Source organism: Schistocerca serialis, chromosome 6, assembly GCF_023864345.2.
Source record: "Schistocerca serialis cubense isolate TAMUIC-IGC-003099 chromosome 6, iqSchSeri2.2, whole genome shotgun sequence".
NCBI classification, from domain to species: Eukaryota; Metazoa; Arthropoda; class Insecta; order Orthoptera; family Acrididae; genus Schistocerca; species Schistocerca serialis.
Genome location: NC_064643.1, coordinates 649,534,377 through 649,606,465, shown reverse-complemented (window position 1 = coordinate 649,606,465; position 72,089 = coordinate 649,534,377). Strand labels below are relative to the sequence as shown.

At 43.0% G+C, this 72,089-nt stretch overlaps 1 protein-coding gene across 2 annotated transcripts; it reads left to right on the top strand.

The window, feature by feature from the left end:
- Positions 1-28,609: 28,609 nt before the first annotated feature.
- LOC126484248 (gamma-glutamylcyclotransferase-like) lies at positions 28,610-60,090 on the top strand. Of its 2 annotated transcripts, none has more exons than XM_050107665.1 (4): positions 28,610-28,679; positions 28,907-29,028; positions 29,100-29,233; positions 59,244-60,090. In XM_050107665.1, exons 1-4 carry the CDS (start codon positions 28,676-28,678, stop codon positions 59,539-59,541), a joined length of 558 nt encoding a protein of 185 aa, XP_049963622.1. In that variant the 5' UTR covers positions 28,610-28,675; the 3' UTR covers positions 59,542-60,090. The 2 variants fall into 2 exon arrangements, with proteins under 2 accessions (XP_049963622.1, XP_049963621.1); XM_050107664.1 differs by having other exon boundaries at positions 28,676-28,811.
- The last annotated feature ends 11,999 nt before the right edge of the window (positions 60,091-72,089 follow it).

Here is a 72,089-nt window from a genome sequence, read left to right as displayed (position 1 = left end):
CCCTGTAGTCACCTGACCAGAAGTCTTGTTCCTCCTCCCACCGAACTTCACTAATTCCCACTATATCTAACTTCAACCTATCCATTTCCCTTTTTAAATTTTCTAACCTACCTGCCCGATTAAGGGATCTGACATTCCACGCTCCGATCCGTAGAATACCAGTTTTCTTTCTCCTGATAACGACATCCTCTTGAGTAGTCCCCGCCCGGAGATCCAAATGGGTGACTATTTTACCTCCGGAATATTTTACCCAAGAGGACGCCATCATCATGTAATCATACAGTAAAGCTGCATGCCCTCGGGAAAAATTACAGCTGTAGTTTCCCCTTGCTTTCAGCCATTCGCAGTACCAGCACACCAAGGCCGTTTTGGTTATTGTTACAAGGCCAGATCAGTCAATCATCCAGACTGTTGCCCTTGCAACTACTGAAAAGGCTGCTGCCCCTCTTCAGGAACCACACGTTTGTCTGGCCTCTCAACAGATACCCCTCCGTTGTGGTTGCACCTACGGTACGGCTATCTGTATCGCTGAGGCACGCAAGCCTTCCCACCAACGGCAAGGTCCATGGTTCATGGGGGGGTAAAAAAAAACATATTATTAATGCAAATTATATTTGAGGATAACAGTATTCCTCATCATAGTGAATGTAGCTTAGTATTAGAAGAGAAAAAATTGTGTGAAACAGTACACAGAGACAGGAAGAAAACAAATACACAAGGGTACACAAACACATAGTGGGATAACACAATGGAAAGGACAGGGTTCGTTTTCAGTGTAACATTTGGTACTGCAGTCCAACCCAAAACTTCACTCCATATATCATCCCTCTTATTTCAGCATTTGCTCGAGCCAAAAAAAAAAAAAAATCCTATCCAAGCATGCTTTCTGTGTTCTGTTCACACCCTCTTTCAAAAATAGTTTTTCTCCACTGTGCACTACTTTTTTGGCCAAACCATTTTCTTATAGCTTCTGAATGCATTTCTTCCAATTCATCATAGTTAGTTTCTTATATAGTCTACCCCCTCTTAAGCTAACTTTAATCTACTGAGCTCAGATATATATACCAAGGGATGAGGCAATGCAGCAGCACATAAGAAATTAACACAAACAGCAAGGACAAAAAAAATACAAATTGGCAAAGTAAGCAACAATATTACAACTAATATAAGGCAATGAGCAGCAAACAAGAAAAATAAATCAGTAGTAAACTGGCTTAGCAGAGTAACACAAAGTCAAATTCAGTAACACTATGCCTGGCAAACAGCAGCAGCAAATGAAATAATTTATATCTAAACATGACATAGCTCAAGCAGAAAAAATATTACACTAAAGACAACAATGCAGACAAGGGAAATGTATATTCACATCGTAATGTCTATGTAATTAAAGTGGTGCACCACAAAAACTAATTCTACAAAAAATTACCAAGTACTTGAAAAGAAAATTATATATGCAGTTACTGTTATTAGTTTCTTCTTATTGTTCTTTCCATTCCAAGAGCTCCTTTTTCGAAGAATGTGGATCATAAAATTATTATTTAATAGATCTGTTGACAGATAGTGTTCACATTAGCAAATGCATTTAATTTTATTTTATGAAACCAATGCTGCAAGACAGCTGGAAACCAGATATCAAATGAAATAAGCAACTATGTACAAAGTAAAGCATAAGACCATCATTCAGTAGTCATGAGGCATTTAATAAGTTAGTAAAAAAATCTATCAACTAGAAAGACAGTAGTCATAATCAGGTGAATAGACATAAAAATATTTCTCGTCATTTCATTAGGCATTTCAGTAAATATCATAAATTAAGAGCTCCACAGTGTTATCATATGTTTTCAAGTTTGAGCGTGTCGTATTTGCGATGCTTTCTACAAAGGAATGTCAATAGCGAGGATAATGGTCCCTTTTTTTTCACCTGTGCCTCTGAAAGGCACACACTAATGGCTTTTTTCTAGGCGACTGTCGCGCAGCGGGGTGCCCACGACTCATTACGTGAAGGTGGTCACTTAACTTTCTTACTGAAATATTTACGACACCAGTTTGCATTGCAGTGACAGTCTCATATAAAAAATTTCACCAGTCGAGAATTTGCGTTGCAAATCTGTAGAAACAAAATCCTATGAATATAACACTGTCCAAAAAATTTTCGCCGGCATTGTGGTACATTCACGCATTTACACACATTTCATAACTCTTAAAGTACGATTCTCGGTTTCCAGCATCCTTTTTCACAAGTCAGAGTCCCTAACCACTAATCATTATTCCTTACCTTATTACACATGTACATATTTTCTTCAATATTTCACCATAATGAATACATAGCATAATCAAATTTCTCATATAGCATCAGCTTATTGTTCATAAACATACCTCAACAGCATAATACACATAGACATCGTAATAATAACATCATAACAGATCAATCACATCTCAGAATTGTCGCAGCTTCTTTCAATAATTTCAAGACCTTCAATAAAGTCATCTACCTCAAACGTACTTTAAAAATCATGGTCCCATACCAAATACATCATTCTAAGCTCTCATATTATCACAATGGTTCCGAAAAAATATGAACAGTTCACAAAGTACAGACGAAATACAATTTCATAAGTGTGAAGTTATCCAACTGTGTAATTGCGTAAACATCTGTCACTGACGTAGTAAAAAAATGTTTATCTCTCAGTTAAATGATCAGATAGCTGTGTACTTTATGTGTTAGAGAAATATGGTACCGATGTGTAAAGTTGTATAAGCAAATACCATATTAGCTAGGGCTCCTTGTGCTTGCCAGACACGTGGTACACAAAGTAAGCGTGTACCCCCATGAGGATTAATGTAATTATACCCTCAGGTGTTACAGATTACAGCAATGGAATGAAATGTATCACGGCAAGCCTTTGTATCATTGTACTTCAAATATTTTTAAAAATAAATGTTTTAAGTACAAAATTAATCACTCAAATACGTGTACTGTAGCGCTAAACTATGCATCTTGTTGTAAGATAATCTCTATGGAAGTGTCGTAGTTATCGTCCTCCGAAAGCTAAGTTCTGCGGAAGTCAATGTACTTACCTCATGATAAACAAAAGTGAAATGCTTTGCATATAGATATCCTAGTTATTACGCTTATTGCCGTGACGAAGAAAGTACTGTGCTGTAACGTATTGTTGTGCTACGGAAAAGGCTGTCTCCTTGTAGCTATACCACAAAAGTTGCTACTAAAACATGTTTTACTTTCCATAATAATACAGAAAAACTGTGCAGATATAAAACAGATACACCGCAAAAGCAACAATGTAAATTGTGTCACATATTAATAGCGTCGTGATATAATCGTGTAGCTATCAAAGAAACCAAATGCTAAGTCATCTTTAATCTCACCAAATGTACTTCAAATAGAGAGTATCTTTTCAAGTAAACCAAAATGTTCCATTAAAATCTCATTAGCAGTATAAGTTCTAAGTATGTAAGCCTGATAGTCGTTACGTAACCGTGCAACTTGTTGCACGAATGTACAATACTGTGTCGTCTGTTCACTATAACAATGCACTCGTAATTACTGTCTAAATAAGTTGCCCAGGTTCTTGACTGGATATTTAACTTCAAACATTGTTGCATGGTAACAGTTTCTTAAGTCTGACAAAGCATACAAGTAATGTAAAGTGAAAAGTTTTATGGCAAAGACAAAGTTAAAAACCAGATTATCTTTCAATAAACTGTTTTACATGTGAAATGTGGTGTAAACCTTTACGCTTCCTAGTACGCAGAGTTTCAGCTTCAGTGGAATTATCATGTGGTATATGGTACATCGGTAACGAATGCTAAAATTTTTCTCAAGGTTAGCGTCTATGTAATTTTTCCCTGAGCCAGCTGGCGCACGTGGCTGCCTGCGGTGCGAGTCATTGTCTGTCTCTTTGTTGGCGTGCGCCGTTATTGGGGTTTGGAGACCTAACTACTACAAATTCACTTCTTCCACATGTCAACTCACATAAAACGAAGTGCCAAGCCAATGCTGAAACATATGCACATACATGGATTGCTGTGGGGGTAGAGAGTTGAATTTATTCTGTTACAAACACACACATAAATCAGTTACACTATTTTGTGTGGTGCTTTAGGGTGGGGATTCCCACTATCCGGGATGGGTTTAAAGTAGCATCCGAAACAGATCTGCCTGCATTTGGTATGAGATATTGTTCATGGTGATCCAGAATGCGCTATGTTCAGGAATAGTATTCGGTGTGAATATACCATATGCTGTGTTTGGGGATATTGTTCAGGGTGTATCCATCAGTGTGAATTATGGGATAATGGTTGGGTGGATTGATCTGCACAAATTCCAGGATAATATTCGGGATGAATCTATCTGTGCAAAAATTCTAGGTCGCGTCCAGAAATTGATCCACCTGTGGTAGGTCTGGGAGGTAGAGTGGGGTCCCTTGCAGGAAGGCATCACACGAAATAGCGTAACTGAGCTCCGTGTGTGTTTGCAACACAATAATATCAACAATATACTCCCGTAGAAGTGTAGGTGTGTGATTTTAGCTGGATTGGGACTCTGATCACAGCTGGGTGGTAGAAATAGCAACCCACACCTAATAACGTAAGCAATAATAACATATATACACGGAAAAATATGGAAAATGGAAAAAATAGAAAAAAATATGTAAAAACGATAAAAATGCCGAAAAAAAACTGTAAAATCCGGATAGGGCATGGTCATACAGGATATCTGCATTTATACATAGGAAATAGTCAAAAATTTTTGTGATGCAAGCGCTAGATCAAAGTGTGTAGATATCTTGGATAATTTCCTAGAAAGTTAGAAGTTTGTACCAAGGAAGAGAGAGCTATTAAAATGAAAGCACCAACTGCGCCAAAAGAGAAATGACTGCAAGATTTGTGGTTAAGACTGAGAGAGCACGCATTCTCTTTGAAAAAAATATTTATTTACAAAGAGGGAAGGAGGGAAGACGTGGTGTCACACACATACTCACAGAAATGAAAAAAGAATTATACAAATGGAGAAATCAGTAGAGAGGGAAAGAAAGACATCATTAGTGCTGTAATAGTGGTTTAAAAAATGGCTCTGAGCACTATGGGACTGAACATCTATGGTCATCAGTCCACTAGAACTTAGAACTACTTAAACCTAACTAACCTAAGGACCTTCGCCGGCCGAAGTGGCCGCGCGGTTCTGGCGCTGCAGTCTGGAACCGCGAGACCGCTACGGTCACAGGTTCGAATCCTGCCTCGGGCATGGATGTATGTGATGTCCTTAGGTTAGTTAGGTTTAACTAGTTCTAAGTTTTAGGGGACTAATGATCTCAGGAGTTGAGTCCCATAGTGCTCAGAGCCATTTGAACCATTTTGAATCTAAGGACCTTCACTTAAAACTTCCGGGATGATAGGCCGTGGTCGAAGTATAAAACTCTCTCCTGACGTTTCGTCTCCGACTGCGGGAGACATCCTCGGAGGTAAAGCGGCTTTACCTCCGAGGATGTCTCCCGCAGTCGGAGACGAAACGTCAGGAGAGAGTTTTATACTTCGACCACGGCCTATCAGCCCGGAAGTTTTAAGTGAAGACAATACCGGCCGTGAAAGCTTACATTGTATAACCTAAGGACATCACACAACACCCAGTCATCACGAGGCAGAGAAAATCCCTGACCCCGCCGGGAATCGAATCCGGGACCCGGGCGTGGGAAGCGAGAACGCTACCGCACGACCACGAGCTGCGGACGCTTTCTAGACAAGACTTGGTGACAAAACGGAACTGTCATGTGTGCACTAGTTCTGTGTGCATGAGTAAATGGTAATCTCATTCGCTCTGAATGCTATGGTATTCTGTCCCAGTACATGCCAGTTGCAAAAAAAAGGCTGTGAGCACTATGGGACTTAACATCTGAGGTCATCAGTCACCTAGAACTTAGAACTACTTAAACCTAACTAACCTAAGGACATCACACACATCCATGCCCTAGGCAGGATTTGAACCTGCGACCGTGGCGGTCGCGCGGTTCCAGACTGAAGCGCCTAGAACCGCTCGGCCACTTCGGCTGGCCATGCCAGTTGCATGTCATACGTATAAGATATCATAAAAACGTTTTGATGCAATTTAATATGGTATGATTCCTGAATCAACACACATGCTCCACATATTGACATAACTGTAACTGAAATCAGAAGACGTTTGCTGGCCACAAGTAGCACATATTTTATCTATATGACTTAGATTAGTACCTAATACTGTGCTTGGTATATGTCTAACTCTTTAATACCGTTTATCCTATATTTAAGCATTTTTCAGTTGTTTTCTCCAGCAATATCAGTTGTGGGAAATTTATGGCTTTCGACACATCTACAACTGAGTGTTTTGGAGAGAGACGGCTGAAGATGCAGTCAGTGCAGATACTGCCCACATCTCTTCATCAATGTGTGGAAGGCTATGCTCAGTACTGCTGATTCATCACTTGATAGCTCCACCTGCCAGTCTGCAATCCTGCTACCATCTATGGTTTTAATGTTAACATTTTACCTTGATGCATTATTATTTAAATAAACAATTAAACTATTGAAAGAAAGTCGGATGGTGTGGCGTTAAAATGATTTTCATCTCTTGGTATGCATTTTGGTGGGTTGAGTAACAATTTGCATACAGAAACTAGTGGCTCCATAATGGTGTGAGCTGTGTTTACATGAAATAGACTGAGTCCTCTGGTCTAACTGAGCCATCATTGACTAGAATGGTTAAGTTCGACTACTTCATTTGCAGCAGTTTATGGACTTCATGTTCCCAAAAAAGAATTGAATTTTTGTGGGTGACAATGTGTCGTGTCAGAACATTCTGGCCACCTTGATAGTCAGACATGAATTTCGTCGAACATTTATAGGACGTAATCGAGAGGTCAGTTCGTGCATAAAATCATGCACCAGCAACACTTTCGCAGTTATTGACTTCTATAGAAGAAGAAAGGAAGGAAGATTGGGTTTAACGTCCCCTCGACATCGATGTCATTGGAGACAGAGCACAATCTCGGACAGTGTCAAGGATTTAGGAATGAAACCACCTGTGCCCTTTCAGAGGTACCATCCCAGCATTTGACAGGAGCGATTTAGGGAAATCACGGAATACCTAAATCTGGATGACCGGAAGCGGGTTTGAACCATCGTCCTCCCGAATGCGAGTCCAGTGCGCCACCTCACTCGGTACGTCTATAGAGGCAGAATGGCTCAATTTCTACAGTGGACTTCCAGCGACTTATTGAGTCCATACTACTTCATGTTGCTGCACTCTGCTGAGCAAAAGGAGGTCTGGCACGATATTGGGAGGTAGCCCATGAGTTTTGTCACGTCAGGTTATTGTAAGACAAGTTAGGTTCGCTCGCTAACTTGCCAGAACAGCACTAACGCATGGTGCGGCAAGGCAGTACCTCCATCAGTAGGGTTTAAAATTGTATTGCCAAAAGTATTGCGAGGAGGAGAGATGCGCTGTCACAAGTGCGCTGCCATCTGATGTAAATGTCGTTTATTTTGAAGCAGATTCATCGGGAGCTGCGACAGATAAGGAACTACAGGGCGACACTGGCCGCAGCCACGGTTTCCAGTCAGTACCTGCTTCCTACATTAAGTCCGCCCACTAGACTTGCTGCCACGACGCAGCATGCCTGTTGGCCCACTCCAGCAGCAGTCAGACTCATGCTAGGGGGCGGTAGGTCACACCCTGAGCACAGAAGCCACCTTGGCATGTATCTCACCGCTCGTCCCATCTGCCTGGGTTGGTCGTCCATCGACGGTGGATTACCTCTGCCAGATATCAGTACGCGCCACTGGCGTCGAAGCTGCGCCTCACTCAACACAGCCACGGACCGGGCGCCCGGTGCAGGCGTTGGGGAAGCTGGGCGCCAGCCTGCGTTGCGGCCATCTGGACGGACGCTGGCCGTCGGCCGACCGACTACCGGACCACTCCTGACGGCCAGGGGCGTGATGACCTCCACAACACGTCGCAGGACTAATAAAGAAGGTGGATATAAAGTGTTACTTTTGACAACCGCTTCTTCTTGGCTCTCATCAGCGTGCCATCCAGTCTCACAGCTCGGCCCCCCTGACAACATAGCCGCCGCACGCAACCTGCGGATTCGGCTGCAAAAATGTCGATATATTTGTTTCACTACCCATACGTGGTACAAGTTAACAGCAGCAGGTGATGTGACAATGACAGTAAACGGATGGACAATCTATTTATTTCCAAAATGTACGAATATATATTCTTTAGCAATATTGTTCCATTTTTCCTAGATGCACGAGCATTTTTTAACTGTTGTCAACATTAAAAGAATGAATTCTTGTGTCATAAATGGACGTTAACTACAAACATGTAAAAAAATGAAGTAAAACCTTAAAAATGACATTACGTTTAAAAAATTAATAAAGTGTGGTACATGTATGACGAAAAATGCAGAGTTAAATATTTGTATATCCAAAATAATAGGAATTTTAGTGCTTGTGAACAATGTATATCTCGTAAGGAAAGGTAGATTATACGTCAACAAACTCTGGACGCTACTTATATGGTATAATAAAATGAAATAAAGCCGCTGATCAGCTGAGTGATGAACCTGCTACATGTGTACGTAATCCCATTGCGAAGGATATCCGTGGTGAAAGCTCCATCTCGGATATGTTGCCCTTCTAGGGAATGATAGTCACCCTTTGAGTTTCTAAGTCACCAGGTGCACACATCTTCGCAAGCCTCAAATTGCTATTATTTTAAGAAAATGAAAAAAAATATATAAAAAGACAGTTCCAAGACAAGATGCACTCGACATGAGCCTACTCCTTCAAAATGCAAAAAAATGCCTAACAGTTGTCAGGCACATTGTGTTATATTTCTTTTCATTTACTGAGGGGGCTAAGGCTGATCGGTACTTGTAGATGAACTAAGGTAGTTCAAATGGTTCAAATGGCTCTGAGCACTATGGGACTTAACATCTTAGGTCATCACTCCCCTAGAACATAGAACTACTTAAACCTAGCTAACCTAAGGACATCACACACATCCATGCCCGAGGCAGGATTCGAACCTGCGACTGTAGCAGTCCCGCGGCTCCGGACTGCAGCGCCTAGAACCGCACGGCCACCGCGGCCGGCGGTGAACTAAGAAGTCGTCGTCATTGGAACTGCTGCCAACACAGGAGTATGCGATTTAACAATGGGTGGCGTTCATTGAATAGCTGCTGTGCAACAAGCTTCATTCAATTAATTTCATGATCACTACTGCAAATACAATCTAAGGCAAAAAATCGAATTAAATAGGAAACACTGACCAGGAAGGAAATATCCGAATGGGACGAAAATCGGTAGATGTGATGTACATGTACAGACAAACAGATGATTAGAATTTCAGAAGAATTGGGTGATTTATTCAAGAGAAAGAGCTTCACAAACTGAGCAAGTCAATAACGCGTTGGTCCACCCCTAACCGTTATGCAAGTAGTTACTTGGCTTGGCACTTATTGATTGATCCAGTTGTTGGAAGTTCTCCTGAGGGATATCTCGCCAATACTGTCTAACTGGTGCGTTAGAAGGTCAAAATCCAGACTGGTTGGAGGGCCCTGCCCATAATGCTCCAGATGTTCTCAGTTGGGGAAAGATACGGCGGGCGAGCTTGCTGGTCAGAGGAGGGTTTGGCAAGCATGAAGAGACGCAGTATGCGGCCAGCCAGTATCTTGCTGAAATGTTGGCCAGGAAGGCTTTCCATGAATGGCAACAAAACAGTGCGTAGAATGTCGACGTGCCGCTGTCCTGTTCGAGAGCCGGCCAGAGTGGACGAGCGGTTCTAGGCGTTACAGGCTGGAACCGCGCGACCGCTACGGTCACAGGTTCGCATCCTGCCACGGGCATGGATGTGTGTGATGTCCTTAGGTTAGTTAGGTTTAGGTAGTTCTAAGTTCTAGGGGACTGATGACCTCAGAAGTTAAGTCCCATAGTGCTCAGAGCCATTTGCACCATTTGAACCTGTTTGAGAGCCGCGAATGACAACCAAAGGATTACTGCAGAGATTTGAAATGGCACCCTAGACCATCACTCCTGGCTGTCGGGCTGTATGACGGGCAGCAGTCAGGTCGCTATCCCACCGCTGTCCTGGTCGTCTCCACAAAAGTCTTCGCTGGTCATCGGGGTTAAATTCGAAGTGGAACTCAGCACTGGAGACATTCCTATTGAAAGCCAACGAGTTTACAGTCCGAGGACGTGGCTGGAGATGCGCTGGACAGCGGTTGCGTACCAACCTGAATGTCGCCCGAGGTATGACCCGACAACAAGGAGCGATCGTCTGGGATGCTTTGCTTTACGTAACAGGACCCCTTTGATTGGCGTCCTCGACACCCTTACAGCACAGCGATACGTTGATGATCGTTATCCTTCATGGTAAGCCGTCCTAGCCCTACGTTATATAATGGGCTTAGAGAGAATATTTTAACTATTTACTGAACTGCCCTGAGCCGGATTACAAACTGGAGAAAAGTTGCCCTCCAACAGCTGACCTTTTGTAAATGACCCCACATACAAAGAGGTAACTAACCAACATTTAAAACAAGTATCTGGAACTGACGGGATAACATTCTAATAGCTGAAATGTTGCGGTCATAAACTACATGAGAAGTTGTTTCATCATATTCTTAAAATTTGGCGAGATGGAAAAATAACAGGTGAATGGAAAGAATCGATCATTATCGCTGTACACAGCGAAGGAGATGAACGAATTATAGAGGAATTCCAGAGGAATTTGCCTGTCAGTCGCATCATAAAAAATACTGTCATGTATAATATTGCAACAACTCACCGACCACACCGAGAACGTAACAGACACTACAGAACGCTTTTCGGAAAAACAGGTCAACCCGAGCCGGCATGTTTTGTATCAAGACCATCAATGAAAAAGTGTGGGGACTTACCCACGCAGGGTGCTATACTGTGGCTCATTATCGGACTGTTTTGAGAAAAAAACCGGGCTGAAGCTATGTGATGCTCTACCCCTACGTGTCTTCAACCACGTCGTGGATAAAGCATTAAGAGAAACAAACAAACAAAAAATCGATACATTTCAGATAAACAACCAAATATACTTGCCTATGTAGATGACGTCGTTTTACTAGGAAATAACAGTGGAGAAACTGAAACGCCGTTGAAGAAATTCCGTGAAACACGGTTTAAAAGTTAATGAAGAAAAGCGGAATACATGATCATACAAGGGGAGAACATGACAATAGAACAACATGATGACCTACAGATAGAAAACTCTACTTTCAAGAACACTTCCAACGGCAAATACCCTGGTGTGAATATAAATGACTGAAATAGAAGACATGTCGATACCAAATTACATTACGAAAAGCAAACAAAAATTTACTTTTCCCTCCAAAACTTTCTGTCTTCCAAACTAATGGCCAGGAAAACTGTAGAAACTAATAGGAGAAAATGAGAACATAATAATGTCCTCAAAATTTCTAAATTACATGTATGTGGAAAATATTTTGCCTCTATTGAGATGAAAAACAGCGGATGCCCCTGCTCGCTAACGTCGGTAATGCAGTATACAAATACCGATTCATCGTTGATCACCGAGCAAGGTGGCGCAGTGGTTAGCACACTGGACTCGCATTAGGGAGGACGACGGTTCAAACACGCGTCCGGCTATCCTGATTTAAGTTTTCCGTGATTTCCCTAAATCTCTTCAGCAAAATGCCTGGATGGTTCTTTTGAAAGGGCACTGCCGATTTCCTTCTCCATCCTTCCCCAATCCGATGGCACTGATGACCTCGCTGTTTAGTCCTCGCCCCCAAATCAACCAATCATCGTTGAACGCAATGCAATGCCATTCATGAACATTCCATGCTTCCCGGTCATGTGACCACTCCAAACGCAGTCGTTTGTATAGTGTCAACGGCAGCCTCTACATGGGATGGTGATTCCCTAGTTCTCTGCTGCTAGGGCTTACGATATGCTTGGTAATCTTGAGGAATGGTTTGAGACACGGTATCGATATTTTACTAAGGAGTAGTGTCGGCAGAAAAGTATCGATACCTTAACTATCCAGACTTATTTTTGAGAAGAAGATTAAAGTAGACACTCAGGTCCAATGACTCCATCCCTGGTTATGAAATCTATCGATAATAGAGACAAGTAGACTATTATCCAGTATTGTAAATAGAATAATACAAGTATTAATCGTTGTTTTAATTTTCACTCAGATGTGTTATGTTTTTTAAGAGCTCGGAGATTCATCATCATCATCTTCTTCCTTCCAAGGATTAGGCTGTTGCCTGTTCCGAACTCACAAACATGATAATTCCCATCTTTCTCTAGGTCTTCCAACATTTATTTTGCCATTCGGCTTGTAGCTTATAACGTGACAACGTGCTGTCTAGTAAATGCCAGGCATAGTCAAGGCGCAACAGTAGAGAAAGTGGACGCTTGTGCCATCTGTGGGCCAGAATCGAAGGCAAAGCGGAAGTGCTTCCGTCTGGTGGCAACTAAATTAAAGAACGCTGTGCAGGAGACAGTGTCTGCACTCTGACAACGAAATAACAGAAGAATTAAACTAAATAATATTGTTACGTGTAGTAAAAATATAAATGTAATATTACTTTAATACACTACTGGCCATTAAAATTGCTACACCAAGAAGAAATGCATATGATAAACAGGTATTCATTGGACAAATATATTATACTAGAACTGACATGTGATTACATTTTCACGCAATTTGGGTGCAGATCCTGAGAAATCAGTATCCAGAACAACCACCTCTGGCCGTAATAACGGCCTTGATACGCCTGGGAATTGAGCCAAACAGACCTTGGATGTCGTGTACAGGTACAACTGCCCATGCAGCTTCAACACGATACCACAGTTCATCAAGAACAGTGACTGGCGTATTGTGACGAGCCAGTTGCTAGGCCACCATTGACCAGACGTTTTCAATTGGTGAGAGATCTGGAGAATGTACTTGCCAGGGCAGCAGTCGAACTTTTCTGTCCAGAAAGGCCCGTACAGGACCTGCAACATGCGGTCGTGCATTATCCTGCTGAAATGTAGGGTTTCGCAGGGACCGAATGAATGGTAGAGCCACGGGTCGTAACACATCTGAAATGTAGCGTCCACTGTTCAAAGTGCCGTCAATGCGAAAAAGAGGTGACCGAGACGTGTAACCAATGGCATCCCATACCATCACGCCGGGTGATACGCCAGTATGGCGATGACGAATACACGCTTCCAATGTGCATTCACCGCGATGTCGCCAAACACGGATGCGACCATCATGATGCTGTAAACAGAACCTGGATTCATCCGAAAAAACGACGTTTTGCCATTCGTGCAGCCAGGTTCGTCGTTGAGTACACCATCGCTGGCGCTCCTGTGTGTCATGCAGCGTCAAGGGTAACTGCAGCCATGGTCTCCGAGCTGATAGTCCATGCTGCCGCAAACGTCGTCGAACTGTTCGTGCAGGTGGCTGTTGTCTTGCAAACGTCCCCATCTGTTGACTCAGGGATCGAGACGTGGCTGCACGATCCGTTACAGCCATGCGGATAAGATGCCTGTCATCTCGACTGCTAGTGATACGAGACGGTTGGGATCCTGCACGGTGTTCCGTATTACCCTCCTGAACCCACCGATTTCATATTTTGCTAACAGTCAGTCATTGGATCTCGACCAACACGAGCAGCAATGTCGCGATACGATAAACCGCAATCGCGATAGGCTACAATCCGACCTTTATCAAAGCCGGAAACGTGATGGTACGCATTTCTCTTCGTTACACGAGGCATCACAACAACGTTTCAGAAGACAACGCCGGTCAACTGCTGTTTGTGTATGAGAAATCGGTTGGAAACTTTCCTCATGTCAGCACGTTGTAGGTGTCGCCACCGGTGTCAACTTTGTGTGAATGCTCTGCAAAGCTAATCATTTGCATATCACAGCATCTTCTTCCTGTCAGTTAAATTTCGCGTCTGTAGTACGTCATCATCGTGGTGTAGCAATTTTAATGGCCAGTAGTGTATATGAAAATGACTGTAATTGAATATTGTAATGCTATGGTATGTTTAATTGTAAACAGAGAACTTAGCATAATGTAAAATAATGTTTAGGTGTGGGGGGAATCCCCGAGAATGAGAACAGTGTTCAGGTTGGCGCGTAATATTGGTGGTAGAAGTAAGTTGGCGTAGCTCTGAGGCACAGAAAGTGTTAGCTGCTAACAGACCATTTAGAAATGAGCTGAAAACAGATATGGACTTCGTTTATCGTATGGCTACAAGCTAAATGGACACTAAGGCTTGTAAGACGCGGTATTTCGACGGAGATGGGCTGTGAGCGGCAAAATAGGACGGTTTCCCGCTCTGAGGTACATGGCACTGCATGGTGCAATGCTGTGTTAATTGCGACGAGTTGCTTGCGCCAATGGCGAGGTGTGAAGGGAACAGTAGCCGCATTCAACGGCATATTGCGATCTCAATAACTGATGAGGTCCATTGGTGAGCTCACTTCGGTAGCAACGAACTAGAAGTTATCTTACAAAGAGTATTATTATGAACAGTGGTTGTTATACCGACGCCATTAACAGTACATTTATATTTTGTGAATCAGTTTGTGTAATAGTCAAACCAAGTTCTCTACAGTGTGTAAAGTTTGGAGGCAATAATATTTTTGTGGTTTAAATTGCATTCCCCGAGTGTAATCAATTATTTAAAGGAAATAGCTCATTATTATCCCATATCCAGTGATATCTATGTGCTGCAACCTCAGTGAAACGTTATGGTGCGTGAGTATCGGCGTAGCCGTATTACAAGAGAAAATAGTCGGAATTAACGCCGAAATCGCCAGCAGACGCCGCTTCATGCAACGGATGGAAGATGCCAGGTACTCTGCCACCTTAATTACTATGCAGCTCGATGTGGTAGCTTTTCAGTACATTGCCATAGTCAAAAATTACTCGGTTCCGTCCGAGCAACGTGATTCTCAATTAGTGTTTTCAGTAACTATATTGACAAGCAGATCTATATTGTCCTTTAATTAAGCGTTCAAGGAAATTGCTGTCACCACAGTACACATTGTGCCTTCAGCACAATGCATGCTCAATAACATTAAATTCAGTAATTACAATTTGTGTAGTTTACATTAAGCTAAAACAAGTTCAAGTGTTTATCGTGTGTGTTTATGTACTGTGAAACGATTTCAGGCTGTGGTATTGTTTTAAATGAATGATGTCCTCCTGCAATCAAACATACAGAATTAAGTGCTCCCTGTTCAGTCACTTCAAAGAGATTATCAATGCTACTAATAACCAAATATAGACGTAAAAATAAGTTTGTTATGCGCCATTATCATTATTTATTCCAAAAATTCCGTGTAGTAGTTGGATCACCATAGGGTGTCTATTCAAACCTATTACACGCGAGAGCAGCTTTCCGGAAGTCCGATGCCGCATGGTCTAAGAATAATACAGTAAATAGGGGTAGTGGCATCGCAAGCTCAGGATCTTCTGAGGAACTGCGTGACCTGTCATTCTTGAGGTGTTGTTTCTAGTCTTCACGATATTTTTGATTTTTTTTCATTAGTGCTGAAAATATTTAATTATGTTCTAATATCTTCGTTTCTAATCATATCTCTTCTTGTGTAGCCGTTCGTCTTTCTTAGGAGTCTCATCTCTGCTGATTGAATTTTATTTTCTTTTTTTGTGGTAGCCCAGTTTTCATTTCCATAGGATGCCACAAGAACTGTCATTACTTTATAGAATTTCATAATGGTTTCTTTTGTACTTAATGGCTCAATGTTCTACTAATGGTACCACAACAGCTCGGAGTTTGTGTATTTTACATTCAATATCAGGGTCCAAATCAAAACACAGCCTAAATAAGAGATATGAAAGAGTTGTTCTGAAACTGAATTATCCAAAACAATTTTTGATCTGACTTAATATTTAGCTCAGATGCCAATACTTTCGTTTTGTTGCTAGAAATTCTAAGGTTGTAGTTCTTGCAAATTTCGTTCAGTTGGTATACTGAGCTTTGGAAGTCATCTTCATTCTTTTCAATAACAACGATGTCATCAGCAAACAAAAGTACATTCACATATTCCTCATTCCTTGTCGTAATTCTTTCGTTTACTTTCCATTTCCACTTGCGAAGAAAGAAGTCAATGTAAATATTAAAAAGGGTAGGTGATAGTCCATACCCTTGTCTAACGCCTTGGTTAATAATTATTTTTTTCTAATCGATTCCTACCTGTGTTCATTACAATGCGTGTAGTTTTGTATAGACTTTTCACTACCTGTATTAGGTGATAAGAATATCCTCATTCAGACATAAAATTCCATAAGCTATCACTGCTCACACGGTCAAAGGCCATCTCAAGGTCTATAAGGGCCGTATGGGTTTCTATATTAAATTCTCCGTGTTTTTCTCTGATGTTTTTAATTACAGATACATTGTCTGCGCATGAACGACCTGATCTAAATCTATTTTTTCTTCCAAAATATAAGCTTCTGTGATATTCTTCATGCGGTTATTGATTACCTTTGAGTATAGTTTGTAGCAAGTGTTTAGAAGACTTATCACACGATAGTTTTTACAGTCATTACATTTTTCTTTTTTTGAGAAGAGAGGTTACTTCTGCTGTATACCAAGGATCTGGGATCTTGCAGTTCGTCCAACATTCCTTTATTAATTCCAAAAGTCTGTTATCCACACTCCATATTTAATTAGCTGCGCATTTATTCCATCTGTTCCAGTACCTTTTCTGTTCTTCATACCTTTAAAAGCCAGTTGTAGTTCGTTCATAGTAATTGGGTCTACTGTTTCATTGTACATACTTTCTCCAGTGTCGTCTTCGATCTTCCAAGTACATCATAAGTCTATACAGGCTGTATCATAATTAACGGCGTAAACGCATACAGTTGAAAGTACACGATCTAGAAGCAAAAAAGTCTCAGTAAACATGTGTCGAAAATGCATACCTTAAGAACTACGAGCAATTTTTCATCTTAAATGCTGTGATTAAATCGCTTTCCGTATCTTGGGAAGTGGTGATATGGACAAAAATAAGGAAAAAAAGTCCAGCAAATATGTGCTCTAAAACGCATACCTTAAAAGTTACGAGCACTTGATCATTAGAAGAGTTGGGTTTCAAAGCAGCAACGCTGAACCTGTAACGACAGTTGCTTCTATACAACTACACTACTAGCAGCCGAAGCACCTAATTTGTACGACTGGAGAGTGAGTGAGATGTGCCTCCTTGCCAGATATAGGTGTTCGTATGAATGAGAATTTGGTCACTCCCAAGGAAATGATGAAAACATAGTAGTTATGTCACATACGGTGCAACAAATGAAAGCAACAGTTTCATAATCACAGTTTCTCTGTGCTCTGTCAAAACATACGTTTTTAACGTTCTTGAAGTTGCGTTCCGCTTTGGAAGTCTTGACTCTTGCAATTACTTTGTTGTAACATAGCTCACACCGTTTGTTTGCTGTTTTCATTTCTGTGAGACGTGTGTGTGGTATCTCGCCTGCTCTCACTATTCATCACATTTTCTTACGACGGTAATGTATCCTTATCAGATGAGTCACATTCTATAACCAGTGCATAGTATGATAACTGCAAAGACCACAGAAAGAGAACAAACATTTCAGTGACCGGGCGGACACGCCATGACGTTATGGGAAAAAAAATTGGCGTGAGGAAGTTTTGAACACGGCTCGCCCGCGTTGCAAATTACCACCAGGACCACATACCCAGGCCGCCGTTGCTAAATCCTTTTCCTCTTCATTGCACTTCCTGTTCTTGAACGGTTCGCCGTTTCTATTTCGCTTTTTTCATAGTTCAGTACACCTTCTTACTGTTTTCGTGCTTGATCTGTGTTCAGTTTTTGACTGGCTATCCACTGGGTCATCTTTTCACTAAATCTGAAGGGTGTGCGATGTAGGGTTCCCCTTGTCAGTACCAAGAAGTACCGATAAGTTTTCCGTGTCACTAGGTATGCCAGCCCCTTACTTCGCTCCATTATGAGGCGCTGAGTTCTGTTCAGAGGAATTCTTCGTGCAAGGGCTTTCTATACGTCAAGAAACACATCAACCAGGGATCCACTACCTACTGCCTTCTACACTGAAGCGCCAAAGGAACTGGTATAGGTATGCGTATTCAAATACAGAGATATGTAAACAGGCAGAATACGGCGCTGCGGTCGGAAACGCCTTTGTAAGACAACAAATGTCTGGCGCAGTTGTCAGATCGGTTACTGCTATTATAATGGTAGGCTATCAAGATTTAAGTGAGTCTGAAAGTGGTGTTATAGTCGGGGCACGAGCGATGGGACACAGCGTCTCCGAGGCAGCGGTGAAGTGGGGATTTTACCGTACAACAATTTCACGAGTCTATCGCGAATATCAGGAATCCCGTAAAACATCAAAATCTCCGACATCGCTGCGGCAGGAGAAAGATCCTGCAAGAACAGGACCAACGACGACTGAAGAGAATCGTTCAGAGTGACAGAAGTGCAACCCTTCCGCAAATTGCTGCAGATTTCAGTGCTGTGCCATCAACAAGTGTCAGCCTGTGAACCATTCAACGAAACATCATCAATATTGGATTTCGGAGCCGAAGGCCCACTCGTGTACCCTTGATGAGTGCACGACATAAAGCTTGGGCCCGTCAAAACCGAATTTGGACTGTTGATGACTGGAAACGTCTCGTGTCAAAATGTAACGAGCGGATGGACGTGTACGGGTATGGAGACGACCTCATGAATCCATGGGCCCTGCATGACAGCAGGGGACTGTTCAAACTGATGGAGGCACCGTAATGCTGTGGTGTATGTTATGAGACCCCTGATATCTCTACGTACGACGCTGACAGGTGACACGTACGTAAGCATCCTGTCTGGTCGCTTGCATACGTTCATGTCCATTGTGCGTTCCGATGGGCTTGGGCAATTCCAGCAGGACAATGCTATACCCAGCACGTCCAGAATTGCTACAGAATGGCTCCAGAAACACTCCTCTGAGTTTAAACACTTCCACTGGCCACCAAACTTCCCAGATATGCACATTATTGAGTATATGTGGGATGCCTTGCAACGTGCTGTTCAGAAGAGATTTCCACACCAGTCGTACTCTTACGGATTTATGGACAGCTCTGCAGGATTCATGGTGCCAGTTCCCTCCAGCACTACTTCAGACATTAGTCGAGTCCATGCCACATCCTGTTGCGGCACTTCTGCGTGCTCGCGGGGGCCCTACACGACATTAGGCAGGTGTACCAGTTTCTTTGGCTCTTTATATATTTGACGTGAATTACTACTTATAATACACTACGTTAAATTCTATTGCTAACCTAAGACATAAATAATCTACGCGTTTTTAATGGCAGGTAAGGACGTGGCTCTTTACGTATAGTATTTGTAGTCATTCTTAGTCTGTTAGCCTTGTTTTTGTTTCTCTCAACCAAACCCACTTAATTATAATATGTAAAAACCGCTGAAGATGCCAAAAACAATTAAGTAAAGTGAAACAAGTATGGTTCAGTAGCAAAACTAAAACTCAGTTTCAAAGACAAGCGATTCTTTCCTAAAAGATCAATTTCTTGTGTTTGAGTTCCAGACGAAGACAGGAAATCAACCAGTACTTTTATTATACAGTATGGAAAAGGTTCAAGAAAGAAACACCATGACCAACGATTATTACCCAGCGCTGGGACTCGATCTAGTTCAGACTATCTTGCTAGTCTTATGAAGCCAGCCAGTGTGCTCATTATGGGAGAGGTCAGGCGGAAGGCTGGAAAGCAATTCTCCCACATGCTCCCTTCGACACCGCGCAATAGGCAGTCCGAAAAATATTAGGCCCTGATCGGGATGGGGGAGGGGGAAGGGGGGGGAGGCAAACCGGAGTATCTGGCCCGGGCGGTAATTTCAGAAGGCGCCAAATTCATATTCTTGAAGAAAAAAATCTTGTTTCACAAAGCGCCTAGCATCCAGCGCACGTTGGTCTATTGATTATTCATATGACTTTGAAGCGCATACCTGTTGGTTTTTAAACATTTTTTGCGCACATTATAAGTTGATTTCTGAACAAACTATAAGTTGATTATTGAATGCGTGCGTAGTGTTCATGACGTCTCTGCCCGGGGAATCCCCGTCGAATTAGAAAAAAAAAAAAAACTTTCTTCCAAACAAAGGGGGACGTGGCTATACGAGCTGAGCCTAGTAAACCAGAGCGGGTGAATGCCGATCGCTGTTTATTTATGTGGTTGATTGGGTGTGCGAGTGACAAGCGTTGTTATAATTATTAGCGAATTCCAGAGATTCAGACTACCAGAGTGGAAATAAATGGGTAAGGAAGATTACACGTTATCTTCTCGGTGTATCCAAGAAAATGAAATTTTGCCAGATCGCTACACTACTCAGGGGGAGTTGCACAGTCCGCGGTTAGCAGCTCATTAAGTTCTATTCTTTGAATAGAGCGGAAAACGTGTTGTACGAACACGTAACGACGCCCAACCGGAGAATAAACGTGGGATAACTAAGTCGCTGATTCTGGCAGAGTTAGTGAAGTTAATCAGAGAATAATTTTTGACAATGGTAGTGTAACGGTACTTTGACCACCGCGCCTCCGCCAATACAAAGATATAATATACGATCGCGCACGCAAAACAGCGCTGCGTCAGCGACCGATTTTTATAAATAATTTTGTTCTTTTTTTTTACCTTTGCGTAGGTTTTTGTTTTTAACAACTAATTGATTACACTCTCTCTCTGTCTTGTCTTCATACGAAAGACGTGTATTTTTCGGCGCTATGTTAAATATGCTTTTGGGTGGAAATTAAAATTATATTACGAAACGAAGTTGTTTCAATAGTGATTCGAAATGGTTATCGCCGAATTTGTAAATTGATCATGACAGTGACAACTTGAAGAAGTTTTCAACAGACAGAGAAAAGTGAAAGACGGGTCGTCCTACAAGAGAATTAGGAGGACAGCCATGAAGACTATATTGTAATTAGTACTGCGTTTCTAACAAGATTACAAGGTAAATTTCTGATGCTATTTCCATACAGTCGCTTTTTGTAGTGTTGCCGACCCGGTCTGCCATGCACGGTCAAATTACAGCACTATCTCAATCAGTAATACGAAGTCCGCCTTATCCGTAACTGAAAACACCAAAATTCAAAACCCAATCAGATTTTCTATTTTGTATTTTCACGGCAGAACCCAGAGGAAAGGAAACACTACAGTAGGAATAGTTACAGAATTAGTGATGACAAGATTTTTTGTTAGAACGAGGAAGGAGAAGAAATGGGAACATCAGACAAATTACTTGGAATAATATGATAGTGCCAAATGTATATAAAAATTTCGTACTACTACTTTTCGATCTCATACTTGAGAAACTGGGACATATGAATGAAACGTGAAACCATTTTTAACATAAAACTTTTTGTTTGTAGTAGACCTAATAGGCATTTGATATTGACACTTTGCGAATTATATTCTGTCGTGCTATTTGTGTAAGTGAGGTTGATAAAAATGACCGTTTCTGCCAAACGGTCTCGTTTATTTGGCATGTCTTACAATTGCTGCAATATTAGAAAGGGCTATTCGTTTTATCTAGCAGACGGCGATAAAGTAGACGTAATCAAATCGGGAAACCACACCAGTGTTGGGTACTATTCATACTAACAACTTTTTCAGTCTTAGACGACGACATTTTGATTTTCATGTAGCAAAACGTTTGATGAACTTTGATGAGATAATAGATTCTTTCGAGAAAGGAAAGCACGCCGTGTAAAGCTGTAACAAGATTAGACAGAAAAATATGCTAAGATCTAAGGATTGAAGAAATGTGTAATTACTTGCTTGTTTCTTCTCTTTACTGGTTATATGTTTCCAGTAGTTAATTTTAAGTCTCACAGAAAAAATAGTTATTAGCCACTAGGCAATAAAAAGTGCAAATTTTCTGGAGATTTCTTATTTTCCCAGTCACAAATAATCCCATTCAGTATTAATTGTGAGTTTTTTTTAAGGGGGAAAGGATGTCAAACCGACAAAGAGCAGGAGAGGCCTGATGGCTTCCATTACAGAATATACGTGTTTGAATTCTACAGAGTGAAATACATTGACGTGCGACAGAAGAATGCTGTGTGAAGAGACATGGCACTGCACCTTGACACACTTAAGCCCAAGTAACATGTCTCAGGTTTCCTCTACATATGTGTTTTAAATATCAAACTCTTCAGAAAGATGTGCCCTACAAAATGAACATATTTGGAAAAATCTATTTTTAAAAAATTTTGACATCCTATCTCAAACTCTCGAGTCCGGGGGGGGATGGGGACGGGGAGGGCAACGCCACTATCAAGTTTACCCCCGTTCGGTAATACCATAGATCCGGGGCTGAAAATATTGTCTTATTACTGAACTTTACTGTCGTTGAGTAGCGTTTCGTTTTTCGCCATTTAAGCCCTCGATCTTATGATATTTTATTTTTCACTTATTTATATCTGTATACTTTTGCTGTTTTGTTTAAAAAAAAAAAAAATGGATCTGAGCACTATGGGACTCAACTGCTGAGGTCATTAGTCCCCTAGAACTTAGAACTAGTTAAACCTAACTAACCTAAGGACATCACAAACATCCATGCCCGAGGCAGGATTCGAACCTGCGACCGTAGCGGTCTTGCGGTTCCAGACTGCAGCGCCTTTAACCGCACGGCCACTTCGGCCGGCTGTTTTGTTTCGTTATCGTTTTTATTTTGTCGAAGACAGTGAACAATTCAATGACTGGTGCAGCACTGGCCACTGGGATATACTTTCTGCCTCCACAGTGTCTTCAGATCGCAAGGTGGGACAGATGATTCATCGTGAGGCTAGTGAAACAGTAAGGAATATTATAAAATTATATGATCAAAAAAGACTTAGAGAAAGCTTTTGACAATGTTGACTGGAATACTTTCTCAAATTCTGAAGGTGGCAGGGGTAAAATACAGGGAGCGAAAGGCTATTTACAATTTGTACAGAAACCAGATGGCAGTTATAAGAGTCGAGGGACAAGAAAGGGAAGCAGTGGTTGGGAAGGGAGTGAGACAGGGTTGTGGCCTCTCCCCGATGTTATTCAATCTGTATATTGAGCAAGCAGTAAAGGAAACAAAAGAAAAATTCGGAGTAGGTATTAAAATCCATGGAGAAGAAGTAAAAACTTTGAGGTTCGCCGATGACATTGTAATTCTGTCAGAGACAGCAAAGGACTTGGAAGAGCAGTTGGACGGAATGGACAGTGTCTTGAAAGGAGGATATAAGACGAACATCAACAAAAGCAAAACGAGGATAATGGAATGTAGTCGAATTAAGTCGGGTGAAGCTGAGGGAATTAGATTAGGAAATGAGACTCTTGAAGTAATAAAGGAGTTTTGCTATTTGGGGAGCAAAATAACTGATGATGGTCGAAGTAGAGAGGATATAAAATGTAGACTGGCAATGGCAAGGAAAGCGTTTCTGAAGAAGAGAAATTTGTTAACATCGAGTATAGATTTAAGTGTCAGGAAGTCGTTTCTGAAAGTATTTGTATGGAGTCTAGCCATGTATGGAAGTGAAACATGGACGATAAATAGTTTGGACAAGAAGAGAATAGAAGCTTTCTAAATGTGGTGTTACAGAAGAATGCTGAAGATTAGATGGGTAGATCACATAACTAATGAGGAGGTATTGAATAGAATTGGGGAGAAGATAAGTTTGTGGCACAACTTGACAAGAAGAAGGGACCGGTTGGTGGGACATGTTCTGAGGCATCAGGGAATCACAAATTTAGCATTGGAGGGCAGTGTGGAGGGTAAAAATCGTAGAGAGGGACCAAGAGATGAATACACTAAGCAGATTCAGAAGGATGTAGGTTGCAGTAAGTACTGGGAGATGAAGAAGCTTGCACAGGATAGAGTAGCATGGAGAGCTGCATCAAACCAGTCTCAGGGCTGAAGACCACAACAACAAACAACATGATCAAAAAGCGAAGCAGGAAATTTTCAATATTGTACAGTGAAACAAGGTTATCTACGTGCTGCCTATTATGCTGGCGTATCAGTGTGACCTGTTACAAAAATTCGAAAAGTGGAAATTTTCATGGTTGAATCCTTTTTTGCTTCTGATAAAAAGTGTTCTAGATCTGAAGTATCTAAGTTTGCGATTACTTGGGTGTCGATGTGATAAGAGACACACTACATGCATGCAGACATCACATTTTCACTATGAGCTATAAACAGTCGAGAAACCACCACCAATGACAATGTTTTAATTGGTGTGTAATGACAACAATGAGCTTTTCAGCGCCAATACACTTAATTATACAACAGGCTACACAAATGAGGAATGTGGTCGGCATTATTCCGAAAGTATGAGTGTCCTGAAAGAATGTGGTGGTTAATTTGTTGAAATGTATTGCTGACAAAGGCAGGCCAACATTCATGACAATTTTTTTCGAACAACGCAAACACTCCCCCCCCCCCCCCCTACTCTCTCTCTCTCTCTCTCTCTCTCTCTCTCTCTCTCGCTCCCACACACACACAAGGCACAACTGGCTAGCTTTCGCATACATGTCGCACGCATTATTCTCAGCTGCTGACAGTACACTGACCACCGTGTTGTGCATTGGATCGATTGTTTGCTTTTATCAATAATAATTCTTTTATTTGCGAACCACACAGTTTGGCAATACGTAGGTGAGTAGCCAGTGTTAGGCACGTGCGCCAAGTCTTTGGTAAGTTTCCATTCTAGTCGTTCGCCATTAAAAATACGATGTGTCACGAGTATTCTAACAGAAATGGCGATGTGAATTGTGTTTCTTTGCCAAAATACAGTATAACTTGAACAAAGTCATCTTACAGTAGCTATTGCGACAGATTCCTGAAACAGTGTCTCGTCAACCAAGCAACTGGCGACTAGAGAGGTCAATAGCTTATGGTAAACCTCATTGTGCCGGTTTGCAGTAACGTAAGAGAAGAAATTTCATGTTTATTTTCATATTGGGAAATTGCCTTTTCATTGGCTGTCAATGTCTTAAAATTTACAGTACTAGATTGAAAAAATAAAATAAAACTATAGCTTCTGCTATAGAAATTTCCGTGTGTTAAGCACTTGGCAGAATACTCTCTTCATTGTGTGCTATCATTTGCCAGATTCGGTTTCGATATCTCGAGCGGTTTAGGAGCTATGTGGGATGTTATGTGTATTTCATTCTAGCGCGTGTGCGATCGCAAGTGAACGCTCTACATAAAACCCATTTTCGCGAAACTGGAGACATTTAGAGCCAACCTCCCGATTCTAAAGAAAAAATCGATGTGTTAGCTAAATTTAATACACTGCAGCATATTATGTAAAATGCACCAAATGTAAAATCGTTGCGACTCGTATTTTTCTTGTAAACTTTTCGAATTTCGCGCAGTGTCTTATTTAAATGCGAATGTCATTTATCATTAGCGAGAGCTGATATATAAAGCTATAAAGCTACAAGCAACGTAAAAATCAAATTTATTTATAGGATAGCTTTGTACGGTAAAACTGTTAGAGACAAATTTCAGGACGCGCGCCTCGATTCTGTCAGCTCAGCGCAGCGTGTCAAAAGGTACGCGCGAAGAATGTCTACGTGTCTCCTCAACATGCGCAGGACCTGCACGGCACGTGCGGAAAGTGCGCGTCGCTCTATATGCCGTGTCACTTCACATGTGCTACACGCGCCCGAATTTGCGCTTAGTTAGCTTTACACGGAACGAGTCATAAGTATACGCAGCTAGGGCAGGGGGAGACAACTGCCGCCGCCCCCCCCCCCCCCCCCTCTGGCCACCTTCCCCAACCCCGCAAGCCGAAATCGCATCACATGTATAAATTCAGTTCCGAAGCAATGGAAAAAACATCCAGAACTTGTAATGAATATTAACTACTAGCAAGAGAACGCAGAGCCAGTTGTGAATTCTCAAAAATATTTCGTCATTCACTGCGAAACTCTAGTAATTGTTCCTCCTTTACCCGCCTCTGTAGCTTAGAGCATGGGTGCGCTCTTGAGCTATGTAAAAATTTCGTTATCTAAGTACGTAATCATCGAAGAACTGTCACTTTGACACTCGAGGAAGTGCGAGAAAGGGGGGGGGGGGGGGGGATTGCAGAATTTATTCGGAGATAAAGACGCTCCGACACAATAGACTTGCTTGGAGAGCTGCATCCGAACAGTCTTTGATCTGCATCTCTGTTTAATGAAGTACTGTGCAAAGGTCAACACTTGCGCAAAAGTATCTGTTCAATATTACAGCCAGTGTTTCGCGCCTACGCTAACACGAGGCAGTGAACGTGTATTGGATGCTGCTGGATCTCAGACTTCCGAGGAAAAACTGATACCTCAATCCACATTCAGCAGAAATTACGAAAATTTAAATGTAACGTAAACTTTATTCCATAATAAATTGTGTGAATTAGGTAAGACTGTTACCTGAAGTCGAAATTTGGTGCAACGCACCATTGAAGATTTTCTGTTTTCTAGTTTGTGCTTTCCTAAAGCTTTTTTGCGTTTAATGGCGCAGCAACTGAAGTCTACAAACAGCCAACGTGGCTTGGAAACCACGATTGTCGGATTTCGTCTTCGTCTTGTTGCGCGCATCGTGGAGGACACACTGTAAATCGTCAGCCATATCGCTAGTCGCTGTCTGGTCAAGGTCTGTGCCGCTTTATATTGGCCTGCGAAAGGCTTCAGCGGGAGTTCAGCCAGTCTTACCGGAGGTACCAAACCTGCAGCATGGGTCTGCCGCCTCGTTACAGTGGTCTTAGCAGTGACTGGTGTCTTTGTGGCGTGTCAAGTAACAACAGCTGATGTTAATACTACTGCTGACAGAAGTAAGTACCTATATTTGTGCTACAATAGATAATTATGCTACATGTTATTATTCTTATATTTGAAAATGCACAGTTGTCGTACAGCTTGAACAGGGATTCATTGAAACTGCTAGTGTTTACGAAAGCCATTTGTCAGGTTTCGTTAATTCCGTTACCAGTTCAATAATGTTCTGGTTCTTACTTCGTATTTTTCTCATATCGAAGGTGCCACGAAAACTGCTTTCATAGCAGGTCAAAGCAAATATTTTACACAGATTACCGAGGCACGAGGTGTAAATAACCCAGTCTTCATGCAGATATAAAGTTTTCCCCTTGTTGCTTGTAAATGTAGCCTATATTTGTAGTTTCCCCTTTTACCTCGCCATATAAAATATTGTTTTCGATTGCAGCTGACACTGTTTCATGGGCAGGCATTTATCTTAATGTTGTCAGCGTTATGCATATCCGCCGCCAAAAAATAACACAGGCACCAAGTATTAAAATTTGCTCCTGTTTTCGACTGTACTCTAAATTTTGGAGCTTGTAATGATCGGAAACTCACCCTAGCGGACATGTAATATGATTAGATCTGAGTTTGGCGTAAGAAGAAGAGCTGCGTATTGACCATTAATCAAGTGTGAAAGATCGTTTTTCTCAAACAACAATGATTAAAATGCCTCATCGATGGTAGTAAACCCGGTGCGCACGGAGAGACCACAAGAGCCAATTGAGGTGCGATAAGTTGGAAGAGCGATGTGTTTATCTTTCTTGGGGAAGTGTAAAAAAAGTTGATAGTGACATTTCTGGGCGCATTTGTCCGAGGACCATGTGGATTGTAATTATTACTTAATGGTGATGATTTTCATTTAATGCTGTTACCCATATGGTAAGGTTACTCAAAACTGTATTAAAGAATAAATTCTGTAATCACCCTGTTCACATGGGGTTCCCAAAACCGGATTTTATAAACCGGCTTCCCAATACCTCTTCCGGGTGATCTTGTAAACACTTCGAAATCTATTCTGGAAATCCGCTTCCAGTTGCCGGTTTTCAAATTTCGCAATCGATTTTCGTTCGCATGCAAACAAAACCGGTTTTCAGACGTGACTTGGGCTGCCGGGTTTCGTCTTATTTTTAAAAAAAATCCGGCTAATATGGACGGTGTGGCTTTTTGTACAATGAAGGAAAAGTAGTAATATTAGACTGAAGCTGTTAATTGAAGAGAAACAGCGATTGTGCTGATGAAATAAAAAACTATAACAGCTGTTTTTTTTAACTGGGATCCTTAATATGTAAAAACGAGAGTGAAAAACGGTTTTCGGAAGATATGTCCCATTTAAACGTAGAGAATATAAAGTACGCTATACCTAACCAAAGAGTCCCCAGCTCGTGGTCTAGTGGCTAGCGTTGCTACCTCTGGGATCACGGGGTAGCGGGTTCGATTCCCGGCCGAGTTGGGTATTTTCTCTGCCCGGGGACTGGATGTTTGTGTTGTCCTCATCATTTCATCGTCATCCTCATCCTCATCATTCATGATACTGGCTATATCGCACTGTGAAAAAAAACAGGAGTGTGAAAAAATTGGGACTTTGAACGGGCGCTGTTGATCGCCCCACAAACCAAACATCATCTACGTCTAACCAAAGAGAATTCGAAGCCACCCCGTTAATATTGGTTATCTGTAATATTTTCGATGCATTATCTTTGCATGCAGTGCAATGGGAGGAAAAAAAGTAAACTAAATTCTGTAGCAGGTGGTGTTTTAGGTGAAAAATGCGTAAGAAGCACCGAGAAAGTTATTCTTTGTTATGCTTCTTTGGATAATTTGCAAGAGACATATGCTGCTTCCATTCGTTATGATATACAAACATGCTGAAAATCATCCGACATGAAACGTTATATAGGAATTGTGAGCGAATAATGCATGGATGATAAGGTGCACAGTATACGTTAGCGATCATTTCGTTGGCATGGCTGTTTATTGTGATATTGCTATTGTTACAGATGACACAAAGGTTTACCTTGACGATAAATTTCTATATTTTGCTTATGGCAGTAACCTGTTGGCGAAGAGAATACATATAAATAACCCAACTGCTGTTAGAATTTCTAAGGCCAAACTTGCGGTAAGTGTTACAAGCACCACCATGTAAACAGTGATGATCTCGATAGTTAATAACCGCACCGACTCCTACAGGATTATCGGCTTGATTTCGGATACTGGTCTCGACGTTGGAAAGGTGCTGCTGCCACAGTTGTTCCTGACCAAGGAAAACATGTATGGGGAGCTGTATGGCAAATGGACAAATCCGATATGGACAACTTGGACAGGTAATCAAATTTTTGTACCATCAAAGGATACTTGGACAATTATGTAGGCATACGTTAATTTTATTACTTACACACACACACACACACACACACACACACACACACACAAGATGATGCCACCACTCAGCTGATCACCCAAGACGATTTTATTACAGGGTCATTCTGCTATTACTCACATTATAGGTTGACAGTTTTCATAATTTTTTTATGTGAATGAACTTAAGTTTCAGATGTTTTGCTAGAGTGAAATAATCTTATTACTGATAACATTTCTTTTGTTTTAGTTTGTATTTTGTATAGTTTCACATTGTGAAGAATGTTAAAAACAAAGCTGTCACTCATATTACAGAAAAAAACATAGGAAATCTCTTCTTAAATGTGATCAAATGTTTCTGCTCTTGAATAAGTTGACAGTCTTGTTTTCCACAGTTACCCTGAACACAGAAAGGATTGTTTAATATGTCACTGACACTGCAGTCCTGTCACTCTCGTTACATAATATAAAAAAAGAGGGAAATACAACCAATATAAGAAAAGTAACAAAGAGAAGAGACAGTATTGCTAATATTTCTGCCAATTTGCCTGAGCAGCAAACATATTAAATGGCATCAACTTAGACATCAAACCTGTAGTATAGTCTATTGCTCATGCATTCTAGTTAAAGATCTGAAAGGACATACTTAATTTGGCCACTGTTTAAAAATGATGTGCCTCCATCATTGACACTGAAGTGAGATTTACTCTCTCCCACCTTTCCTTCAGTTCCATTTTGGTCATCAACCGAAGACTGACAGATTGCTGCATAACAATACACAGTATGCCTTCCTTGTAGCTTCATAATGGTATATTTGCCACTAGTAACAGTTTTTAGGAAATGTGTCCTTTCTGATTGCTAAATCTTTTTTCTTATCACTATGCATTGACAAGGGATAAGTCTTCAGTTGATTTGTAAGAATGGTGGCCTGTATTTTTGATATGCCTTTAGGTACTTCTTTAAAAACAGTTTCTTTCTTCTATACCTGTTTTATACATTTCCCTCACTTTTACAGGTTATATTTTGCTAGCTACTTTTGCAAATTGTTTTTCATAAAAAAAGCTGACAATTTCTTGCTGAGGTATGAGCTCTAACTTGTCTCTTCACTTCAAGGTCTGTTTACAGGACCTCTCCCATGTGAAGTGGCAAAATAATTCCACATTACTTTCTTCAAATTACTTTTAGACTAGCTTCAATATATCTATTCTCAAACCATGAGCTGGGTCTATCTGACTGGATATACATTTCTCCGACTTCAGATGAAATTTCTCCAACCAAACTATCAGAGTAAGCAATCAAAGTGTTCTTGATCTGACACTGTCAGTATGAAATTGTGTTTATTAGAGTACCAGACTCATGATGTAAACAGACTTGTGCTTGCATACAGTGAAAACTCTATTTCCTCCTGTACAGAGCCAGTACAATTTTTAGAAAAATCCACCTGCAAAAATCGCAAATTAGACTTAGCAGTGAAGATGACATTATTGCTCTTTCTTTGTTGCACAGTTTTGTAAACTTTCTTTTCAGAAAAAAGTGCTCCAGTAAAAATGGCAGCAAAGAAATTGTACATTGTGCCAGTTCAGCTGCAGTACCTTCTCGTTGCACTCTGGTAAGGTGAACTCCTTGCTCCCATATTTGCCAGGAACAATTGAGGTTAGAAGTGTGAGCATCATTAATAATACATCTCCACCAAACTACAATCTTTACAGTTACTGCACGTCATAGTGCAACAGTCTTCTTTAGTTGGCTCACATTCGATTGTGTTTAAATAGGAGGTTGAGTATGCAGGAAGTGCTTGAAAACTTTGCTTAAAGTGTTTGCAACCTAAATAAAATTTTCATGACATTTACATAAATGGATGTTATGTGGTACTTGAGAACTCAGAACCACATGTTTATGTCTTAAGTTCAGCAAATCTTCACTTGCTAACAATCTTGCCATATTCAGAAACAAAAAGAGGAAATACGGAAGTGTCCGATCCCGCCCGTCTGCTTTGACCCATGGCGTCACAAATATGGCGTAAACGACCATAAACCACGATTACAATATGGTGCATATAAAATAGGTATGTACACATTATGAGCACAAAAATACATCAAAAAACAAACACACACATACTTTCCACAAAAAGCCTAATGACACTAACGGGACAAGTGCGGGAAATGGTGTGTTTTTGGGTGGGGGCAAACTAAATATAAGCAAATTTAGACACCCACCCCCATGCAAAACCAGACAAAACGATGAAAAAAATAGATATCACAAAACTCCCCAAATACCACTAAACACAATATCATCTGGAATCGGACACTTCCCTTGACCTACATAGCTCAACAGCAGCTCCAGATCCCATAAATTAGGATCAAACACTTCCCTTGGCCTATATAGTTCAAAAACTTCTCCAGATACCAATATCAACATACACAGCCACACATTGGGATCAAACACTTCCCTTGACCTGCGCACTGTTAATTTTATCCGTCATATCCATTACTGAACAAAAACAACAACCGATTAATTTGACTAAAATTACCACACGATGTACAGCAAACAACTCTAAATTACCCTTCACACAAAATCGTTAACTCACTGAAACGAATTCCAATACAAACACAGCCGACACTCGAACAATTCTGGATAACAAGCAAATGCAAACTGAGCCCATTACACCACACAAACGAAAACCCTGAACATACCACCAGAGAGCACAACATGACGACATCTACAAACACGCCACACTCACAAACCAAACTCCGCACCGTCATTACGTCACACACGACAACACCCTTACGTCACGGGTCAAAGCCGACGCGTGGGATTGGATGCTTCTGTCGACCCCAAAAAGAACATGTCTCTCACTCAGAGATGAATACAAATGTGTGATTTGCAGTTTCTTTCATGGGCAGTCTGGATTTCAAATAGTTTTCATATCCTTCAGGCTTGGTGCTTAGTGATCTCCATCATCTCTTGAATAAACCCCTCGAACAACTGAGACAAGTGCCAACCATTTCATTGGAAGTAGTGGTGAATTATTTTTCCTTACTACCAGTGAGCGAAAAATCTCCAACAAAACTTTGTTTCTTAACAGCACACTTTATTTCATGGTGAATTTGGTAGTGTGTTTTTTTCCCCCCCCTCAGGCTGTGTCTTGCATTCTTTTAAGGAAATAACATTTGTCTTTGTTCAGATTTCCCTTTTTTAAGCATCCACATTTTGCAACAAACTACTGTATCCGTTCTTTCTTCTTTCTCTGCTATTATTCTTGTTCCTTTTTCGTAGCACTTCAACATCTTTCTTCTTTCCCCTTCCTGTATTTGCATGATGTTTTTCATTTTACCTTTTATAGTTCTCCTCGCCTTTGTTTCTGCCTTATTTTACCATTGATGATGATATTTTGCTAGCTGACCAAAGAAAATAATTGTGTAATGTTATTTTCTTATCAAAATTTGTGATGGAACTCCCCCAAGTAGTATAACTAATGTTAATACAGTCACTCGCATTACGTAATTACATTTTGCTGCAAACCATTTAATAACAATAATAGAAGGCTGCAATTTGATGCAAGCTATGGAGATCAGAAGTACAATGAACTAAAAGATTTTTTTTAATAAAAGGTATTAATAGAAATACTTATTTTTGTTACATTACATGCAAATATGCATTTTCTAAAGTGTGTATAGTTTGGCACTATTAGTACCATAATGCATGTTTCTTGTTTTACTTCGTAGATTAAGGTTTAAGTAAAATAATTTATGTAAATTTTGGTTGAAACACTACTATTTAAATTGTTAAAAACCAACCATGAAAATGCAGAAAATGGCGCCGTGATCACCACAAGAAATAACATAACCTTCTTTGAGCCAAAACCTTAAACAAAATCATTTCCCACCAAAAACTTCATTGTTGACAAGAAGTTTGTAGTGTAGACAGCAGTGCAAAAATAAATTAACAATAGATGTATTACTTTAAATCTATTAATAAAATGACCCATGACACCATAATTCTGTAACAGGCAGGGGAGGGGGTGGGGGAGATGCTCCTTGTCCTCCTCCTCAGCGATCACAGGCCCTGTCGACTATCTCTTGCAGCCTCTCTCCACCCTGCGGAAATTCCTAATGCTGTGATGTCCTCCTCCATGTCATCTTCCCACCTTGTCCCCCCTGCGGGTTCGGGGTAAGAATAGGCCCGAGGTCCCCCTGCGGGTCCTGGGTAAGAATAGGCCCGAGGTATTCCTGCCTGTCGTAAGAGGCGACTAAAAGGAGTTTCAACCGTTTCGGCCTTCCATGTGATGGTCCCCCTTGGGGTTTGACCTCCATTTTTCAAAATTCTACAGAAGTACGAGCCTTTTGGGGAAGGATGCCTTACGTGGTGTACCACTGGTCCTCAGTGCACTAAGACCTTGGCACTCAGCATTGTACCGGCGTTGTAACCATACCCACTATTCCTCAAATTGGGCCTAAACGCCTGATGGGTTGTACAAGTTACGCCCATAGTGCGTCCCCATCTGCATCTACGATCATGATGGACTTTCCATGGCACCAGAAATCCAGCACGGTAGCCAGCCCGTTGTGGTGGGGTCGTCATGTACCCTCTAGGTTGTAGTCCCCTGACAACACAGGGATCGTACTGCTGATACCTGAGCTGCACCCTCCTCACGTCGGCCAAGGAGTAGATGCCCGTCTCCTTGGGGCATCAGGGCTCCCGGCAACGGTCATCCTGCCAGGTACTTCCCCCGCTATTTGGTCTGTTCTCGAACCGATGGGGGGGGATGTTCGCCACCTCCAAGCCCATGTTCTTTGTTCAGCACATTGAGGACATCTTCGGGGAAATCGAGGCTCTCAGTAAGATGCGTTCGGGGTCCGTTCTTATAAAGACCACCTCCGCCACACAGTCGGCGGCGCTCCAGGCGTGCGACTGCCTAGGGGATATCCCAGTGTCCATTGTCCCGCATCTGGCACTAAATAGGATGGAGGGGGTTGTTTTTCATTGGGACCTCCTGCTGCAATCTGATGAGGAGCTCAGGGCCAACATGGACCGCCGAGGCGTGCATTTCGTCCGGCGAGTCCAGCGCAGCCCCAAAGACCGTCGCCCTCGCCTTCGAGGGGGACGTTCTCCCGGAGAAGGTAAAGGTGATGCGCTACCGGTGCGACGTGCGACCTTACGTCCCGCCTCCTATGCGCTGTTTTCGGTGTTTGCGCTTTGGGCACATGTCGTCACGGTGTGAGGCTGAGCCCCTTTGTGGCGATTGTGGACGTCCTCTTCGTGAGGAACATACATGCACCCCACCACCTCGGTGCGTTAATTGTCCTGGCATCCACTCGCCTAGATCCTCGGACTGCCCCGCATATCAGAAGGAGAAGAAGATACAAGAACCCAAAACTTTGGATCGTCTCTCTTATTCTGAGGCCAGGAAGAAGTATGACCGCCTCCATCCCGTGCCGTTGACCACTTCGTTTGCCTCAGTTGTGTCCACTCCTTCTGCGGTATCCTCACCCCTATCCCGTCCCCCTCCGCCTCCTCCCCCCCATCCGGGGTCTCTGCCTCCACCTCCCAAATCCCTCCCTTCCAAATCCTCCTCCCCTGTGCCCCCGCCCCCTCTGCCCCAGGGGCCACACCCCCCCCCCCCCCCCCCCCACCTGAGAAGCGATCCTCTTCTCAGGCGTCTATCGGGGAAACGTTCCAGACCCCAGCTTCCGAGGTCCGGCATTCCAAAACGGTCCCCACGCGTGAGGACCTTCTTCGGGTCCAGCCCACCATCCCTGTGCCTCCTCGGACTTCCAAGAAGGCCTCCAAGAAAAAGTCTCTATCCCCCTCTCCACCCTGGCGCGTTTCGTCTAACGCTCCATCCGTGAGTCGCTGCTCCCGGCCGTCCTCAGTTTCGCCGGGACGCTCTGCTGCCAGGCGCTCAGCTGGCCTCTCGTCGGCAAATGATGCTGCCCCTCCTACACAACCAGGGACAGCGGCCGCAGCTGGCGACGACTCGATGGAACAGGATCCGCCTCCCGCCGGTTGTAGTGTTGTTCCCTCGAAACCTGGCCCTCCGCAGCCGTCGAGGTGACCATCTCTTCCCCCGTCTCGTTCCCCCTCTTTTTTGACTAGCGATGGCCTTGTTACATTGGAACATAGGAGGTATTCGATCTAATCGGGAGGAATTACAACTGCTCCTCCGCCTGCACTGTCCGCTCGTCCTTGGTCTCCAGGAAGCCAAGTTGCGCCCGACTGACCGTATTGCCTTTACCCACTATACCTCGGAGCGGTATGACCTCACCCCTGTGGACGGTATCCTAGCTCATGGGTGGGGTCATGTTGCTCGTTCGGGACAATGTCTATTACCATCCCATCGACCACCCCACTCCAAGCAATAGCTGTCCATATTACTCTTTCTGCTTTTACTTTTTCAGTTTGTACCATCTACACTCCATCATCATCTGCTGTTAGTCGGGCTGACATGATGCACCTGATTGTTCAGCTTCCCCCGCCGTTTTTATTGTTTGGCGACTTCAATGCCCATCATCCCCTTTGGGGCTCTCCTGCATCCTGTCAAAGAGGCTCACTCTTGGCGGATGTCTTCAACCATCTCAATCTTGTCTGCCTCAATACTGGCGCCCCGAATTTCCTCTCTGACTCTACTCATACCTACTCCCACTTGGACCTCTCGATCTGTTCAACCACTCTTGCCCGTCGGTTCGAGTGGTATGTCCTTTCTGACACCTATTCGAGCGACCAATTCCCCTGTGTCGTTCGTCTCCTGCACCACACCCCATCCCCACGTCCTTCGAGCTGGAACATACCGAAAGCTGACTGGGGACTTTACTCCTCCCTGGCGACCTTTCCGGACCACGATTTTCTCAGTTGTGACAGTCAGGTCGAATACCTCACGGCTGTTATCATCAATGCCGCCGAACGTTCCATTCCTCGTACTACCTCTTCTTCACGTCGCCTTTCCGTCCCCTGGTGGAACGAGGCTTGTAGAGACACTATCCGTGCTCGACGACGTGCTTTACGCACCTTTCGCCGCCATCCTATGTTGGCGAATTGTATTGGATACAAACGACTCCGAGCGCAATGCCGTAGAGTCATCAAAGACAGCAAAAAAGCTTGTTGGGCCTCTTTCACCAGCTCCTTTAACAGTTTTACTCCCTCTTCTGTCGTATGGGGTGGCATGCGCCGGCTGTCGGGCATTAAGGCCCACTCCTCGGTACCTGGCCTGACCTCAGGTAATGGGGTCCTCGTTGATCCTGTGGCCATCTCCAACGCCTTCGGCCGGTTTTTCGTGGAGGTTTCAAGCTCCGCCCATTACCACCCTGCCTTCCTCCCCAGGAAAGAGGCAGAAGAGTCTCGGCGACCTTCCTTCCACTCGCTGAATCTGGAAACTTACAATGCCCCCTTTACTATGCGGGAACTCGAACGTGCGCTTGCACTGTCCCGGTCCTCTGCTCCGGGGCCAGATGCCATTCACGTTCAGATGCTGGCACACCTTTCTCCGGCGGGCAAAAGCCTCCTTCTTCGTACCTACAATCGCGTCTGGACCGAAGGTCAGGTCCCCATGCGTTGGCGTGAAGCCGTCGTTGTTTCTATACCCAAACCCGGGAAGGATAGACACCTTCCTTCTAGTTACCGCCCCATTTCTCTTACAAGGTGTCTCTGTAAGGTGATGGAGCGCATGGTTCATGCTCGGTTAGTTTGGATTCTTGAATCTCGACGGCTACTTACCAATGTCCAATGCGGCTTTCGTCGCCGCCGCTCCGCTGTTGACCACCTTGTGACCTTGTCGACATTCATCATGAACAACTTTTTGCGAAGGCGCCAAACGGTAGCCGTGTTCTTCGATTTGGGGAAGGCTTATGATACCTGTTGGAGGGGAGGTATCCTCCGCACAGGTGGGGCCTACGCGGTCGCCTGCCCCTTTTTATTGATTCCTTTTTAACGGATCGAAAGTTTAGGGTACGTGTGGGTTCCGTATTGTCCGACGTCTTCGTCCAGGAGAACGGAGTGCCTCAGGGCTCCGTCTTGGGCGTAGCCCTTTTTGCCATCGCGATCAATCCAATTATCGATTGCATTCCACCTAATGTCTCAGGCTCTCTCTTTGTCGATGACTTCGCGATCTACTGCAGTGCCCAGAGAACATGCCTCCTGGAGCGCTGCCTTCAGCGTTGTCTAGACAGCCTATACTCATGGAGCGTGGCAAATGGCTTCCGGTTCTCTGAAGAGAAGACGGTTTGTATCAACTTTTGGCGATATAAAGCGTTCCTTCCACCATCCTTACATCTCGGTCCCGTTGTTCTCCCATTTGTGGAAACAACTAAGTTTCTAGGGCTCACGTTGGACAGGAAACTGTGTTGGTCTCCGCATGTCTCTTATTTGGCGGCCCGTTGTACACGTTCCCTTAATGTCCTCAGAGTTCTTAGTGGTTCATCTTGGGGAGCGGATCGCACTGTCCTGCTTCACTTGTATCGGTCCATAGTCCGATCGAAGCTGGATTATGGGAGCTTCGTCTACTCGTCTGCTCGGCCATCCCTCTTACGCCGTCTCAACTCCATCCACCATCGGGGGTTACTTCTTGCGACCGGAGCCTTCTACACTAGTCCTGTCGAGAGTCTTTATGCTGAAGCTGCCGAATTACCATTGACCTACCGGCGCGACGTACTGCTGTGTCGGTATGCCTGCCGGCTGTTGTCTATGCCCGACCACCCCTCTTACCAGTCCTTCTTCGCCGATTCTCTCGACCGTCAGTACGGGTTGTATGTGTCTGCCCTGCTGCCCCCCGGAGTCCGCTTCCATCGCCTGATTCGACAATTGGATTTTGCCCTCCCTACCACCTTCAGAGAGGGTGAGAGTCCGACACCACCTTGGCTCCAGGCTCCGGTTCATATTTATCTCGACCTCAGCTCACTCCCGAAGGAGGGTACTCCGGCTGCAGTGTATTGCTCACGGTTTGTCGAACTTTGTGCTCGACTTGCCGGTCACACCTTTATTTACACCGATGGCTCCAAAACTGACGATGGTGTCAGCTGTGCCTTTGTCGTCGGGGCCGCCACCTTTAAATACCGGCTCCTCGACCAATGTTCCAGCTTTACGGCCGAGCTTTTTGCTCTCCATCAGGCCGTTCAGTATGCCCGCCGCCACCGCCATTCATCGTATGTACTCTGCTCTGACTCACTCAGGGCTCTTCAGAGCCTTGGAGCTCCCTATCCGGTCCATCCCTTGGTTCAACGGATACAGCAGTCCCTCCATTCTTTCGCTGATAATGGTTCTCCTGTAAGCTTTTTGTGGGTTCCCGGACATGTAGGAGTGCCTGGGAATGAGGCTGCGGATGCTGCAGCCAAGGCTGCAGTCCTCCTGCCTCGGCCAGCCTCCCATTGTGTCCTGTCATCTGACGTTCGTGGGGATGTTTGTAAGATGCTTGTGTCGTGGTGGTGGGATGCTTCGTCATCCCTCCAAGGAAACAAGCTCCAGGCAGTAAAACCGCTCCCAACTGCTTGGACAACCTCCTCCCAACCATCTCGGTGAGAGGAGATCGTTCTGACCAGGTTGCGGATTGGGCATTGCCGGTTTAGCCACCGCTACCTGCTCTCCGGTGACCCAGCCCCGCAGTGCCCTTGTGATCAGGCGTTAACAGTGCGCCATGTTTTATTGTCGTGTCCCCGCTTTAGTCAATCTCGTGTTGTCCTGTCCCTGCCATCTACTTTACCGGATATTTTAGCTGATGACGCTCGAGCAGCTGCTCGTGTTCTGCGTTTTATAACTTTGACTGGCTTGTCCAAAGACATCTAACCTTTTTACTTATTTTATCTGCATCTTTGTCAGGTCTTTCTGGTGTCCTCCCCCCCCCCCTCCCCTTCCCCTTGAGTTTTACTAGATTCCATGTGCTCTAACAACAGTGACTGGGCGCTAATGACCTCAGTAGTTGAGCGCCCTTAAAACCCACCAAAAAAAAAAAAAAAAAAAAATCCCACCTTGTATGAGGTTGGCCCAATGGTTTTGTTGTCTGGAGAGTTCCTTCAAATACTTTCTTGGTGATTCTGTTATTTTCCATTCTGACCACATGTCGAGCCCATTGTTGTCTCCTACTTTTTAATTTTTGGATGATAGTGGGTTGCTTCATTAACTGATAAATTTCATTGTTCTTTCGAATTCTCCATGCGCCATTCTCCAACACAGGTCCCCAGATTTTTCTCATTACTTTTCTTCCGAAAACATTCAGTTTTTCTCTTTCATTCTTTGTAAGTGTCCAGCTTTCTGAACCATATAGTACTATGGGGCAGATAATAGTGTTGTATATCTTCATCTTTGTGGTGATTGACAAAGCTTTACTTTTGAGTGGGTTGCTTAGTGAGTACAGACATCTTCACCCTGAGGCTATTCTTTCATTTATATCCATTGTTGTGATATTTTTATTATTGGAACATGATCCAAGGTATTTAAACTGGAGAACTTTTCTGAATTTAGAATGTTGATCAATTTCAAAGTAAGGATTTGGGTTTATGACTCGACCTATTTCCATATATTCAGTTTTCTCTTGGTTAATCAAAAGCCCAATTTTGCTGGCACTGTACTTGAGATATCTGTATATGTCTTTCAGTTCTTCATTTTCATTCAGCAACACTATATCATCTGCATAAGCCAGAAGGTTTACTTCAGTGTTCGAATTGGAGACCATTGTATAGATGTAAATTACTCTCTCAAACCACTTTCTCTAATGCAAGCCTGTTTTAATTGCAAAGGTGGGGGATATGGATCCTCTGAACTTCACTGTTGCCTGGGAGCCATCCATGCACAGTTGTATCATCCTATTGATTTTACTGGGTATACTAAATTCTCATAATGTGTTGTAGAGGCTACTTCTGTGGATGCTGTTGTAGGTTCGCTGGAAGTCAATGAAGAGACAATGGATGTTTTTGTTAAATTCCCAGTATTTCTCAAAGATTTGTCGTATAGTAAACAAATTATCAGTTGTGGAACGATTTGTTCAAAATCCAGCCTGGTAATCTTGAATAATGTTTTCTGCATAAGGTTTAAGTTTTTCCAGAATGGTCATGGACAGAATTTTGTATGGTATGTTCAGCAAACTGATTCCTCTGTAATTTCCACATTCCATTCTGTTTCCTTTCTTGTGTATGGGACAAGTTATTGCAGTTTTCCAATCTTCAGGCAGTGTTTCAGTTTTCCAGATCATTGTGATAAGGTTATAAATTTCTTTGTGTGGTTTGCTTCCGCCCTCTTTTAACATCTCTGCTGATATCTGGTCCTCGCCTGCTGTATTGTTGTTTTTGAGCTTTTGGATGGAGTGGATTACTTCCTGTTCTGTGATTCTACATTCGTCATTATTAATGCTGTCACTCTCAGACATTGTGTAATTGGAGGTTATGTGCGGATCAGTGCAATTTAACATTTCTGAGAAATACTCTATCCATCTTTCTAGGATACCTTCCAGCTGTGTTAGCATATTTTGATTTTTATCTTTTATGAATAGGTTTTCACTTTGATAACATCTCTTGCTTTTCTTTGTATACTGAAACAACTTCTCTGAGTTTCCATTCCTGCTTTCCACTTCTATAGATTCTAGGACTCTAGTTAGATATTTCCTTTTCTCTGTTCATAGAACTCTTGCTGTTTCTCTTCTAACGACATTGAACTTCTCTCTCCTGTCCTCACTCTCCCTATTATGCAGCCACAGCATCTGGGCTTCTTTCCTCCTTTCTACTGCCCTCTGGCACTTTTTGTTGAACCATTTCTGTTTCTTCGTTTTCTTTTTCTTGCCCAGTGTTTTTTCTGCTGCATCTGTTACTACAGTCTTCTGTTCGTTCCCAAGGTTTCTCGACACTATTTTCCTCCTCGGCTTCTTGCAATGCTGTAAATCGGTTATTTATTTCAATCACATGGGCTTCTTTAATAGACAGTTCCTTCAGTTGTTTGATGTCTAAATTAGGTTTTGGTGTGGATTTTGGTTGTTGATTCCAAATCATCTTGATTTTCATCTTTCCTACCACTAGGAAATGATCTGAACCAATTTCAGCTCCTCTATACATTCTGACATCTCTTATAAATGAAGTGAAACATTGATCTGTCATAACATGGTCAATCTGATTTACTGTTTTGCCATCTGGAGAGCACCATGTACTTTTGTGTATATCTTAGTGAGGGAACATCTTCGAGCAAATTCTCATTCTTTGACAGTGCAAAGTTGATCATTTTTAATCCATTTTCGTTTGTGGTCGAGTGCTTGCTATGTTTTCCTATTGTGGTGATGAACATATCGTCTTTACCTATTTTTCCATTAAAGTCCCCTAAGATAATTCTCATATTTCTTGTTGGAATACTTTTGACTACTCTCTCTAATTCTTCATAGTACTCATCTTTCTCATCCTCAGTTGAATCTTCAGTCGGTGCATGGACATTTATGAATGTTATATCATACCACTGGTGTTTGAATCTTATGTAAGACATTCTTTTGTTAATGGGATGAAATTCCTTAACCTGATTAACAATCCTGTTCTTAACAGTAAAACCAATACCAAATTCTTGGTGTCTTTCATCTCCCCCATAAAAAATGACACAATTATCCTCCGTGTGTATCTCTTCTCCAAGTCACCTAACTTGTTGTAGAGCTACAATATCTGTCTTCTATGTTTTTAGTTCAGCTATCAAAGTTGCTGCTGCAGCTGGTTTATTAAGACTACGAACGTTCCATGTCTCAAATGTGAAGCAATGTTTCTTGTTTCTATCTCGCAAATTCGTGTTCCATAGCCTATGCCTGTTTCCTTTGAATCCATTATCCGAGGCAAATCATTGATGTGAGCTGGTAGGTAAAGAATCACCTGGCCGCGTTAAGAGTGCTGCACGGGTTAAGCTTGGTGATGGGGCTGCCACCTCGCAGCTTTCAAGCTTGCTGAGTAATATTTTGGATTATCATTTCCTAGGCAGATTGCCTTTCCCAGGCACCGAGCTCTGCTTGCCCCGTAGAGATGCCCTCCGCTTCTCCTACCATTGGATTGATTTTTATATATATATATATATATATATATATATATATATATATATATATATATATATATATTCGTCATTATTAATGCTGTCACTCTCAGACATTGTGTAATTGGAGGTTATGTGCGGATCAGTGCAATTTAACTCTCTTATATATATATATATATATATATATATATATAATGGAAGGAAACATTCCACGTGGGAAAAATTATATATAAAAACAAAGATGAGGTGACTTACCGAACAAAAGCGCTGGCAGGTCGATAGACACACAAACAAACACAAACATACACACAAAATTCAAGCTTTCGCAACAAACTGTTGCCTCATCAGGAAAGAGGGAAAGAGAGGGGAAGACGAAAGGAAGTGGGTTTTAAGGGAGAGGGTAAGGATTCATTCCAATCCCGGGAGCGGAAAGACTTACCTTAGGGGGAAAAAAGGACAGGTATACACTCGCACACACGCACATATCCATCCACACATACAGACACAAGCAGATTCCTACCAGTGGCAAACCAGACACCCACCAGGGGCTGAAGAAGCCCCAGGTAGCTGGTTGTAGGGCTTCGCGGTCCTCTTCAGTCCCAGAGACTGAATCAAAGAAGCCCTCCCAGCAAGGGCAACCAAAAGAACAGTGTGAGAAATAGAAATCAAAGAGCCCCTAAGACCAAGGAAATTGCAGTGGCACCCACTCCACCGCTACCTACAAGCTCTGCATCTGAGGACGCGGTGGAGATTCTGGCGTCCGCTGAGGACCTAGATCTCGTTGGTTCCTCAGACATGATGGATGTCACTCCCGTCGGTACTGTCAGTGGCAGCAGGTGACCCAGCAGCGTAATCGGCCTCCTAGGTCCCTTCACGCCTTTCTCGGCTGTGGACATTGTCATCCTTCAGTGAAACTGCAGCGGTTTTTTCCACCATCTTGCTGAGCTCCGACAACTTCTCAGTCTTCACCCTTTCCACTGCATTGCTCTTCAGAAAACTTGGTTTCCGGCGATGCTAACTCCCGCCCTCTGTGGTTATCGGGGTTATTATAGGAACCTGGCAGCTTATGAGAGGGTATCTGGTGGTGTCTGCATCTACGTCGTTCACTCTCTTTACAGCGAGTCTGTCTCTCAACAAACACCTTTAGAGGCTGTTGCTGTTCGGTTGGACGCCTCAGGGTGTAACTGTCTGCAGTCTCTATCTGCCACTGGATGGTGATGTCCCGCAGTATGTCCTGGTTGCACTGGTAGACCAACTGTCGCCACCCTTTTTGTTACTGGGCGACTTCAATGCCCATAACCCTCTGTAGGGTGGATCAGTGGCAACAGGACGAGGCAGCATTGTTGAGCAAGTATTGTCAAAGCTCGATATTTCTCTTTTAAATACTGGTGCCTTCATACATTTCAGTGTGGCGCATGGCATGTACTCGGCCATTGACCTTTCGATCTGCAGCCCTAGCCTATTACCATCTTTCCAATGCAGCGTGCATGATGACTTGTGTGATAGTGACAGAAAGATCGGAAAGTGGTCACTGTCACAGCGTCAGTCTTCTGGGCACCCCTGCAGATGGGCTATGAATAAGGCTGACTGGGACTTGTTCGCCTCCATTGCCACTATTGAGCCTCTTACCAATGACGCCATTGATGCGGTGGTTCACTCGGTCACCACCGGCATCGCTACTGCCGCAGAATCTGCCATTCCCTGTTCATCTGGGTCCCCTTAGCGGAGGACTGTGCCTTGGTGGTTGCCCGAGATCGCTGAGGCGATTAAAGATTGCAGGCAGGCACTCCAGCATCACAGGCGGCATCCCTCATTGGCACACCTCATCGCCTTTAAATGGCTCCGTGTTCGAGCCCGCCACCTCATTCACCAACACAAGGAGGAGTGGTGTGAAAGGTATGTCTCCACCATTGGCCTCCGTACCTCTCCATCGCAGGTTTGGGCCAAGATCAGGTGACTCTATGATTGTCGGACCCCCGTGAGGGTACCTGCGCTTTCACTGAATGGAGCATTTTGTTCAGAGTTCCGCTTCTGCAAATTACCCACTGGCCTTCAGCTCCCGGAAAGAGTGGTTGGAACGTTGGAGCCTTTCATTTCACACACACCACCCTGAATCGTACAATGTTCCGTTCAGTGAGTGGGAATTCCAAAGTGCTCTAGCCACTTGCACTGATATGGCTTCCGGGCCAGATAGCATCCACTGTCAGATGCTCAAATACCTCTTGGTGGACTGCCAGCGACGCCTCCTAGACCTATTCAACCGTATCTGGGTTGTGGGCGAGTTCCCGTTGCAATGGCGGGAAAGCATCGTAATCCCCATGTTGAAACCTGGCAAGAACCCACTGGAGGTGGACAGCTACTGCCCCATTAGCCTCACCAATGTTCTTTGCAAGTTACTTGAACGCATGGTGAGCCGGAGGTTGTGTTGGCTGCTTGAGTCTCGGGGCCTTCTGGCTCAGTCTCAGGGTGTGTTCCGTAAGGACCGCTCTGCCGCTGGTAATCTGGTGTGCCTAGAGTCTGCCATCCGTATGGCCTTTGCCTGCCATCAGCATCTGGTCACCGTCTTTTTCAACATGCGGAAGGCATACGATAAGACATAGTGACATCACATCCTGTCTATGCTTCATGGTTGGGGTCTTTGGGGTGCGCTCCCGATTTTCATACAAAATTTTCTGTCGCTTCGTTCCTTCCATGTGCAAGTTGCGGCCTCCCATAGTTCCTCCTGAGTTCAGCTGAATGCAGTACCGCAGGGATCTGTCTTAAGTGTCTGCCTCTTTTTAATTGCAATTAATGGGCTCACTGCAGTGGTGGGAACATCTGTCTCAGCTTTCTTGTACACTGACGACTTATGCCTATACTTCAGCTCCACTGTCATTGCCGCTGCTGAACGGCAGCTGCAGGGCGTTTTCCGCAAGGTGCAGTCTTGGGCTGTAGCGCATTACTTCCTGTTTTTGGCTGCCAAGACCTGCGTTATGCGTTTCTGCTGGTGACGCACTGATCACCCTGAGCCACGGCTTTATCTTGACGGCAAACCTCTTGCTGTGGTGGAGAAACATCGGTTTTTGGTATTGGTTATGACACCCAGTTGACTTGGCTCCCTCATATTTGACAGCTTAAACAGATATGCTGGTGGCACCTTAACGTTTTCATTGCCAGAGTCACACCAGCTGGGGTGCCGATCGCTCTACCCTTCTACCAGTCCCCCTGCGGGTTCGGGGGTAAGAATAGGCCCGCGGTATTCCTGCCTGTCGTAAGAGGCGACTAAAAGTAGTCTCAAATGTTTTGGCCTTAATGTGATGGTCCCCATTAGGGTTTGACCTCCATTTTTCCAAATTCCACAGAAGTACGAGCCTTTTGGGGAAGGACACCTTACGTGGTGCACCATCAGTCCTCTGTGCCCTACGACCTTGGCACTCTTGATCGTCTTTGCGTCGTACCTGCACCCTCCATCCCTCATTTTGAGCATAGACACCTGATGTATTGTGTAAGTACCGCCCTTAGTGCGTCACCACCAGCACCTACGATCACTATGGACTACCCATGGCACCCAAAATCCAGCACGGTAGCCAGCCCGTTGTGGTGGGGTTGTCATGTACCCTCTAGGTTGTAGCCCCCTGACAACACAGGGATCGTACTGCCGATGCCTGAGCTGACACCTCCCCACGTAAGCCAAGGAGTAGATGCTCGTCTCTCTGGGGCATCGGGACTCCCGGCAACGGCCATCCTGCCAGGTGGCCTTTGCTGTGGCTGGGTGGCGCCCGTGGGGAGAGCCCCTGGTCGGAGTGGGTGGCATCGGGGCGGATGCCCCGCAATGAAGCGGGTGAAATCTCAATCTGGTGGTCGTCCGACCGCCAATGTCTCTAAGCATGGTAAGGTGGAATTTAACGCTGTGACATATAACCCGAAGTCGTTCCCTTCCCTAGCTACACCATGGGAGGAACGTAGGGCTGCAGACAGACAGGAGCCGTATTCGCCACGATACCTTGTATGCAGCGGAACTGATGGGGATTCGTTTTTGGGGACTAAGCCTCTTTTCTTCGTGCACAATCTCGAAGATAAGTTTGGGGAAGTGGCGTCTCTTTCCAAAATGAGGAGCGGGGCCATTTTGATACAAGCAGCTTCATCTGCGCAGTCCCAGGCATTACTCGCCTGTGAGAAGCTCGGTGACATCCCCGTCACTGTCACTCCCCATAAGTCCTTAAATTTGGTCCAGGGGATTATTTTTCATAAAGATCTTCTGCTACAGTCTGATGACGAGCTACGTGAGAACCTGGCACGACGAGGTGTACACTTTGTCCGTCGTGTCTTTCGGGGGCCGAAGGATAATAGGGTCGCTACCGGTGCTTTCATCCTGGCCTTTGAGGGCGACTGCTTGCCTGAGAAAGTCAAGGTCATGATATACCGGTGCGATGTCAAGCCCTATGTCCCGCCCCCTATGCGATGCTTCCAGTGCTGGAAATTCGGACACATGTCCTCCAGGTGCACTTCCAGCCCCACGTGTCGTGATTGTGGACGACCTCCACATCCTAATGCTCCATGTGCTTCGCCTCCCACCTGCGTTAACTGTGGGGAGCATCATTCTCCCTGCTCACCAGACTGTGCAGTCTATCAACGAGAGCGGAAGATACAAGAAATTAAGACCTTGGACCGTTTAAGTTACCAAGAGGCAAAGAAGAAATTAGAACGACTCAACCCCACACCTATGTTGAGGAGTTATGCTACTGTCACACTGCCGCCACCAGCTCCTGCACAGACTCCCTTCTCTGTTGGCCCACAGAGAAATCAGGTAACGTCTGCCCCACCGCTGGGACAGGCCGCTCTCTCTTCCACTGCTCCCAAAACACCGAGTTTGGGAGCAGTGCGCCCCAAGCAACCGGGGACGTTGGTCCCCACCTCTGAGCCGGAGCGGCGACAGCCCTCTCCGGCTCCTCAGCCGGGGAAGCGACAGCTCCCTCCGGCTGCTCAGCCGGGGATGCAACAGCCTCCTCCGGCCTCACTTGTTCGGAAGGGATCCCTTGGGGGCGTCCCTTCCAAGGACTTCCCCAGTGTCTCACAAGACACTAGCCAGTGGTTGAAGAAGCCACCAGCTGCTGGTCGAAGGGCTTCACGCTCTTCCTCTGTTCCTGATGATGCGTCAGGAAAGCCCTCCCAGCATGACAACCCTCCTCCCAAAGACAAGAGAGAGAAAAGGAAGCTCTCCAAGAAGGATAAGGACCCAGTGGTTCCCGCACCAACGCTCCCTGTCAGCTCAGCCTCTGAGGACGAGGTCGAGCTCTTTGCGTCCCCTGATGACCTGGATCTCGCCGTCTCCTCAGAAACGATGGCCGTAGTGACGTCCGTCGCTCAGTCGGTGGCAGCATGTGACCCTGCCAAGTAATTTGCCTTTTCAGTGCCTGCATGCCCCTACCGGACACGCTTTGTACAATCCTCCAGTGGAATTGTGGCGGTTATTTTAGCCATCTCCCTGAGCTACGACAGCTTTTAAGCCTGACACCTGCTTTCTGCATTGCCCTCCAAGAAACCTGGTTCCCGGCAATGCGGACCCCTGTTCTTCGTGGATACAGGGGCTATTACTGCAACCGTAGCACTTACAATTGTGTGTCAGGTGGAGCCTGCGTGTATGTCCTTACCTCTGTATATAGTGCTCCTGTGCCCCTTCAAACATCATTGGAAGCTGTGGCTGTCCGTGTAAGGACTACCCAGGACATAACCGTCTGCAGTGTCTATCTCCCTCCAGGTGGTACAGTCTCCCTGACCGAATTGGCTGCGCTTGTCGCCCACCTCCCCACGCCTTTTCTTCTCCTGGGGGATTTTAACGCCCACAATCCCCTGTGGGGTGGAACGAAGGTTACTGGCCAAGGCAGGGAGGTCGAGAATCTCATCTCCCAACTCGACCTCTGCCTCTTAAACACTGGCGCCGCCACACATTTCAGTGTGGCGCACGGCACGTTCTCGGCCATAGATCTGTCGTTGTGCAGCCCAGGGCTTGTACCATCGGTCCACTGGAGAGTCCACGAGGACTTGTGTGGTAGTGACCATTTTCCGATCTTCCTTTCACTACCACAGCGTCACTCCTTTGCGTGCTCGCCTAGATGGGCATTTAGCAAGGCAAACTGGGACACGTTCTGCTCTGCTGCCACTGTTGACTCTCTCCCCCATGGTACCATCGATGTGGCGGTTGAGACACTGACTGCAGCGATTGTTTCCGCTGCGGAACGTACCATTCCTCGTTCGTTCGGGTGCCCCCGGCGAAAGTCGGTGCCTTGGTGGTCTCCAGAGGTCGCTGCCGCCATTAAAGAACGTCGGCGGGCTCTTCAGCGACATAAGCGGCACCCGTCTTTGGAGAACCTCATTTTATTCAAACGTCTCCATGCTCAGGTACGGAGGCTTATCAAACGGCGGAAACAGGAGTGTTGGGAGAGGTACGTTTCCAAGATTGGTTCCCGTACTTCCCCCTCCCAGGTGTGGCTGAAGATTCGGCGCATCTTTGGATTGCAGTACTCTACAGGTGTCCCAGGGCTTACCATCAACGGGGCAGTATCCACCGATGCCGATGCAATCGCCGAGCATTTAGTTCAGCACTATGTTCGGGCCTCTGCGTCGGGGAATTACCCGCCTGCGTTTCGCGCGCTCAAACGCCGGGAGGAAGGCAAACGGCTTTCTTTCGCTTCTCGCCACCCTGAGGCGTATAACGCCCCATTTAGTTTGTGGGAACTCCAGAGTGCCCTGGCACAGTGCCCCGATACAGCCTCTGGGCCAGATGGCGTCCACAATCAGATGCTCAAACACCTGTCCCCGGACTGTCAGCGATGTGTTCTTGCCATCTTCAACCGCTTATGGGGTGATGGTGTCTTTCTGTCGCAGTGGCGAGAAAGTACCATCATTCCGGTGCTGAAGCCTGGTAAGGACCCGCTTACTGTGGATAGTTATCGGCCCATTAGCTTAACCAATACTCTGTGCAAGCTGCTGGAACGCATGGTGAGTCGACGGCTGTGTTGGCTGCTCGAGTCTCGGGGTCTCCTGGCTCCATGCCAGAGCGGCTTCCGTCAGGGCCGTTCCACCGCCGATACTTTGGTCCTCCTTGAGTCTGTAATCCGCACTGCTTTTTCCAGGCGCCAACACATCGTCTCCGTCTTTTTTGACCTCTCCAGAGCATATGACACGACGTGGCGGCACCATATTCTCGCCACGCTGCACGGGTGGGGTCTCCGGGGCTCTCTCCCCATTTTTATTCAGAATTTTTTATCTGTTCGGACATTCCGCGTTTTAATTGGCACATCCCATAGTTCACTTCATATCCAGGAGAACGGCGTTCCACAGGGCTCTGTATTGAGCGTGCCCCTTTTCCTTGTGGCCATTAATGGCCTTGCAGCAGCAGTAGGGTCGTCTGTCTCACCCACGTTATATGCTGACGATTTCTGCATCTTTTTCAGCTCCTCCACCATTGGTGTTGCAGAACGTCGGTTGCAGGGAGCCATACGCAAGGCGCAGGCGTGGGCCCTAGCCCATGGGTTTCAGTTTTCTCCTGCGAAGACTTGTGTTATGCACTTTTGTCGGCGTCGCACTGTCCATCCCCACCCTGAGCTTTATCTTCAGGATGCTAAGCTAAGGGTTGTTGACACTTACCGTTTTCTGGGATTGCTGTTCGATGCCCGGCTTACTTGGCTTCCACATATTCGTGAGCTCAAGCGTCAGTGCTGGCAGCATCTGAATGCCCTCCGCTGCCTCCGCAACACAACTTGGGGTGCAGACCGTAACACGCTGCTGCAGCTCTACAAAGCCCTTGTGCTGTCCCGACTGGATTATGGGAGTGTGGCGTATGGCTCAGCGTCGCACTCAACGTTGCAACTGCTGGAACCCATTCACCACTGTGGGGTTCGACAGGCGACAGGAGCATTCCGCACCAGTCCTGTTAATAGCCTACTTGCTGAGGCTGGGGTTCCTCCGCTCTACATTCGGCGTCAACAACTCTTAGCCAGCTATGCTGCCCACGTCCGTTGTTCTCCCCGTCACCCTAACTACCGTCTCCTTTTCACCGATGCGGCAGTCCATCTTCCACGCCGGCGGCCGCGATCAGGCCATGCAATTGGGATCCGTGTTCAGTCCCTGCTTAGTGAACTCGAGTCTTTGCCTCTTCCATCTGCTTTTCAGGTCCGCCCACATACACCACCTTGGTGTATCCGTCGGCCGCAGCTTCAGCTGGACCTCTCCCAATGGCAAAAGGATTCAGTTCCTCCTGCAGTCTTGCGCCGCCAATTTCTTGCTCTCCTCGACGAATCCCGTGACTCGGAGGTTATCTATACCGATGGCTCGATGGTTGATGGCCGTGTGGGGTACGCTTACGCTCATGCGGACTATGTCGACCAGCGCTCCTTGCCGGACGGCTGCAGTGTTTACACTGCAGAGCTAACAGCTATTTTTCGTGCCCTTGAGCGTGTTCGTACCAGCACTGGCGAGTCTTTTGTCATTTGCAGTGACTCTCTCAGTAGTCTCCAGGCTCTTGACCAGTGCTACCCACGCCATCCCATTGTTGTTGCCATCCAGGAGTCCGTTCATGCTCTTGCACAACGTGGCTGTTCAGTGGTGTTCATATGGACCCCGGGACACGTTGGGATAGCGGGCAACGAACACGCCGACAAGTTAGCTAAAGAAGCCACCCGCAAACTGCCGTTGGAGATTGGCCTCCCGGCAACTGATCTCCGATCGGTGTTACGCCGTCGGGTCTTTGGGATATGGGCCGACGAATGGCGCACCCTGTCTGTACCCAACAAGCTGCGGCGTGTAAAGGAGGCCACGACTGTGTGGGGTTCCTCCATGCGGGCCTCTCGGAGGGATTCTGTGGTTCTCTGTAGGCTCCGCATTGGTCACTCTTGGCTCACGCATGGTCATCTGCTGCGTCGAGAGGACCCCCCTCATTGTCGCTGTGGTGCGCTTATGACGGTGGCCCATATATTGTTGGACTGTCCTCTTTTAACCGCCCTCAGGCGAACTTTTAATCTCCAGGGTGCTTTATCATCTCTCTTAGGTGACAATGTCTCTATGGCAGATCGGGTTTTAAGTTTTATTCGCGCAAGCGGATTTTATAGGTCCATTTAAATTTTTTTTTAACATCACCCTCTTTTGAGCTCTCTCTTTTACTTAGTTTTGTGTTGTGATTCGACTCCGCCCTAAACTTTTAGGCTGGAGGTTTTAACGTGTTGCAGAGTGGCTGGCTCATCCTATTATTTTCGTGATCAGCCAGCCACAGTTCTCTGCTGTGCAGTTTTAATTCCTTCTGCCTTTGTTCTCTATGTTGTTTTTGTTGCTGTGCTCTGTTTTCCATGTTGTCTTACAATAGACCATGGGGCTTTTCTTCCCCTGGAGTTTTTCTTTTAGTGCTTCGCTTGACTGGTGGATAGTTCCCCTGTGCTCTGTGTTTTTATGAAACAAGGGACCGATGACCTTTGTAGTTTGGTCCCTTTAATCTTTAACCCAACCAACCAACCTTCTACCAGGCGTTAATTCAGTACTGTCTAGATTATGGGAGCCTGGCTTACGGTTCGGCATCCCCTTCCGCATTGCAGTAGCTGGACCCCATCTTTCACAGTGGGATCAGACTCGCCACTGGAGCTTAGCAGACAAGCCCTGTTAACAGCTTACTTGTGGAGGCAGGTGTCCCTCCATTGCAGTTCCGGCGCCAATGATTACTGGCCGCTTATGCTACACTCATTTGTAGCTTGCCCGGGCATCCTAATTATTGTCTCCTGTTCCCTCAGTTGGTCGTCCATCTTCCGGAACGGCGGCCCCGGTCAGGATGTAAAATTGTGGTTCACGTCAGAGCTCTTCTCTCTGGGCTTGAGGTTTTCCCTCTTCCACATCTTTTCTGGGCACCTCTGCATATACCCCAGTGGTGTGTACCCCGCCCATGCCTTCGGCTCAATTTGGCACAGGGCCCGAAGGACTCAGTCCCTGCTGAGGCCCTCCGCCACCGCTTTCTTTCAATCCTTGCCGCGTTTCAATGCTCTGACTTTGTCTATACTGACGGTTCGATGGTTGCTGGTCGTTTCGGTTATGCTCTTACTTTAGCGGATCATTATGAACAACACTCATTGCCGGCTGGCTGCAGTGTTTTCACTGCCGAGCTGGTCGCCATCTCTTGTGCCTTGGAGTATATCCGCTCCTGCTCAGTTGAGACCTTCGTTATCTGTAGTGACTCCTTGAGCAGTTTATGAGCTATCGACTGGTGTTTTCCTTGCTCTTGTTTGGTGATGCCTATCCAGGAGTCCCTCCATACTCTTGCCCATTGCGGCTGCTCTGTGGTCTTTGTGTGGACCTCGGGTCATGTCGGCATCCTGGGAAATGAACATGTTGACACGCTGGCCATACAGGCTGTCGGTGCACCAGCCTTGGAGATTGGCCTTTCGGAGAGTTGCCTCAGGTCAGTTTTGCGGCAGAAAGTACTTGACACCTGGGGTGAAGAATGACGCACCTTTCCTTCACCCGACAAACTTCGGGCCATCAAGGAGGCTACTGGTGAGTGGCGCTCCTCCTTGCGGGTCTCTCGCCAGGACTTTGTTGTCCTCTGCTGGCTGCATATTGGCCACACCTGGACGACACACAGCTATTTATTGCGCCATGAGGGCCCACCTCTATGTTGCTGCAGGTCAGCTTTGACGGTGGTCCACATCTTGTTGGAGTGCCAGCTTTTAACTCAGCTCAGGCAGACGTTTGCACTGCCTAATACGCTTCCTGCACTTTTATCAGGTGATGTTGCGATGGCAGATTAAGTTTTGAGTTTTATTTGTGCAGGGGGTTCTTATTGCTTGATCTAAGTATTTGTCCTATTTTTGTGTTGTCTGGCCTTTGGCCTACAATTTTAGACTGGGGTTTTTAGTGCATTTCTTGGTGGTTGGCTTTTCCTTTTTTGTTTCTATGGTCGACCAACCACTGTCACACTTGATGGGATTTTAATTCCTTTTGTCTGGTCTCTGTATCTTTCTTGTCCTGTGACGTCTCGTCATCTCCATTATTTGTTTTTATTCTTTGAAGGTGCTTCAAGTTCGTGGAAAAAGAGACCGATGGTCCTAGTAGTCTGGTCCCTTCAATCCCACAAACCAACCAACCAATATTTGTAACAGAATGCTGCTGACACCCAGCAAGTTCCTATTAAGCCAGAAATACAATACATTTGAGTTCCATTTCATACAAGCTGAACTGAGCCGACATTGACACAAGGTAATATGCTGATGCAAATCTGGTTGGTTAATGCAACTCATTGGCAAGTTGAGGCACATGACATGCTCACCCCATGAACTGCCACTGTGTGGTGGCAAATGATGTTTCTTGCTAACCATTCGAAAGGGAAGAACACGTTTGGAAAAACCACGCCAGTGAAGTGGGCCCCAGAGCTGCCTCCTCAGTAGTAGCATATATATATAAAATGGCATGGTGGCATAATTTAATTGAACGAACTGCCACAAATGAATGGAGATGAAAGCACTGAATACTCTGTTCATCGTAAGAATAAACATGATGTAAACAAGCACAAACATGATGATTGGTCAGAAATGTAGCACACAGATACTGGTGTTGCTACGCTCTTGGAAATAGGTCCTACTTACATATGGATATTCTAATGTATTGTCACAGAAGAAGCTGAGTAGCACCGTCACTGTGGTGTAGCAATTATGATACTACACTGTTGCATGGAGGGTTGAGAGTTCAAAACTCACCTGAGCTGTAAAATTTTAATTTGTATATTCGGTTCGAGGACATTCTAGAAGTATCCACAAACATCAAGAATCATTTTACTAGAATGTTCTGTAACTGTGTATATACACCGTATGTGTTCTGGCTGTAGGCAGTTCGCTCCATGCTATTGTATTTGCAAGTACTGAATAAACCTTTGTTAAGTGAAGTTTGTGTTCGTCATTCATCTAATTACACCATCTTCAATGTTACATTAACACCCATAAATGTTTTTCTTAATCACACTTTAGCTATGTAGTTATTGTTTAAAAAATGTGTACAGTCACCGTCTCTGTACTGTTGTGCCGTGGTTCTTGTGCTGATAATAGATTATTTATTTAAAAACTGTTGAGTGTGCTTCCTGCTCCATAGTGAAACACGTGTGTGGAAAACTTAACAGTATGCTGAGAAATAGGTTGTTCGTAACATTTTTCATAACGTTACAGAAAAAAATCATCTTCGAAGTTTTCCTTGGGACTATATTTGAAACAGGTGAGGTACAAATACACGCCGAATGTATAGTGGAATCTGATGCAGATCATGGATCACTCTTTCAGATTTTTATGAAAAATGCAAGTCTTCTTATTTCTAATTACATATTGCATGCGAAATGCCTGTTTCCATTTCAAATATAAATCTGTAATAATTGGTATTTTATGAAAGTGTGTTATGTAAGGTTGTTTAAATTAAGAAAACATAATTTAATTTTTAGGACAAAAATGAAAAACCAAATACTCTTTTTATTTTGGACTATGTCGGTTGTTTTATACCGCAGATGTAGTCTCACATGAACCAGAGTGATAAGTGCCATCGAAACATGAAAAAGAATCATTTTCACAGCTTCAAGTACAGGATAAAACTGCTGCATTTTTACATTTGCCACTGTACCATTGCCATTTGAACCCAACATAACTGGAACCAAGTTAAGGGATGGGTCATGAGAAATAACAATCATCTTAAGCCGCCAGACGTACTGGAACTAATGCACACAGCTTTTTCACATATCACTGCCGAATGCTGGCTGGAGAACGGTATGTCATAAAAGGAGAGGGGAAAATGTGGTGCCTGGGTGGCTTCGTGAATTCAGTTGGTCATCGACCGGTTATCAATGTAGCAGATGACAATTCCAGAACTGAAATGTATTTCTCGGTTGTGGATAAGGAAGGAGCTAAGAGATTACCAGAGGATTGGCTGAATTGAAACCTTCAGTGGCACTAGCATTCAACAATACAATGAACTAAATCCCTGCAGTATGCTTTTGCATCGCATATAGCTCGCTCAGAAAAGTTACCCTGTGTTTAAGTTAGAAATTTTCATCACTGTTGGTTTGTAATTAGAATACCATGTTAGGTGAGAACAAGAGCATTTTATGCTTTGGTCACCTAAGAAGTGTGCAGTAGTCCTGGAGTTTTGCCAAATATTATTCCAGTCTCTTTAAAAATTAAATGACATTTGAAGCTTTATAGTTTCTCTGCGTGTCTCCTTTTACGTTTGAACTGCAACTGTTCACATCATTGTAGGTTATTTGGACCCTGGTTAGCCATTGCTGTCAAAGTTAAATGCGCCGGTGAAGCTGTTTAGTTTTCTGCGTTATCGCTCAGTCTGTATGCCTGTAACACAGCATAAAATGTATCCTTATGATTGTTCTTGGCTGTACTGAATATAGCTTGGCTTCTGCCCACACAAAATGAAACCCAATGAGATTCAAGCAAATGCAGAATACAAGGTATAATGTTTACATCAGGTTTTTTCTTGTGATGAACACGATATGGTAGAAGAATTCTGATGTTTACTGATGTTTATGTGTTTTGTGTCTATAAACTGCATGCAGTGTGGTGGTCCACTTAAAAGTGCTTTCTATCTTAGCATAGCTGATCTTGAAAGAAAGCACTACACAAAATGTGGCATGCGTCAGAATAAAGGGGCAAATCATTAGTCAGCCTAAGTATTAGTGTTGTGTTGTAGGACTATATATAAGTAGCAATGTGTGAAGTATTGATGACATCCATACGATGTGTTTTGTGATTGAATGAATAAATAAACTATGGCTTAAAAATAAAACAAAGGTACCAGGAGATAGTAAGTATCTTCCCTGTAATGACATTCCCTTGCTTCTTTCTCAGCTCTGGTGGTTTACTGCATTCTTGATGGCCAAACAGTGTATACTTGATATATCTTTTTCAAATTTGGTTTTGAGTTTTTCTTTCATACAGGAAACTTCCAACGACCAGCAGTGCTCCATCTATTGTCACAGTACAGAACCTGCCCCCATCGCAAACATGTCTTCAACGGATTCACACACCACCTCAAATATATCGTGACCTGTGGTTGTACAAGCCATACATAGTTTGTTACATAAGTTATTTCATCAAGGCTGGTAATAAGCAAAAAGTCAGAACTTTCTCCTTCGGTAGATTTTTCTGGACAGGTGCCGTTACCTCGGATCTGACAAGAAATTGTTTTCTTGGAGAGACAAACTGCTTTATATTTCTTTAAGTCTCCTGGTGTTAAGCACGCTGCAAGTGCCAGCAAACACGGTTTTAACAGGTGCTCCATTGAAAATGGTGTGCTACTTGTTGCAAATTTATGTGCAACTTTGTAGCTTGCTTGTAATGCAACATCAGTTGAATATCCCTACTCAACAATGATGTGAAATTAGTTAAATGAAACACGTGTAATATCTGGAACTGATGCATTTGAAGAAAATGCAGAATGTGTACTCTACAATATGATTTTTTTTTTTTTCTGCATCAAAATTACCTGTTGCTGTGCTTCACCTTTCATTACGGCAGTGAATTGCTTCTATGCATCACTGTCCAGCTCACCAAACCGGGTGGCACTGACTATTGTATGTCCGCATTGTATTAGCGTCTTACTGTAAGCTAGGTACTAGGGCAATCCATCTTTTCCAACAAATAAGAATTGTTCTTTCCAACAAAGGGGAAATAGGAATGGGCTATTTCAAAAAGTCATTGTTATAGCTATATTCACTTAGAACTGTTAAGTATTAATAAAGCATATGATGCCATGCATCAGGCTGCACGCAATAGAGCAGTGCATGAAAGTGCAGTAAGACTACCTGGCAGGTTGCCTACCCTGTATGTGCCTACCTGCAGGTTTATTGGTGGGTGCCTTTGGGCACCCTTGCTCGATGGGGCAGTGTTGGAGCAGCCTACTTCAATAAACGTGTAATACAAGCTATGGAAGCAGATTTTTCATGCCTACATCCCCATAGTTGTGTATTTAAAGTTGTTCTATGATAGGGGGAGGGTCCCTTGTAAAGAGATTTATCAAAATCATGATAATCAATGCTGTACAGTTTTACTGCAGAATATACTAAGGGCCAGTTTAAGGCCCAAGTGACACAAGTCACTGCTTGGGGGCACCAAGTTAAGAAGGATGCTAGGGGGACAGAATGTATCACAGTTAGTCGTGGTTTCTTGGGGCCACCAAGGGTATCCAGGTGCAAGATTTGTATACAGTGCACATCAGTTAGTAGCAAAAACTGACATAGGCAAAAGTATACATGGGAAGGGAAGGGGGCCAAATTGTCTTGAAAAATGCACTCAAACCAGGCCTTGAATACGCTTTGATTTGCACTGCCATCATTCATTTAAAGCATAATGAATCTTGTTTGTCATCCCTGAAACTAAATTTACATGTTCGACATTCTTTACTGTTAGATTTCTTCCAAGTTTCAGTCCATGCATTTCTATGATAGCAGCACCTTATCAATGCTACAGAGCTTGAATCGGTGTTGCTAAAGACAATTGTTAACCTTTCCCTGCATCATTCTTACACTGCGACTCAGGGTTTTAACATAGATTTTGAACGATAGTTGTGCAGTGTGTACACTACAATGAAGCTTCCGGACACATTAAATACCCGTTTCAAGACCTAGACTGTTGTATTTTGGTAATGTTAAGTGTCCTGCAACAAGATATATTGCAGGACACATCTTGTTGTTGTTGTTGTTGTTGTTGTTGTTGTCGTAGTCTTCAGTCCAGAGATGCAGCTCTCCATGCTACTCTATCCTGTGCAAGCCTTTTCATCTCTGAATAACTACTGCAGTCTACATCCTTCTGAATCTGCTTAGTGTATTCATTTCTTGGTCTCCCTCTATGATTTTTACTCTCTACACTTCTCTCCAGTACTAAATTGGCGATCCCTTGATGCCTCAGAACGTGTGCTATCAACCGATCCCTTCTTCTAGTCAGGTTGTCACAAATTCCTCTTCTTCCCAATTCTGTTCAGTACCTCCTCATTAGTTACATGATCTACCCATCTAATCTTCAGCATTCTTCTGTAGTACCATATTTCGAAAGCTTCTATTCTCTTCTTGTCTGAACTATTTATTGTCCCTGTTTCACTTCCATACATGGCTACATTCCATACAAATACTTTCAGAAACGACTTCCTGATACTTAAATTTATACTCTGTCAAGAGAATTATCTTTTTTAGAAACAATTTCTGTGCCATTGATAGCCTACATTTTATATTCTCTGCTTTGACCATCATCAGTTATTTTGCTCCCCAAATAGCAAAACTTATCTACTACTTTAAGAGTTCATTTTTTAATGTAACTTTCTCAGCATCACCTAATTTAATTTGACTACATTTCATTGCCCTCGTTTTGCATTTGTTGATGTTCATCTTACATCATCCTTTCAAGACACTGTCCATTCCATTCAACTACTCTTTCAGGTCCTTTGCTGTCTCTGACAGAATTACAACGTTGTCGGCAAACCTCAATCTCCTTTGGTAATAGTGCTCCTAAAAGTTTGAAGTATATCGACAGAGGTAATTTCCTTCTGTACATCAAGTGTATATATTTTCTTTGCCATTATTTATTAGCTTTTGGAACACTACTGCAAATTCTTGAGAAAACATTCTTTTATTAGTCACTGCTTCTCAGTGGTACTTTTGTTAAACTTGCCCATAAATAAGGTTTTTGCTTCTGTCTTGTGCAGAACTGACAGTCTATTTTGCTGAGAAATCTATTGGGCGAACACTTTAACCTGCAGATAAAAAGATACGTGCTATCATTTTGACTTGGTTGTGACATTCTTATGTCTGCAAACTAAGCAAAATAAAATGGCCGTTACTTGGTTTGTATAAGACTGCTGCTTTTACTAGAAGTTACAGTAAAATAAATACACATACAAATTTTGATGAGGTATCCTGTATTGCAACCTGTCATTGGTGTTATTACTGGTGTTAATACAACATAAGATGCAAGTTTGAATTCAGCTTTCTAGATTGGGTATCTTATTTTGCAGACAAGAAGGTGTTTCATCAGACATTTACTTTCCGTTTGAGGTTGAAGTTGAGAAACCAGATGGGAAGAAACTGCTGTGCCGCTGCTATCAACTATGTAACACTCCAACAGAGCTAATACCAGGGCAGCCTATTCCAGAAGACCGACTTCCCTCTGAACTTTACCTGAGTGTGATAATACAAGGAGCACGAGAAACAGGTCTCCCAAATGAATATATAGAGCAGTTAGAAAAAATATCTCACAATAGCTACAAAGGTGACAACAGCACGATATTGTCTTCTCTGGTATCAAGTTCATAAGTGTGGTGTGTGAGACACACACACACACACACACACACACACACACACACACACACACACACAAATTTACATTTAACGTAATGCCAAGGGTAAGATACTGAAATGGTCAAAATAGTTTCAGACTGTTATTAGGTTTTGTCAATAAAAATTATTTAAGATGATCCTGTATTTAAATACTGTGTACATGTATTATACTTTGTTTTGTTTTGAAGAGAGTTATGCAACATGTGGATGAAAGCAAACCTTTTTGCCATAGAGGAACTTGTTCTATTGCATGTGCAGAAGAGAGGTCACTGAAAAAACTTAGGTATCACATTAGCTGAACTTCTTGTAATTAACACCATGAACAACCATCACACAAATTTCAGGTGTGAGGTACTTGAACGTGTAAATTTAAAAACTTCTTATCTATTATGAACTTCGGTAGTGGTGGAAACTTAAGTGGTTTTGTTAAAGCCAGTTTCAAGTGTGACTACATGTAATTGGAGAGAGAATTTAAAAAAGGATGTATGTCAAAATATGACAATAAAAAGAACATATGTTAAAATATGACAATGTAAATATAGGTCATATTTGTGTACCACATACCACGAGTCTCAGAAGATGCCCAGTTAAGTATGTTTTTCCCATGATACCCTTTAGGCCAGTAGATATTTACTCATGCAAGAGCTATAAGAACTACAGACATGTTAATTCATGTAAGAAGTTCTTGGATTGTTCTTACAAATTGGATAGTAATGACTACTCTATGATTAGAATAAGGAAAGGAACAGGAAAGATATGGTGAAATGTAAAAGTCGTAGAGAGGAGATAGAATCACAAGGTGCAGGAAGTCTCTTCACTGTTTACAGTGTGCAAATCCAAGTCAAATCTGTTTGTTGCCTATGCAGTGTTGAATATACATGTCCTGATCCAGTTGTCTTGTACTTATGTATTATCTTAGTCTCATCATTTACTCATTGATGGCAGATGTTTTGTTACACGTTTCAGGTCCCCATGATATATTTTGAATCACTGTATTTTTAGTGTGCTAAAAATCTGAAGATGTAGCATTTTCGATTACCAAGCACATAATTAGGAAAGTATTGTTATGGAGTAATGTGGATGATAACTTTTTTGTCCTAGAATCAAGGGACTCTGGGTGTATTGAGCTTCTAGTTCTCCATTCTCATCTGTCAAGGCAGTGTTGATAGTGGCTGTGGTGAATAAAATTGCTAGCTGTATAGTTTGTGAACAGTTGTATGTTGCAGAGCCGTAAAATGTTTGACGATTGTTCAGAAAATTTGGATTTTACCCTGAACTGTAGCATGTTATAAATTTCTTTTGTTAGCATTAGTTTTACTTCGTGCTGTAGGGAATAATAATAATAATAATAATAATATATATGTGTGAACTAACTTGGCGCTCGTCACTGTGACTGATTGGAGTGCCTGTAAATGGGAAATGCCTTTATAGTTGCTCCCTTCAGCCACCATGACGAGTGTCAACTTAGTTTGTGTGTGTGGTAAATATAACAAATACTACATAAACAGCACAGATTACTCCTTACCAAGTAAAGGTACCACAGGCCAGTGTGCAGTCATTTAGCTTTTGGACAAAAAGTTTAACACTGACTGCTGTAAATGATGTAGCTGACAGTTGCACAGTTGCATTTCACAGTTCTTTTCTTTCACTGTTCACAACTACCCCATATTACAGAGTTCTATGGCCAGTTCACCATTGACAAATTTTGATAAGCCTCATTAATAAATTACAGGCAAACATCAGCATACTGCTACAATAGTTTATTGTTGAATACCTATGAACAGTAAAAACCTAACCACACAGTTCACAGTACTTGCAGAATAATAAGGTATGTGTGACACTATTTCTCAAATTGGACAGACACTGTCATTGTGCTAACTCACAGCCTATTTGTGGTGCACTAATTCCACTGTTAAGTTAATCCATTATTGTTACTCTATCTGATACAGACTTCCCGTCTGAAAATTAGCCTTGGACTGACTGTCTTGGGACCAAAAATCGGGACTTCATATATCCTCACAATAATAGGTACTGAAACTATAAATTGTTCAAGGTTTAAGTTAAAACACAACTCATTCAATTAAGTGAATCCATAAAAAATTCCTCCTTTTTAACAGTTCCTTCTGTAACAAAGGTTAGACCGAATTATTTGTTTAAATAATGAAATTAACAGATATAGTTACACAAACAATACTTTGACAAACCTGGTAATTATTTTGGTATTAATTAAGGGCTGGCTTTGCTATTACGATTTCGAATGGAGCCAAATAAATACTTTAAGAATCCTAGTAGCTCTTCTTCCAAATGTTTACAATTATTACAGAATTTATATTTGTTTATAAGTCGTCAATAGAATCACCGTATAACAAAAGATATTAACTAGGAATAGCCAAAACAAATTAGGAAATTGATTACATATACAAAACTAAGCACAAACTTGGATCTGGTGCTATATTTCTTGAAACTGAGGGCCAACCTTTCTTTTATATGAAAATGCAGATTATACTCGTGTATGTAAATAGTAATTAGTCAAACATGAAAAATGAATGTAAGGAGGCAGACGGTAAAACAAGAGAGGAAGTAAAGATATCCCAGCTTGCTTTGTCACAAATGCTGCAAGGAAAGAAACATAATTCATGGTTGTAACCCTCTGTAATAAAGATGGGAAGAGTGAGGTTCCACGTTCCCAATATTGGGCAAGGGCTGCACTTCCCCAGACAACAACTTCTGAAGAAATATTGTGGCAACCATTTCTGTTAACAATAAGTGAATGTAACATATTTGATGTTATTGAGGTAGATATTTAGCACTTTCACTCCCCCTCCCCCCTTGGCTAAAGCTTCATGTAGTGGTGTTCATTATGGTTTTACAGTCTTGTGTGGTGCTTCTGTGTGTGTGTGTGTGTGTGTGTGTGTGTGTGTGTGTGTGTGTGTGTGTAGATTCAGTTTGTTGTGTACATCATTTTTATAGCTTATGTAAGACAACTAATTCCACTGTTAAGTTAATGCATTATTGTTACTCTAACTGATACAGACTTCCCATCTGAAAATCGGCCTTGGACTGACTGTCTTGGGACCAAACCCCCGACCTTCATGAACCGTGGACCTTGCCGTTGGTGGGGAGGCTTGCATGGCTCAGTGATACAGATAGCCATATCGTAAGTGCAACCACAGCGGAGGGGTATCTGTTGAGAGGCCAGACAAACGTGTGGTTCCTGAAGAGGGGCAGCAGCCTTTTCAGTAGTTGCAGGGGCAACAGTCTGGATGATTGACTGATCTGGCCTTGTAAAGCTAACCAAAATGGCCTTGCTGTGCTGGTACTGCGAACGACTGAATGCAAGGGGAAACTACAGCCGTAACTTTTCCCGAGGGCATGCAGCATTACTGTATGGTTAAACGATGATGATGTCCTCTTGGGTAAAATATTCCGGAGGTAAAACAGTCTCCCATTCGGATCTCCGAGCGGGGACTACTCGGGAGGACATCGTTATCAGGAGAAAGAAAACTGGCATTCTATGGGTTGGAGTGTGGAATGCCCGATCCCTTAATCGGGCAGGTAGGTTAGAAAATTTAAAAAGGGAAATGGCTAGGTTAAAGTTAGATATAGTGGGAATTAGTGAAGTTTGGTGGCAGGAGGAACAAGACTTTTGGTCAGGCCAATACAGGGTTATAAATACAAAATCAAATAGGGGTAAATAGGTTTAATAATGAATAAAAATAGGAGTGCGGGTAAGCTACTACAAACAGCATAGTGAACGCATTATTGTGGCCAAGATAGACACGAAGCCCACAGTAGTAAAAGTTTATATGCCGACTAACTCCGCAGATGACGAAGAGATTGATGCAATGAATGATGAAATGAAAGAAATTATTCAGATCGTGAAGGGAGACGAAAATAATAGTCATGGGTGACTGGAATTTGATAGTAGGAAAAGGGAGAGAAGGAAACGTACTAGGTGAATATGGGATGGGGGTAAGGAATAAAAGAGGAGCCGCCTGGTTGAATTTTGCACAGAGCATAACTTAACCATAGCTAACATTTGGTTCAAGAATCATGTCAGAAGGTTGTATAAATGGAAGAAGCCTGAGATACTGGAAGGCCTCAGATAGATTATATAATGGTAGGACAGAGATTTAGAAACCAGGTTTTAAATTGTAAGACATTTCCAGGGGCAGATGTGGACTCTGACCACAATCTATTGATGATGAACTGTAGATTAAAACTGAAGAAACTGCAAAAAAGGTGGGAATTTAAGGAGATGAGACCTGGATAAACTGACAGAACCAGAGATTGTACAGAGTTTCAGAGAGAGCATTAGGGAACAATTGACAAGAATGGGGGATAGAAATACAGTGGAAGAAGAATGGGTAGCTTTGAGGGATGAAATAGTGAAGGTAGCAGAGGATCAAGTAGGTAAAAAGACGAGGGTTAATAGAAATCCTTGGGTAACAGAAGAGATATTGAATTTAATTGATGAAAGGAGAAAATATGAAAATGCAGTAAATGAAGCAGGCAAAAAGGAATACAAACGTCCCAAAAAAGTGATCGACAGGAAGTGAAAAATGGCTAAGCAGGGATGGCTAGAGGACAAATGTAAGGATGTAGAGGCTTATCTCCCTAGGGGTAAGATAGATACTGCCTACAGGAAAACTAAAGAGACCTTTGGAGAAAAGAGAACCACTTGCATGAATATGAAGAGCTCAGATGGAAACCCAGTACTAAGCAAAGAAGGGAAAGCAGAAAGGTGGAAGAAGTATATAGAGGGCCTATAAAAGTGTGATGTACTTGAGGACAATATTATGAAAATGGAAGAGGATTTAGATGAAGAGGAAATGGGAGATATGATACTGCATGAAGAGTTTGACAGAGCACTGAAAGACCTCAGTCGAAACAAGGCCCTGGGACTAGATAACATTCCATTAGAACTACTGATAGCATTGGGAGAGCCAGCCCTGACAAAATTCTACCATCTGGTGAGCAAGTTGTATGAGACAGATGAAATACCCTCAGACTTCAAGAAGGATATAATAATTCCAATCCCCAAGAAAGCAGGGGTTAACAGATATGAAAATTACCGAACTATCAGTTTAATAAGCCACATCTGCAAAATACTAACACAAATTATTTAGAGACGAATGGAAAAACTGGTAGAAGCCGACCTTGGGGATGATCAGTTTGGATTCCGTAGAAATGTTGGAACATGTGAGGCAATACTGACCCTACGACTTATCTTAGAAGGAAGATTAAGGAAAGGCAAACCTACGTTTCTAGCATTTGTAGACTTAGAGAAAGCTTTTGACAATGTTGGCTGGAATACTCTCTTTCAAATTCTGAAGGTGGCAGGGGTAAAATACAGGGAGCGAAAGGCTATTTACAGTTTATATAGAAACCAGATGGCAGTTACAAGAATCGAGAGGCACGAAAGGGAAGCGGTGGCTGGGAAGGGAGTGAGGCAGGGTTGTAGCCTATCTGCGATATTATTCAATCTGTATATTGAGCAAGCAGTAAAGGAAACAAAAGAAAAATTCAGAGTAGGAATTAAAATCCATGGAGAAGAAATAAAAACCTCAAGCTTTGCCGATGACATTGTTATTCTGTCAGAGACAACAAAGAACCTGGAAGAGCAGCTGAACGGAATGGACAGCGTCTTGAAAGGAGGATATAAGATGAACATCAACCAAAGCAAAATGAGGATAATGGAATGTAGTCAAATTAAATCGGGTGATACTGAGTGAATTAGATTAGGAAATGAGACACTTAAAGTAGTAAAGGAGTTTTGCTATTTGGGGAGCAAAATAACTGATGATGGTCAAAGTAGAGAGGATATAAAATGTAGACTGGCAATGGCAAGGAAGGCGTTTCTGGAGAAGAGAAATTTGTTAACATCGAGTATAGATTTAAATGTCAGGAAGTCGTTTCTGAAAGTATTTGTGTGGAGTGTAGCAATGTATGGAAGTGAAACGTGGATGATAAATAGTTTAGGCAAGAAGAGAATAGAAGCTTTTGAAATGTGGTGCTACAGAAGAATTCTGAAGATTAGATGGGTAGATCATATAACTAATGTGGAGATATTGAATAGAAATGGGGAGAAATTTGTGGCACAACTTGACTAGAAGGAGGGATATATTCTGAGGCATCAAGGGATCACCAATTTAGTATTGGAGGGCAGCGTGTAGGGTAAAAATCGTAGATGGAGACCAAGAGATGAATACACTAAACGGATTCGGAAGGATGTAGGTTGCAGTAGGTACTGGGAGATGAAGCAGCTTGCACAGGATAGAGTAGCATGGAGAGCTGCATCAAACCAGTCTTCGGACTGAAGACAACAACCACAACAACATATAAGACAAACTAGATGTCAACGAAGAGAATAGCGTAGAGGTCAACAAACAGAATAATGGGCGAGATCACTGTCAAATGTTGGAATGTTCAAACTTGACAGAATGTCAACTCCGTCATTTCTCTTAACCCTGAACCGAACTGTGAGAATAAGTTGAGACAACATTCATGATACAAAAGATTAGGATATAGTAGGCATGGCTCTTAATTAAAGGTTCTGAGGTGGAGCTGCCCCAAAATACATATTAAAATAAATTTCTGAACATGTTACAAATTTGCATTATCAAGGTGCATTTTGCATATTTTGCACATTGGGTTTAAAAAATGCTGGTAAACGCTTTTGGAACTGTCGATATGTGATATCAAGTAGTGTTTTTCGAACAGATAGTAACTAGTATGAAGGTTGTGCTTAGCTGCATGTAGCAGATGTTTTGGGGTGTGGCTTCTATTGAGTACAGTCCTTGTGGCTGGCCCTTAGGCTTTGGTTGTTCAGCCTAAGTGTGTCCTACCAACCTCCACACAATTTTCACAGTCCACTGCGTATACCAAAAGAGAATGAACAGAGTAGCTGAAGCTTCACTATTGAATCCCCTTCTCTGTATATCTCTGTTTGGCTTTGATGCGTCATTAATCAGCTTTCAGTATTATTGTTTTGAAAGCATTTTAGTAGTTGTTTTTGCTCTTCCATTGGCTATTCCATCCACTCTTAAAATAAGTTTGGAAATATCTCACCAGAGTGCATTAGGATGCAGGAACATAAGTATCACCATCTAGTGAGAGTTTCACGAACAATTAGTCGAACAAAGGGCATGAAATATGTTCCTTCCTTCTTGACCGTTTTTGCGGGTAATGTGCATTTATTTATTTATTTTTTATTTTTTTTAAGGAGGCTATTGTGTTTGAGTGAAGTGAGCTGTACTATCCTCAAAATAACTGCAGCATACCACGAGTTAAAAAACAACACAGTACGAATTCTGTGTGCAGTTTATTAGGTATAAATTTAAGATAGCCTGAAATGGCCATGATGAAACAGAAAATTCCAAGAATCCAGGAATTTTTCAAGGATTACTGGATCTGAAGGCATAACTTGATGGTATCTTGAAGCAGCACATTGCAAAATTGAGTATTCTTAGGCCTTTCCAAAGCAATTAAAAATGAACTGTTGGAACAATTTTACAAGGTATGTCAAAATATGATCAGAAATGAACTGACAGACAAGTTTTTCTTGCTGTCGAAGTTGATGAAACCACGGACTGCAAATTTGTCACAACTGGTCATAACAGTTTGTTATGAGCTGCTGGCAAAAATTAACGAAATATTCATTTTCTTTGTATGACCAAAACATCACACTGTAGATAGTGTAACTTCAGCTGTTCTTAGTGAACTGGAGAAAATGAACTTAAAATGAAACACCTGAGAAACTGATAGCTCATTGTTAAGGCAGTGCTGGTCTGAGTGAGTGGCCACGAAAATGGAATTCAATTCAGAATTAAAAAAGTCTACAAAAATGCTCACTTCATTCACATCAGTCAAATCTAATTGTTGAACATTGTGTGACAGGCAATAAGTAAGTGTGGAACTTCTTCAGAAACTTAGAAGGAATATGTACCATTTTTCCCAGTCTCTTAAATGCACAGCCATTTTTGATGAGATGGTGAAGAAACTTATTTGTACTTGTCCTCAGTCCATTAGACGGAATTTCAAATCGTGGAGCATAGCAACTATACACAAATACCAGAAGGAAATTGTTGAGTGCATGGAAAAATCATTGATTAAGATTATAGTAATGATTTCAAGACAATAAACGAGGCTATGGGACTCAAGGGTTTCCTGCATGTTGAAGATTTCATGCCTCATTGTGACTTTCTTCAACGAACTCCAGCAATGGAATATTGATGCAGTGAAAACTATTGAATTTGTATCTCTGTTTGCAGCTTCTGTTTAGCATGTTAGGGCGTCGCTAGGCAATCACAATCACGAGGAACAGAAAGAGCCAACTGCAAAACAAGGACATTTCACTGAATCATGAGCGGTGCATGCACGAGATGCCTGTGACTGCTTCATGACTCGGATCAGAGAGAGTGATTCAATTTTGGTGATCACTTGTCAGTTGCACAGCTCTTTGAACTGTCATTGTTTACTAAATATAAAATTGTTTCAACAGAAAAAGAACTGAATGTAGCTGTCAATTTGTTTAAATTACAGTGTTCAGAATTACATCATGAACAGAATGTGCTATAGAGCCAAAATGATTTTGTGAAAATGTCAGGTGCTTTGACTTTGTTGAACTTCCTTTATGAAAACAATTTCGTAAAAGCATTTCCAGAAAGTGTTAAAACTTCTGCAGATAATAGCAACTCTCCAGTGACAATAGGAGAGGAAGAATGCTGCTTCACTACATTAAAGTGAGCGAAAACATTTACGCATAATACGAGGGTAATTCCAAAAGTAAGGTCATAAGTACACAGACCTGTTTATTTCTACAATGGTTTACATCAGTTTACAGCTTGAACATTAGCTATTTTTCGACATAATTACCATTTCTGTTGATGCATTTTTGTAGACGCTGTGGCAGTTTTTGTATGCCCATGTCATAATAGCTCACCGCCATGCTGTTCAGAAAGTTATGAACCTCTTCTTTCACCTCATCATTGGAGCTGAATCGCTGGGACCACAGTTAACGCTGGCAGGTACTGTGAGAGTCTGAAAAAACTCAAACGGGCAATTCGGAACCAGAGTAGAGGAATGTTGAGCAAGGGCGTACACATTCTCCATGACAACGCTCGCCGACACATCACTCGGTAAACCGTTGCTCTCCTGCAACAGTTTCAGTGGAACATAATCACCCACCCACCATATGGTCCTGACTTGGCGCTCAGTGACTATCACCTGTTCCCTAGGTTAAAAGAACATTTGGCCATAAAGCGATTCAGCTCCGACGATGAGGTGCAAGAAGAGGTACATAACTTTTTGAACAGCATGGCAGTGAGCTGGTATGACATGGGCATACAAAAACTGCCACAGCATCTACAAAAATGCATTGACAGAAATGGTGATTATGTCGAAAAATAGCTAATGTTCAAGCTGTAAACTGATGTAAACCATTGTAGAAATAAACAGGTCTATGCACTTAAAAAAAAAAGATACCTTAATTTTGGGATTACCCTCGTATTATGAAGGACAGATTTGTGCACTTGTGATGTGTTCTCTCGAAAAAGAATTACTTAATCAGCCAAATTTCAATGAAGTGGTCATAGATCATTTTGCAACACAGTAGGGGAGACAAGCTGATTTCATCTACAAACAAATGAAATAAGGTAAGCAGAAGTGCATCATTAATAGATAAGAAGCATTTCCTATGTTGTAATTAGCAGTTTAGCTTATAAAATTAAGTGCATAAAAAAGAGTAGTGACATGGTTAGCCACTGACTTTACATTTTCCAAAATGCATCCTCATTTATAGTACAGCTTGTGCTAAATGCCAAATTTGCTGACATCTTAGTGCAAGAAACTACTGAAAACTACATGTTTGGGAGAGATCTTTCATGTGCAAGATCACATAAAATGCATAAATTCGTAATACACAATATAAATAGTATGACATACAGTATGTAAATTAATATGACAGCTGCTAATGTCAGCCAGTCACAACAAAAGACCCGTGGCCGTAACATCACTGTTTCATCACGTACTCAAATGCCGTGGTCTGAGCACAGCTGCCCCCCCCCTGCTCCCTTGCTGGGTACGCCTATGCCACTGAGACCTATCTTCACTGCAAACAGCTCTTCTACATACACCCAGGTGAAGTATTTAAATTATTGGCACATGTAGCCAACTGCTATAGACACCCTATTACAAACTCTAGACCTAGTTAAAAGAGGGCAGCTTTGATGTGGTTTTGGTTTACAAAGATGTCAGTAGAAGAAATAGAGCTATTACCTGATCAGATCTTCACTTTATCAAATTATTTTGACACATTGATCATGTGTTTTTTTTATGGTGGTAATAACTGAGAGAACACCTGTAGGTTCACCTCTTCCACCAGTGTTCGCTAGTTTGATCTTGTAGGATTTTGAAGAATGGAGATTCAACTCGACCCCTGTCCATCCATCCCACATCTTAAGATATGTAGACAATAGATTTTTTACTTTGTGGCACGGCAGAGAGCAGCAGTTCATCAAACATAGTGTAGACCAAAATATTAGGTATAAAGAGGAAATCTTTGGATGTGTTAGTTGAATTGGAAGCAGGTGGAGGATTCCCATATCTTCTGTGTATCAAAAGCAGACACATGTGGGCCTAAATCTCAGCGGCACAGCTTTTCATCATCCAACTCGTACAGGAGCTGTTGGGAACTACCTAATACACTGAGCCAGTAGACTTCTGTAGTGCAACAGTGACTTGTCAGTAGTCTTAACACGTTCGGCGCACCAGCGCGCTCGGCCGATACTGGTGCACATGCTGCAGACGCACCTGCGCGGCGGGACACTCGGCTGTTGCGAGGCACCACGGTTTAGTCTGGCACAGCCATTCAGTGTGGATTATTGCGCAGGCACTCTAAGAACATATTGTTTTCAATTTTTAGGGGTGCGGTTTGCGTTTTTCCACCCCCCCCCCCTTCCCCCCTACAGTTTTTCCTCTGTTGTGGGACTGAAAACGGAAAACAATCGTGTCACTGCAGGCGTAGGGACACGGTATCGAATGAGAAGTATGGATGCTGTACTCATGAGTATTTATCCTTTGACAAAGTACGTTGTATGGATCAAGTTATATTTCTCATTTCATGCACCGACAGGTACATAGCATTTACTGTTTAACAAAAATATAATTACAAAATTATTCTAGGGCTGTTTCATAGTAAATTAGGTTTTGTACAATTTTTCCTTTGATACAATAATGGTATTGCAATTGTTTTGGACTGTGGTGCACATAAATTCATTTACACTGTAAGAATAGTTTCCTATTAGAAAATTTTTGAGACAGTTTTTGAAAATATTTTTAATTTTTATTTCTCTCAAGAATCAAGTTTTTCAAGGGCTTTTGGTCCAACATATGATGGCTTTTTGTGGTGGTGTTTGTAGGCTCATGGAAGAGGTTCCGTTTTCTTGTGTCATGGTTGTGTTATGTGTTATCTCTAGTATCGGGAGAATATTTGAATTTTTTCCAATAGAGTAGTTCGTATAGGTACATACTGGGTAATTTTAGTATTTTGTGAGCTTTAAATGCTGGTTTACATGAATCTTTCCATTTAAGGTTGGCTATCATTCTTATGGCTCTTTTTTGTAATTTAAATATTTTATTAATGTTTGTTTTCGAGGTACCTCCCCACAAAGTTATGCCATAACTTAATGTCATATGAATTAAGGCATTGTATCAATACCCCAAGGCTTGGACACGACACTTTTGGTATCGATCGATTTTTTTCAACAAAATATGAACGTCTACAAAATATCATGGTAGAAAAATTGAAAGTATCAGTACTTCGGGGTATTTTTTAAATTTTCTATGAAGTTTTTTTTGTATAATTTGTACTTCATCTCATACAAATTCAACATCTATCCATATTTTGAGATTTGAGAAATTTAAATGAACTTTACAACTTCCAGTCTAGTCGTAAGATACAGTTGGTAAGCAGTAATGTAATGCACAAGACACAGTACAGTCTGCTCGGTATAGCATAATACATACCTACTCAGAAGATACCCTGCAAGCCCTATGAATGTTTTAACATTGAAAATAATAAGCAATATTTCAAGTAATGTAACACTTTATTTAGTATAAATATTTCACAATATGAAATCCAAATTATCGTTATCTATTTCAAACCTCCCAGTCTTCATTTGTACAATCACTTAAAAATAGAAGTTTGTCCAACCGTTTTGGTGATAACCTATTTCTCGTTTTAGACATAGTACTGCCTGCCTTCGAAAACAATCTTTCTGAAGGCACGGACATAGCTGGGATTGCCAGATATCCTTTAGCCAGCTTATATAATTGTGGAGATACACTTTTCATATCTTCCCACCTTTCAAATGGGTTTGTACGTAGTGGCGACACAGATGTATTGTATTGTATTTTATTGATCCAGGCAATCATAGTATTGTACAATTGTACATATGATATTGGACAGGTCAAGAGAGCATGTTTACAAGTAATTTTTACAAATTGATTTTTACATTATTTTG

What these genes read in the sequence shown, in the direction of transcription:
- LOC126484248 (XM_050107664.1), top strand. Translation starts at nt 28,772, where the DNA reads ATGCTGAAAATCATCCGACATGAAACGTTATATAGGAATT. An exon ending in TGAAACGTTATATAGGAATT is followed by an intron (nt 28,812 to 28,906) that starts GTGAGCGAATAA and finishes CTATTGTTACAG; the next exon opens with ATGACACAAAGGTTTACCTT. An exon ending in TTTCTAAGGCCAAACTTGCG is followed by an intron (nt 29,029 to 29,099) that starts GTAAGTGTTACA and finishes CGACTCCTACAG; the next exon opens with GATTATCGGCTTGATTTCGG.